The 72089-nt window shown below is 42.8% G+C and overlaps 1 protein-coding gene across 1 annotated transcript; it reads left to right on the top strand.

The window, feature by feature from the left end:
* Positions 1–27542: 27542 nt before the first annotated feature.
* LOC148524823 (serpin B8-like) lies at positions 27543–68306 on the top strand. Its single transcript, XM_088471804.1, has 6 exons — positions 27543–27707; positions 37214–37351; positions 39629–39746; positions 62422–62564; positions 64767–64925; positions 67905–68306. The coding sequence occupies exons 1-6, from the start codon at positions 27543–27545 to the stop codon at positions 68304–68306; spliced, it is 1125 nt and encodes a 374-aa protein (XP_088327930.1).
* The last annotated feature ends 3783 nt before the right edge of the window (positions 68307–72089 follow it).

Here is a 72089-nt window from a genome sequence, read left to right as displayed (position 1 = left end):
CAGCTGGAGGGATACATGTAATCTTAAGGCCGGTACATGCTAGTCGATGTATATTGTGTACCGACCTCATTAGTGGGGGGCCATGGCAAGGTGCCGGCATTGGCAAGTGCATACACATTCGGTAATGCCAGCAGTGACAAAGTGATAGCAGGGCCTTCGGCAGCATGGCCCTCATTAACAATGTCACCCGTTGCACCTGCATGCATCGTCAGTGACATAGCGGGTACACAATAGACGATGTGCCCGATATTTCGTCTGATCTGACTGGATCAGACAACATATCATCTAATGTGTACCGGGCATAAGACTGAAATAGAGTAACGTGATAAATGCTCCCTGCTTCCCTCTGCCTTCACTTGTCATCCTTTGCCTCTTCCTGTTTCCTCTTGCCTTCTGCTGTCACCCTCTGCCAGGGGCATACCTTGGTATTTGAAGACCCCATAGCAAAAGTTTGTAAGGGTCCTTACTGTATGTACCACCCAATGGTAAAAAATGTATAACACATGTAACTTTGACAAGGAAGATGGGTCCCCTCTAAGCTCTGCGCCCCATAGCAGTTGCACCCCTTGCACCTATGGTAGTTATGCCCATGCCCTCTGCTTTCCTATGTCACCCACTACCATTCCCCATCACCCTCTGCATCTTCCTGTCACCCACTGACTATCCAGTCACCCACTGCCTCTCGCTGTCTGCCTCTCAGCTGTCACGCATTGCCTCTCCCTGCCACCATCTCCTTGTCACCCTCTATCTCTCTGTAGGGCATGCCTCCTAGAGCGATGAATAGGAGGCATGTCAAGAAACCATGCCCCCTTTATGAAGGCACGAACCAAAGAGATTGCTCTTTGGTTTTTTGGGGGGGGGAGGGGGACGCTAAAGGAAACTTTCGCCCTGAGCTCCACAAGGTCTATAGCTGGCCCTGTGTATATCACAAGGTTGGTCAGCAGATCTCCCTAATACTGACTTGCAGAAGTATCTGATTGAGTCTCTTGAACTGGGAATTGATGAGAATTTGGTCTGGGTATTGCATTACGCAGATAGTCAGCTGTTTATTCAAAACCATTTAAAAGCATTTACTAAATTACAGTAAGAATTAGATATCCCTAAAAGGCCATTTCCAAAAATCTTAATTTGAGGACATTACAGAATGACAAAGTGCATGGTCTCCCCTTTAAAAAGAACCCTTCAGAGAATAGGTCCACAGAGACCAGCCTATACTACAGATTTTTACATAAAAAAATTTGTAACATTTAATAATTAAGAGCATCCATAAAAAATAGGAAGTTTTAGTCTAAGGATGGAATAAATCTATGGGAATATAAAGTAATTGAAATCAAGTCTGATTCTAGTGGTTGCTTCATGGATCATTATATTAATACTAGGGATGTCCGTCGACCCCCTTGTTTTGGTTTTGGATCTGTATCTCCTTCATGGTTTTGGATCTGTATTTGGTTTTGCAAACGACCCTCAAGTGTTTTGGTTTTGGATCTACATTTTTTTAAATAAAAAATACTGTAGATAAAGTTTAAAAACAGATAAAATCATGTAATTTATGCAATCCAAAACCCGAAATTCGGATTTAAAATCCGAATTCCGAACCGCAAAAAGATCAGAACCACGGCCCGGATTTACCCAGATCTCCTCAGGAGATTAGAACCGTGACTCGGATTTACCCAAATTCCTGAAATTCGGGTGTGTTCGGATTTCTGGAGAACCGAACCACACATCTCTAATTAATATACTGTATAAGGGCAAGGCCACAAGAAAACATGTTGGTGTCTCTTACAACCTAAAAAACTGTGCTCAATGGTTGGACCACCCCATTGTGTACTACATGCATGAACTGTTAACAACATGTAATTTACTGTTAACCAGAATTCAATGCTAGAAGAGATCATGTATTTAGACTGCAATTAAACATATTTATTTTGCATCTGTTTTTGGAAACTTACTACTAAACTAACCCAACATGGTTAAATTCAAAGTATTTATTTTGCATAGAGCAAATACATTTATCTTTGATACATTGGGCCTGATTTAGAGATGGGTGCTTTTGCACAGCTTCTGAGACTTTGTACAGAGGGCCTGATTCTTACCCGCTCGCGAGCGCCGATGGTGCGCGGTAGATGGTGCCCAAGTGCGCATGCGGACGACGAATAACGACGGCCAAGCCGTTGTTAAGGGTCTCGCACCAAAGGGGGCGTGCTGTCGATGGTGATTGACAGCACGCCCCCTTTGTTGGGCGTGCCGGGGTGTGGCTGCCAAGACGGAGGTGTTGCCATGGGAATGCCTACCGTCTGGGGCCGGCCCCACTGACATCACTAGTGATGTCAGTGGGAGTGCTTTTGGCTCTGATAGAGCCAAAAGCACTCCAGGGCTTGCTGCAGCGAGACCCTACCACAGGGTCTCGTTGCAAGCCCGATGGTCGCGATGGTCTTGACCATCGCGACCATCATTTTGGCCGCTCGCTATAGCTGTGGGTGGTCACCCACAGGTATGCGAGCGGCCAGGAGGCCGCTCCAAAAAGGAGCAGGGGCGGCCCTGATTCAGAGCGAGCGCTCTGTCAGAGCGTCCGGCTCTGAATCAGGGCCAGAAGGTCGATGGTGCCCTAATGTGCATGCACACGATGGAGGGAGCTTCGTCGTGCGCATGCGCGAGACCCGCATAGCGACAGCCAAGCTGTCGCCATGGGTCTCGCACCAAGGGGGGCGTACTGTCGATGGTGACTGACAGCACGCCTCCTTTGGTGGGCATGCCAGAGGCATGGCTGCCCAGACGGAGGCGTTCCCATGGGAACGCCTTCCGTCTGGAGACGGCCCCACTGACATCACTAGTGATGTCAGTGGGAGTGCTTTTGGCCCTACCGCAGGGTCTCGTTGCAAGCCCGATGGTCGCGATAGTCCTGACCATCGCGACCATCTTTTTGGCCGCTCGCATAAGCTGTGGGTGGCCACCCACAGCTATGCGAGCGGCCAGGAGGCCGGTTCATTTTTAGGTAGGAGGGCCCAGATTCAGAGCGAGCGCTCTGGTCAGAGCGTCCGGCTCTGAATCAGGCCCAGAGCCTCTATGTTAAAATATGCAAAAGCCGCTGGAGATGTCCTATGTAAGAAGACTCCTACTAAGAATACTCCTATTGCAGCATCAGATCAACCCAGTGAACCTTGGACATCTGAATAAACTTCAGGTTAGAATATACACTGCCGGGGCCAGTGGCCGCTGGCTTTGGCACGCCCAGAAAACAGGGTCGACATGACCCCATTTTCTGCAGCACTGCTCTTCGCCGGCCCCAAATGTCAGCAGCATGTCAAGCATGCTGCAGATTTTGGGGTACTGCGAGCGACATTGCAGCCCCAGATTTGCATGTGCAAAAAAACTTTAAATGATTTTGAACAAGTATGTAATAAGAAATCCAACAGGTCCAATTTATCGAAACTTGAAAAAAAGGCCTTAAAGGAGTTAGAACAAAACCATTCAATTGTCATTCGTAGTGCGATAAGAGCGGAGGAGTTGTGCTGATGACAAGAGAGTATTATTTAGAAGAAGCCTTCAGGCAACTTAATGACATATCCTTTTATCACAAATTATCAACTAACCCCACTACTATATTACAGACACAATACAGAGAGTTATTGACTAAAGCGCTTCAAAATTATATAATTTCTAGAGATGAATTTCACTTTTTGTTAGTTGATTTTCCTGTCATTCCTATTTTTTATCACATTCCCAAAATTCTCAAATTACTTTCAGCACCCCAGGGAGACCTATTATTTCTTGTATTGGGTCCCTCACATCTAATTTATCATAGTTTATTGATTTTTTTTCTACAGAAATATGTCTCTGCCCTGAAGTCTCATATAAGAGATACAATGCATATTCTCAATGTCATTAAAGACATCGAGTGGAAACCAAGTTACAGGTTCTTGACATTAGATCTACAAGCACTGTACACCCATATTCCACACAATTTGGGAGTACAAGCGACAGACAGTTTTTTGGACCAAGAGATGTCACAGGGTATGAGACAATTCATATTGGATGTGATTATGTTTATTTTGACACACAATTATTTCACATTTGAGGAGATCTTTTATTTGCAGGTGGTGGGAATGGTCATAGCACCAGGTTTGCTCCTAGCTTTGCCAACATTTATATGGGACTATTTGAAAAACTATTTATATGGCAGGGTCCATTTGGCGCAAACCTGGTGTACTATGGCCATTACATAGATGACCTTTTTTTGATTTGGGATGGGGAAGAACAATTAGCACTGAGTTTTGTTGCACATTTAAATTCCAAGGATTGGAATCTTAAGTTTTCACACTGTTTGGATCACCATTCTGTTACTTTTATAGATCTCACAATTTCGGCGACAGCTCACAAAATCACCACGATTAATTATAAGAAGAAGGTGGACACAAACAATTTTTTACACTACTCTAGTGGACACTATAGGCCATGGCTCGATAACATCCCTCAGAGTCAATTCAGCAGAATTAGATGTAATTGCTCTACGCTAGAGAGTTATGAGAACCAAGCAACAATTATGCTACAGGATTTTTCTCATAGAGGTTATCAACCGTCACTCCTAGATAGAGCTTACAATAGAACCTTAAACATGAACAGATCCCAAATGCTTATTCCCAAAAAATATCAGGAGAAAAGCAAAGAGAAAGATAGACAATCCAAGGAGTCTGGGATATGCTTCATATCAAAATATAACAACAAATCCATTCAGATCAAGAAAATATTAAATGCAATTTTTTTAATATTCATAAACAAGACCCAATTCTCAATGAGCTATTAGTCACCAAACCCAGGATAGTTTTTAGGAGAAACAAGAACCTCAAAACACACTTGGCCCCAAGTGGTTTGAAGAAAATCCCAACTAATAGAATGGGAGACTCAGGGGATTGGTTATTTAGTCCAGTACAAGGATGTTATAAATGTGGCAGAAATAGATGTCTCACATGCAGTTATATACAGGGCCGGTTCTCCCGTTACGCATGGTACGCAGCTGCATAAGGCGCCACATAGTGAAGGGCGCCTTAGCTGCATACCATGCGGGCCGCGGGCAGACTGTGTCTCTGTGACACAGCTACACCGCGTGTGTAGCACTGACCGGACAGAGTTCGGTCAGCGCTACACAGCACAAACACACAGCCGCCGGCTCCGGCAGCTGTGTGTTTGCTTTACCAGCTGATGAGAGTCAGACAGACTCTCATGGGCTGCTGCTCCCACTGCCAGAGCCAGACATCTTCCAGTTCCCGCAGTGGGTAATGGGAGTGACGTCATGACGTGACGTCACTCCCATAATGCAAAGTGGCGGACGGAGGAGCTGATATCGGCGGCGGGACCAGGAGCAGGAGCGGGTTTCAGGTAAGTGGTTTTTTTTTAATTTGTATTACGTCTCTACTGCGGGGGTTGGGGGGGGAAGGTGGATTACTACTGGGGACACCACAAGGGGAGATTACTACTGGGGCACCACAAGGGGGGCTACTACTGGGAGCAGTACAGGGGGGCTACTATTGGGGGCACTACAAGGGGGGACTACTACTGGGGGCACTACAAGGGGGAGCTACTACTGGGAGCACTACAGGGGGCTACTACTGGGGGCACTACAAGGGGTGATTACTACTGGGGGCACTACAGGGGGGGAATACTACTGGGGGCACTACAGGGGGGATTACTAGGGGGGAATACTACTGGGGGCACTACAGGGGGGGAATTCTACTTGGGGCACTACAGGGGGAATACTACTGGGGGCACTACAAGGGGGGGGAAATACTACTGGGGGCACTACAAGGGGGGATTACTACTGGGGGAACTACAAGGGGGGGATTACTACTGGGGGCACTACAAGAGGAGGGACTACTACTAGGGGCACTACAAGGGGGGGACCACTACTGGGGGCACTCTATAAAGGGTATTGCATAGGGGGTACCACTACTGGGTCACTGCATAGGAGGGGGGAGTACTACTGGGGCACTATATAAGGGGAATACTACTGGGGGTACAAGGGGCACTGCACAGGGGGGACCACTACCGGGGGCACTGTAAAAGGGGCACTGCATAGGGGGTACCACTACTGGGGGCACTGCATAGGGGGAATACTACTGGGGGCACTATATAAGGGGAATACTACTGGGGGTACAAGGGGAACTGCACAGGGGGGACCACTACCGGGGGCACTGTAAAAGGGGCACTGCATAGGGGGTACCACTACTTGGGGCACTGCATAGGGGGACTACTACTGGGGGCACTATATAAGGGGAATACTACTGGGGACACAAGGGGCACTGCACAGGGGGGACCACTACCAGTGGCACTGTAAAAGGGGCTCTGCATAGGGGGGCACCAAAAAATATACTCGCTTTCCAAAAAATTTGGGCTAGGGCCAGCCCTGGTTATATATTAAACAAAACCAAATCAGTTGTGAGTAGTGTTAATCAGGAAACGTTTCCCATTACCGATTTTTTCAATTGCGAGTCCACGTACTGTGTATATGTCATATAATGTCCATGCCAGTACACAGAGGGGAAGATACAAATCATTGCATCAGAAACGTCAATGTTTGGCTACAGAAGTGGTGTTATGAGGAGGGATTTGGACTGACAGTCCATAGCCACGCCATCTGGCAAGATAGAAGCTTATACAAATATGATGGCCTGCACCCATCTTCAAAAGGAACTAGAATACTGAGTGAACAGTTTGAAAGCTTCACCAAGAACTATTTAAACTAGAAGATGGGGACAGTGAACCAAACATGAAAAAAAAATCTGCTCCCCCAATAAAGAGGTATTATTTCTGCTGGCAAATGGAATAGTAAGCATATCCACAGCAACAGGGGATGATTCAGAACAAAACCAAATAAACATAGACAAAGAGATGAACATCCCTAGGAACCGGAGAAATAAGAAAACAAATAAGTCTAATAGCAATGTGTGCAAACGCTAGGAGTTTAGGAAATAAAATCCCTGAACTAATTGCAATAATGACAAGTGATGATCTGGATATTGTGGCTATTACAAAGTCATGGTGCAATGAAAATCATGACTGGGACTTAGCTATACCGGGATATACTTTATTTAGGAAGGACAGAACGGAAAGAATAGGCACAGGAGTAGCAATGTATGTTAAGGAAAGCATAAACACTACGTTAATACATAGTATTGAAGAAAAAAATGAGTCCCTTTGGGTGACAATAGAAACAGGGGAGAAAGTGATTATTCGTATTGGGGTGATCTACAGATCACCAGGTCAGGAAGAGGAACTGGACAATAAACTACTGCAGGACATCACTAAAATGGCATTACAAGGAGAGGTTATAATCATTGGAGATTTTAATCTACCTGATATAAACTAGGTGGTGTCTGTGGCAAGTTCCACTAGAAGTAGGGACATCCTGAATTCATTGCAGGGAGCCTCCATCCAGCAATTGGTGAGGGAGCCCACTCGGAAAGACGCAATATTAGACTTACTTACAAATGGAGACAGAATATCTGATGTAAAAGTGGGTGAAAACCTGAGATCCAGTGATCATCAAGCAGTATGGTTCAGAAAAAAGACAGATACTGACTCACCCCATATAAAAACAAAGGTTTTAGATTTTAGGAAGGCTCATTTTGCAGGGATGGGAAAATGTTTCAGCAAATCTTTGGCAGAGTGGAGGAACTTAAAAGGAGTGCAGGTGAGGTGGGAAAATTTAAAAAGTGCAATATTAAAGGCAACAGACCTTTGTAACAAAAGGGTTAGGAAAACCACAAGGAAAAGGAAGCCAGTGTGGTTTGGGAAAGAAGTAGCAAGTATTGTGAAAGCAAAAAAGATGTCCTTTAGGAAATACAAGCAGACGCAAAATAATGAAGACAAAGAGGAGTATCTTGTAAAACAGAAGGAGGCTAAGAAAGTAATGAGATGTGCAAAGGCAAAAGCTGAGGAGAAAATGGCACAGTTAGTGGGTAAAGGGGGCAAAACTTTTTTTAAGTATATAAGCGAAAGGAGAAAAACAAAAGGTGGAATAAAAAGACTAAAGACAGAAAGAGGGATCATCTTAATAATTATTTTTGTTCAGTATTCACTACTGAGAGAGAGGGCAAGGGGCCACAGTTAAGTTGCAGGTGTAATCAGAAAAATGAGGTAGGTACAAGCACATTTACAGAGGAGAAGATCCTATCAGAACTCTCAAAACTGAAAGTGGATAAATCAATGGGGCCAGATGGGATACATCCAAGGATACTAAAAGAGCTTAAAGGGGTGCTGGTAACACCATTAACTGAATTATTTAACCAGTCACTAGCTACTTTAGTAATTCCAGAGGACTGGAAAATAGCAAACGTTGTCCCACTGCACACAAGTGGAAGCAAGGAAGAGGCAAGCAACTACCAACTAGTGAGCCTTACATCAGTAGTAGGGAAATTGATGGAAACACTCTTAAAAGAGTTTTAGATTATCTCAAATCTAACAATTTGCAAGATCCCAAACAGCATGGATTTACTGAAGGGAGATCATGTCAAACAAATCTTATTGACTTTTTTGACTGGGTGACTAAGGAAATAGATAAAGGGGTGGCCATAGATATAGCTTATTTATACTTTAGTAAGGCTTTTGACACTGTTCCACATCGCAGACTGTTAAATAAACTGTAAAGCATGGGATTGGATACAAAGATAGCTGAATGGATAAGATCATGGGTGCAGGATAGGAAACAGAGAGTTGTAGTAAACGGAGTACAGTCTCAAGAGGGAAATGCTACCAGTGGAGTACCTCAGGGATCTGTACTTGGACCAGTGCTTTTTAATATCTTTATTTGTGACATTGCAAATGATATTGAAGGGAAACTATGCCTTTTTGCAGAAGACACAGAGGTATGCAACAGGGTAGACACACCAGGAGGGGTAAAACAAATGATTGGTGATCTAGGTAGATTAGAGGAATGGTCAAGAATGTGGTAACTACAGTTTAATGCCAAAAAATGCAAGATCATGCACCTGGGTCTCAAAAAACTAAAGGCTAAATATAGTATTAATGGCACTATACTGGAAACTACTGAAGAGGAAAGGGATCTAGGAGTCACAATTTCAGGTGACTTAAAGGCAAGCAAACATTGTAACAAAGCAATGAGAAAGGCAAGTCAAATGCTTGGTTGCATAGGGAGAGGAATCAGTAGCAGAAAGAAAGAAGTGATAATACCACTGTATAGGTCATTGGTACGTCCTCATCTCTAATACTGTGTTAAATTCTGGAGGCCATATCTCCAGAAGGATATTAATACATTAGAGATTGTACAAAGAAGGGCAACTAAAATGGTGCAAGGTCTACACCACAAAACGTACCAGGAAAGACTAAAAGATCTCAATATGTATAGTTTGGAGCAGAGAAGGTATAGGGGGGACATGATAGAAACGTTCAAATATATAAAGGGTTTTAACAAGGTAAAGGAAGGAGACATTCTTCAAAGAAAGAGAAGTATTAGAACAACAGGACATGTTATAAAACTGGAGGGTGGTAGGTTCAGGGGAAATTTGAGGAAAAATTACTTCGCAGAAAGGGTAGTGGACAAGTGGAATAGCCTCCCATCAGAGGTGGTAGAGGCTAAGACAGTAGAACAAATTAAACATGCATGGGATAGACATAAGGATATCCTTCAGAAGAAGTAAGGATCAATAAGGGTTGAGGTAATAATATGTTTAAAAATGGGACAGACTAGATGGGCCAAGTTGTTCTTATCTGCCATCAAATTCTATGTTTCTATGTTTCTATGTTTTATGTGGACTTCAGTACGTGGGCCGCACAACTCGCACCTTGAAAATGAGGTGTAGAGAACATCGTCTTAATATAATAAAAAAATATCAACAACATAGTGTCTCCAGGCATTTTAGTATCCACCATGATGGGAATCCCAGAGGCATGTCTTTTCTGGGGGTTCAGCACATCAAAAAAAACCTGTAGAGGAGGGGATAGATTCAAAAGGCTATGTTCTCAAATGGCCTTTTGGATCTTTAGGTTGCGGACCCTATTCCCTACTGGATTAAATAAAAGCATTGATTTTTAATCATTTGCTTAAGGATCCACTAGGTGGAGGTTTATCAGAGGTCATGTGATAAGGGTTCAGGTTATAGGGTAATGAATTTAGAACAATGATGCATTTCAATATTGGGATAATCCCATTTCAATAATTAGATTATACAACAACCCAGTGAGGTTGCTGCAGTGATAGTGATCTGAGAATCACAAGTAGTTACACATACACCATCACCAATTAGATGTCATTAGTGTCCATATGTCTAATAAGACCACTTATGGGAGTTAGTATATAGAGCATCAAATGTGGGGGTTGGCCTTTTTTTGTGTTATATCTTGGACTATAGCTCAACACTGGTGCTGGAAGACACCAGGAAGTAGAATGTTAATTATATGAGTGAAATCAATTATGGAGAATCGTCCTCAACAGGTTAAATATGCTGTATTATATTAAGATGGATATAAAGTGTTGGGAAAATAAAACAAGAGGGAGCCATTTATCTCATTCATTCATAACCCTCTGTATTCTTTGACATAAAAGGTAGATGTTGTATAGATTAATCCAGTAAGGTGCAGGTCTGTTATTTTCAAGAGTCCAGTATATCAAGGAAAATGTACGCAATGTATACAATCAAATTTAGTAGTACATAAGTTTATTAATCACCCGATTTGCAATGACACATTAAGATGAGCTACTATGGAGTAGCGGTTAGAGCAAAGACCCATTAAAGGAAGGGTCAGGGGTTCGATTTTAGGGAAAATGTATTATTGTTTTTAAAAACGAGGAGTATCTATTATGATACACGCAATAATAATGAGGCAAATTATCTACTATTAGACACCCAAATTAATACTTTTTACTGCTAGTTACTTTTTCTCTCTGAAATGTAAAAGGTATATGTCATACAAGATTAGACTCCAGACACACGTATCCTACAAATTATCTAATTGGTGATGTTCTCATAAGGGGAACTGTTATAGAGTAGAGGTTAGAGTAAATACCTAGGGAACGAAGGATCAGGAGTTCGATCCCAGGATTAATTTATTTATTGTTTTTTACTTTGTTCATTTAATAAAGATGTGATTATTTGTTTATAGTCATGCACTCGATCAAATATTTTTAAGGCTGTGTTTAAATTTTAATGTATTGTATAAAAGTACATGTGGATGCAAGTTGTTACCAATTTATAAATATTGCATGGATAATATGTATGCTTAGATCCACACAGCTAAATGTCTAAAGGCCCCCATACACCTACGCGATTTCTAGACGATCACACGATTTTCGATTCAACATGCGTTCAGTCTTGTGGAAATCGTGCATTTTTCATCCGATGCGCACTCCCATGAGTCCTTCAATCATATCTTATGATCATATGTGCAGCACATATGTTCCATCGTATTGTGTTCAGAACGTGTCATTTATTTTCAAGCGATCCATCGTGTGGCAATACAGTAATTTCAATGACTGTTTGTCCCTATTTCCTAATGAGCACGTGAGGCACATGATCGATGTTAGTTCAGGGATTTTATTTCCTAAATTCCTAGCATTTGCACACATTGCTCTTAGACTTTTATTTGCTTATTTCTCCTGTTCCTAGGTATGTTCATCTCTTTGTCTATGTTTATTTGATTTTGTTCTGAATCATCTTCTGTTGCTGTGGATATACTTACTCTTACATTTGCCAGCAGAAATAATACCTCTTTATTGGGGAAGCAGATTTCTTTTTTCATGTTTGGTTCACTGTCCCCGTCTTCTAGTTTAAATAGTTCTTGGTGAAGCTTTCAAACTGTTCACTCAGTATTCTAGTTCCTTTTGAAGATGGGTGCAGGCCATCATATTTGTATAAGCTTCTATCTTGCCAGATGGCGTGGCTATGGACTGTCAGTCCAAATCCCTCCTCATAACACCACTTCTGTAGCCAAACATTGACGTTTCTGATGCAATGATTTCTATCTTCCCCTCTGTGTACTGGCATGGACATTGTATGACATATACACAGTACGTGGACTCGTGATTGAAAAAATCGGTAATGGGAAACGTCTCCTGACTAACACTACTCACAACTGATTTGGTTTTGTTTAATATATAACTACATGTGAGACATCTATTTCTGCCACATTTATAACATCCTTGTACTGGACTAACTAACCATTCCCCTGAGTCTCCCATTCTATTAGTTGGGATTTTCTTCAAACCACTTGGGGCCAAGTGTGTTTTGAGGTTCTTGTTTCTCCTAAAAACTATCCTGGGTTTGGTGACTAATAGCTCATTGAGAATTGGGTCTTGTTTATGAATATTAAAAAAATTGCATTTAATATTTTCTTGATCTGAATGGATTTGTTGTTATATTTTGATATGAAGCATATCCCAGACTCCTTGGATTGTCTATCTTTTCTCTTTGCTTTTCTCCTGATATTTTTTGGGAATAAGCATTTGGGATCTGTTCATGTTTAAGGTTCTATTGTAAGCTCTATCTAGGAGTGACGGTTGATAACCTCTATGAGAAAAATCCTGTAGCATAATTGTTGCTTGGTTCTCATAACTCTCTAGCGTAGAGCAATTACATCTAATTCTGTTGAATTGACTCTGAGGGATGTTATCGAGCCATGGCCTATAGTGTCCACTAGAGTCGTGTAAAAAATTGTTTGTGTCTACCTTCTTCTTATAATTAATCGTGGTGATTTTGTGAGCTTCCGCCGAAATTGTGAGATCTATAAAAGTAACAGAATGGTGATCCAAACAGTGTGAAAACTTAAGATTCCAATCATTGGAATTTAAATGTGCAACAAAATTCAGTACTGATTGTTCGTCCCCATCCCAAATCAAAAAAAGGTCATCTATGTAATAGACATAGTACACCAGGTTTGCGCCAAATGGACCTTGCCATATAAATAGTTTTTCAAATAGTCCCATATAAAGGTTGGCAAAGCTAGGAGCATACCAAGTGAAGGTAAGCCGGGTGGTGGGCACGGACAGCTGCGCGGGGGGGGGGAGCGTTAGGTGTAAGGGCTCCCTGGGGGGATTTAGGGTTTGACACCCCCCCGGGAGGGTTAGGATTAGGCTAGAGGAAGGGGGGGTTAGGGTTAGGCACCCCCGGGGGAAGGTTAGGGTTAGCCCCCCCGTAGAGTTAGGTTTAGGATGCAGGGACAGGGGGGTTAGGTTTAGGCACTTAGGGGGGTTAGGCACTAGGGGGGAGGTTAGGGTTAGGCACCCCTAAGGGAGGGTTGGAGGGGGCAGGGTTAGTAGTTTTTACCAAAAAACCCTGCTGGGATCTTCACCCCTACCAGGCTTTGCACGTCGGCCGGCGGTAATACATTTTGATTCCAATAGAAATATTCAAGGATTTGGCCCCTCTGGTCACCACTATGGGGTCTATTTACCAAGTCATGTCACAGGCTGTGTTTGAAAAATTACAGTTGGGAGCTGACTGGCTGGTACGTTATCTCCTTTCACTTTGTCTCCTAACACTGCTTAGTAAATAGACCCCTATATGTCTATTTTGTGGTGCAGAGAGCCAGTCATTACTGCATGTGTGCCTGCCTGTTGCAGGAGCAGATGGAGGTTGGGTTCCTCTAGTCCTCTGTTGGGCCAGTCAGACTTGGCTTGCAGTCTCATTCCTTAGTAATTAGCATTTACCTACAGAACACAACCTACCCTGCTCTTGTACGTCTCTTGCAGCCTTTCACTCTAACCACTAAAACATACCAGTTAAGGGTTTCACCAGATTGCATAATTAATTAAGGGCCTAATTCAGCAAGGATCAATATTCTGCTTATACGCACCCAACGCAGTTGCTAATATCAGCTGTAATATGTAAATGTTTGCATTCGCATTGCGATCTCAGCCTGACATAAGGACGCCCACTTCCCCTTACTCACATCCGTATACGTGGGCAACATAGCGAAACAATTGATAACATCGAGTAACATTGCACAGTTAAGGCAGGTCAGACCTCACAAAGGAATTGCTTACTTCGGTGCACGCTATGAGGCCTCTAGTTGCGTAGTATCGCAGTGGCTAATTTATGCATGTCCATGCAACAGAGTTCAAACGCACTGGCACGACTCAGATGTTAATAAAATAAGTGCCTGAAGACTTGTCCAGAGCATGATAGCAACTGCAAATCTTGTATCAACCTGTAACTTTAGGTGAGTTCTGACCAGGGGACGAGCAGTTGGAGCTCATAGTCCGGGCCCTAAGGCCAACTGGGGCTACCATTGGGGGTGCATATTTTGCCCATCACTAGTTGTTAGTAGACTGCTGGGGAAGGGAACTAGCATAGTAGCTCCTGATCATAAGACTTCCTGCTAATATGATTGTCATGTAACTGCTGCTATCGCACTGCACGGAGGGCTGTGGTGTTCCAGCCAAGTTCAACTTCTGACAGCATTATGGGAAAATCAGGTAAGTAAAAAGAAGTGATCTCCTGCATCTCCCCCATTTCCAAGTGAAATGGGCTGAATAGGGATTATAATACTGGAAGACGCAGGTAAGTAGGAAGGGGCGGGGCAAAATAACAGAAAAACCTAATGATGTGAAGAGGGGCATGTTGGTGTGTAAGAGGGAGGAATGTTGGTTTACTGGTGGGGAGCATATTGTTGTCCAGGATGGGCACATGTTGGTGTGCAGAAGGGGGAATGTATGGCATGAAGGAGGGGGACATGTGGTTGTTGTGTAGGAGGGGGCGCATGTTGTGTGCAGCAGGGTTTCATGTAGTTGATGTGCAGGAGGAGGTTCATGTGTGGTGTACAGGAGTGGTGCATGTTATTGACTCTGTCAATAATGATGAATTAGTTATAGCAAACCATTATGTCACAGGTAAAATGAATGGAGTGGCACAGTACAATTTCCTAGTGAAAGCACAATATCTTACAACCATATGTCATCTGGCAGCAACATGAAGCCACACCTAGACTGTAGAACAATGCATTAATCTTTTTATGTTTTCTCTTTGTGATGTATCATCGGTTACTTACAGCAAATTAAAGCATTGCACAAGCATCGCCATGGAATAATGCCAAGGGAGTGGCAGGTGCTTATATATGAAAGGTACAGCTGCACTGATCAGAGCATCTGAGCAGCAGCAGAAAGAAAATAAGGTAATTTACATATTCTGTGTTGATTCACTTTCATTGACTTACAATTAGACCTTGTTTAAACTGTTTACAGTCAAGAACCATGATCACAAGAGATATATTCATTAACACAGGATATAGTGTACATTTATGTAACTTTGTGGATAACCAGGAAGGTTATAACGAGCATGTTACTTTGAAGTGCTATCAAACACTACGGGATGGCCAGCAAAAAAGTTAGTTAGAATTGTAAAAATGTAGTAGCAATATATGAAACATTAAACAGCAAGGTTCTACATCCAAACACAATAACATTTGTATCAACTGCTCATGTGTTTGAAACATGTAAGTGGCAAAGCACGAAGGTCTTAGCAAAGTTCAGCATTTTCTATAATAAATTGAATTAAGATTGAGGAGGGAGGTGGAGCACACACTATGGAGAATTAAAGATAGAAGTACTCTTTGACAGATGAATACTATATGCATGAAACAAATGTATAAGGGAGTCTTAACCATTAACCCATTATCCAGAAAGTTTAGAGACAAAGCAAATCATTGCTAGTGTTCACTAATTATGTCATACCCGCAGACATGATTACTGAGAGATTCCTTCTATAGTCACTATGAGGAGCACAGGTAAACTATTTATTGAGTAAGGCAATGGTAAGCATAGCAGACAGCAGTTTTAGCCTTGCAGTTCCGAATTATGGGGAAAAAAAACATTCAGAATAATATATTTTTTATTGAAAATACTAACTGTGGAAAATTTACCAGTAAGATCTTTGATCTTACTGGTAATACTTTCAAACCTTATCATTTGGAATCTAGGTAACTTTTGAATTTGTTTTCAGACAGATGGTACATCCTGGGATCTGTTTGTGTGATTGAAAGCTGACTGAACACACAGGCATAACAATTAGCAATACAGTTTTCACAGGTTTAGAAATGTGTTCAGTTTATTGTAATATGTGATGTACAAGCATATTGGTCAATGTTGAAGTGTTTTTATTGGATAAAAAGAGTTGAAAAGTTATTTGCCGGTCATCATCATTAACCACTTAACTTGCTAATATTCTTTTCCAAACACTGGGCCTGATTCGGACCTGGTCGCTATGAGTGTACGCTCGCTCGATGCGTATGCAAATATTTGAAAGTGACGAGGCGGGGAGAGATCGCTCGCCAAGGCATAAGCACGCCCATCTCACCTGTACAAGCATTCGCTTTGTGTATGCAGACTCCCCTTTGTAAGTGCAGAGACGCCCACTGCCCCACGTCATCTCCTGGAAGTTTGTGAAAACATTGGTACATCGACCACTATCGCATATGAACGCAGTGCTTGTGGTAGCTTTTTTCTACCGCAACCATTGTGAGGAAAACAGAGTAAAAAAATGGCTGGTGACGTGTTCTACGACGTTGCCTGTTAATTATGCACGCCTCTAAAATGGTGTTAAACACTCAGGCACGCCTGCGTTCGCACCTCCACTCCCCCGTTTTTACTGGACTGCCCCTGTTACCACCCACAAACGGCCTCTCCTGTCACTCACTCTGCTGGGCTGGCTTTGCTGCGTGAGTGAGGGATCTGCGAATGCACTGTGTAGTTTGCGCACGTGCACTGCGATGCATACGCATGTGCAGATTAGCAACCATCGGCAATAGCGAGCGCACTGCGGATAGCGTCCGGGTCTGAAACAGCCCCACTGCTCAGCAATTGTCATTTTTTTTATAATTGAATAAGGTCAAAACATCTATTTAAAACGTATCCAACACAAAAAAAATATTTATTTTGAAACTGTATACCATAAAAGTAGCAATTTCTATGGTATACTGTAGTGTTGGCCATCGAAGGCTGTACCATCGAAGACCAATCATTAGAAAACTATTGATAGTTTAGCCATCAATTTTTAAGTTCTGCACATGCGCAGACCATGGCCATCAAGCCACCACTGATGTTCTCTTGACATCAGGGTTGCCATCAATAGCAAAAAAAAAACCCCTTCCCATCAGCCATAGACCAACAATGGTTACAAACCATTGATGGTCGATGGCCATCCCTAGTATACTGTGCATGAACTTAAACACTATTTATAATTGGCTATGCACAGTGGGGACAGACAGCACTGAGACTGCTCTTCCCTGCAACCTCCAGGTATGCACAATGGGGACAGTCAAAAAAGTGTATGTCAACAAAGTGCAAAATGTACCATCAAAACAAGTGCCCAAATAAATAGCTCTGATCTCACTGCCTATCAGTCTGTAGTTGCCGACATTTCAGTATGTTTCGGTGTCTTTTTCAAAATTCTTTGGAACACTGAAAAGAAGGTAAGTCTAATGCTATGTACAGGCTTACCTTAAACGCAATTGAGCAAGACCTCCCAGCAGAGGCATCACAGAGTCCGGTGACACCTGGTATGCACTTTACATCTGAGGGTGACACCTGGTACAGCCTGCCCCCCCATCCCATAGTGATGCCACTGCCTCCCAGTGTGGTCCAGCCACCGGACCGGAAATCCATGCTGAGCTGAAAACCAGAAATGGAGTAACAGAATGCAATAGTATGGCTATGGCTTAAAGTGTTGCTAGGCAACCTAACAAATTCACTGTTCTCGTACTACTAATAGCACATCTGAGTGTAATACAGTAATGAGTTGTCTTCAAAAGCATAAACATTGCTGAGTGCTGTCAGTCATCACTGATCATGTAAATTTATGCTAGAGGTAGATTAAAAACATGTTAAACAGTGAAACAAATAATGAAAAATGTGGCTAAAACTACCAAGTGACAACTGTATCCACTAGTTCAAATGCTCATAAATACTAAAATAGTAAATATCTATATAATAAGCGAGAAAGTGTGTATGTGTGTGTATGTCCACCAAGAAGGCCGTGGGGTCTCTGTTTTGAAAGATTTGTTTAAGCAAGTTTGCACAGGATGTCTTCCAGTGCCTAAAACAGCACTGATCTGAAGGCACAGGTTGTAATGTACCAGTGCCCCCCACTGGTACATAACAGAGCTCAAATGGAAGAGCAGTGAGTCAGAGGATCAACAGTCACACCGCACCTGCACAGACAGTTACTAATTTCCTCCAAACACATTTTCATATGCCATGGTGTGTGCATCAACCAACTGAATTTCTATGCTGCCAGGAACCACCAGGGATGCCTCTGCACAAATTATTTTTGAAGGTCAATGCACCAATAATGCTGCTTAGAAACCATGCTGCTCCAAAGCTTTGCAACGGTACAAGACTATGAATAAAAACTCTCAAAGCCCATGTAATTGAAGCCATTATCATAACAGGATGTGGTACACGAGAAGATGTGTTCGTTCCTCGCATCCTACTAATACCAACAGACATGCCATTTGAATTCCAGAGAGTGCAAATTAACTGTCTTTTTGAAATGACCATCAACCACTTTTTCCCAAAGTTGAAGATGTCAGTTTGCACCAGTTGGTCCCACAAGTTTTTACCTCCGGTGTAGTATACCTATTTAGGCATGTGAGTTCTTTGTTACTTTGAACTATAGGCCTTAGTAGCTCGTTGTATCACAGGGCTGGATAATGAAAATTCACTTACCCGTGGCATGGTTTCATTCTGTTGTTTCTTAGTTCAGAGTTTGAGAAGTTCTTGTCTAGATATTTGGAGGACTTCTTGTTTTTGACTTTGTAATAATTTGTAGAAATAGCCTCGTTCAAGAAATGTATTCACTACTTTATACAGTTCAGATAGTAGATCTTTGATCTTACTGGTAATACTTTCAACCCTTATCATTTGGAATGTAGGTAACTCTTTTAAGAGCCATTGGGTGGTGGCTATCTGATGATAGCAGGGTGTTTCTATCAGTCACCTTATTATATACTACTGTAATTATTTTATTGTTATTCAATGTAATAATAACATCTAAATAGTGTATGGTTTTATTATTTTAATTAGAGGTGAGTTTATTTGGTGTCCACTATATTGATATTTCCATTAATCTGCTGAAAGTATCAGCACCTCCTAGCCAGAAAATTAAAAGGTCATCTATATATTGGCAGTACAGTAGCATATTAGGTCCAAAGTTTGGAGTTCTAGCAACATCGTTTTTTCATATCCAATCATAAGGCTGTCGGAGTACAATAGGGCCATATAGGACATCCCCATATCTGCAGATACAATTTACCATAATCTAAGAATTAATTATGAGTCAAGGCTAATTCCAGTAGTTGTAGAAACAGGCTTTGGTGCATATTATTAATATTGTTTTCTTGTTAATATGGTATCATGGCACACAATCATGTGGTATCAATGTATATAGGCTCTTTATATTTACTGTACAAAGCATAGTATTTGTTGGAATCTCACCGAAACTATTCAAAGTAATGAGAAGAAAAGTAGTGTTTTTAAAACAGGGTTGTGACATCAAACTTGGTTGCAGTATTGCATCCAAACATTGTGATATTGGTTGATATATCGAACCCTGTGCTGAAATTTGAGGTCTACCTGGGGGATTAATCTCATCTTTGTGAATTTTTGGTAATGAATACAAAATAGGGACCGCAGTATGTTGTTGTTTGAGCGATTCCACAAGTATTTTTGTTAAATGTCTGAATTTTAGTGCATCCAGAATCATCCAGAATATTATCCAAATCTCACTTACAGCTTGCTATAGGGTTCTCTTTTAACAGTTCATAAACTGTAGTATCAGCTAATTGTGATGAAATCTCACTGCAATACTGCCTTGTGTCCTGAACAACGATGGTTCCCCCCTTATCTGTGGGGTGGGTGACTATGTCCTCATAAGAAAGAAATATCTTTTAAGGCTTTTCATTCATTTCTAGTCAGATTGGTATATATTTCAGCTGGCGCTTCGGAAAACTTTGATTTTGAATCATCCAAGATTTTCAATCATCAAACCTTTGATGATTTTCAATCATCAAAGGTTTTGATGGACGAATTGTTGAAGGGGCTCAAAGGTAGAACATGATCTAGATCAGACAAAATTTTGTATACTGAGATACCCCTGTGGTCCTTTTATTTTAGTGGGTACATTTTCAAAGTGCTCTTTGAGGTGAAGTTTTTATACAAAACAATGTAAGTCCCATTTATATTTAAAAGTATGATTATTTGTGGTAATGAATGTTAACACTTTATTTAAAACCCTTTCTTCATCTTCACTAAATAGTCCGGATGACAAATTCAATATTAGATCCTCATTTTTCCTTTGGCTCCTCTGGATCCTCTCCCTCTGGCCACCTCTGCGGGTAGGGGTGGCTTTATGGTTTTGATTTTTGCCATTGTTGTCATCCCTAAAAGGACATTCACATATCTACTGTACTCATCTGAATCATTAATATTCAAATCATTGTTGCTATTTGATGCATCTTGGTCTCCTCTTTCTTGTCATCATAGTCCATTTGCACCGTCTGAAATTTACTTATTTTAAAACATGATAAATCCTTGTGGTATGCATCACATTGTGTATCTAATTTATTAGCCAATACTGTATAAATCATCAGCCTTCATTACAGGCTTATGTATATTTTCATAACTATTTATCTTAGTTTTGGTAGACTCCAATTCTTTTTCCACCTCTTCAATTACTCGGATCATAAGGTCCAAACTGCATTTATTTAATATGGCTGTCTACAGTCTGCAAAAGTCAATGCTTTCAGTTGTAAGTATATATTTAATGCGGACCCCCTGGGTATCTTCCTTAGTCTATAATATTCAGACACGCTGGCTGGTGCCATGTAACATGAAATAGATTTTTTCTTTAATTTCAGACATTATGTTGAACTTCCTCCTGATTGTTTTCAGGTTCTGTAAAAGTGGCTGATGCACTGAATAGGCCTTTTTTCAGCTTCAGAATCTGAGGAGCTCAAGATTTCTCCTACTGGAGAAATGAAATCTCTTGTGCCCCTATTGATGTTGTGACTAAGCTCGGATTGTGCATGGTGGGAGATACTGGATCAGCAAATATGGGCTTGTAGTTGCTTTTCAGTAGAAGATTGAGGTATTCACTTAAACAAATGAATAAATAAACTGATGTTACTACTGCAATGTAATTAGGTTAAAGAGTTAATAGAAGGGTCATATAAATACAGGTGCTGGCAAAAAAGTACTAGCAAAAAAATTCTAGCAGAAAAATAATAAAAAGGAATACTTAAGTCCAGCAGCGGCTCCTACCCTCTTGCATGAGGGGAGCTGCCATTGCTGCTGGTCTGGCCATCCAGGTCCCGGTATCGGCACAATGAATCTGGCAGGCCCCCAAACTAGCGCATGTGCACAAGCGGCTGTGGCGCCGAGCATTCACATAACACCGGCTTCTAGGGGCTGCTAGGCTGAAGCCCCTAGAAGTTCTGCCGGAAAGGAAGACCAGCGGCTTCCACTGGAAGAATCTCTGCTAATCACAGCCCAGACTGACAGTCCCAGGGGGAAAAAACAGCTCCCCCTGGGACTGCCCCTCCTGTGCGTGACTGGCAGGTGGCACTTCCAATAGGAATTCACAGCATAGCCAGTGTAGTCATGGACTGCACTGATTCACTGAGGTGGCAGATTTTACTGGGGGGCTGCCGCCATGCAGCCCTATTTAAAAGCCACCACCAACTCTATCCTCTTTATTTATTCATTGATGTGCATTGACACGTGTCTAAACAGAGCTCACTGTTAGGCAGTTATACATAGATTTCAAAAAGTCTGGCACAAATTATTAGCAGGTGTCATAAGATTAGGTGCCTTTGTAATCATTCCACATTCCACAAGGCTGTTATATAAAATAACACATACAATACAGCACTCTGAATAATTTTTGAAAAGACATCAATATTTGTTGTATATCAAGTGACAATAATGTGTCCAGAAGCTTATACTAAAGTCTCTGATGCTTTCAACAGTCTTATTGCTTATCACGTAAATAAGAATGCATGTACAGTACCGCTAGTATGTATCATGAATCACATTCAGGGACAGGAGTTCAGGATAGGAGCCTGTCCCTGTGATGTGTCAAAGTAAAATTATCGAAGAAGGAATCTCTTTATTTTCAGTTTCTGGGGCTGTGCGCGCTACTGAGAATTTGCTGTCTGCTGACCGTGCTTGCATGAGTGGAGAGTGCTGGAGAGGGATCTGTACTTTTTGTGGACTATAGCCTATAGGCTACAATGGGTAGCACCATATTCAGATGGCATTAGTTTCAGGAGCTTGGTAACTTTGACAATAAAGCAGTCCCATAGTAACCTATCTGGGCTGCTTTTGCGATTGAAAATGGGAGACTGCAGCAGATACCCCAGTAGATACATTTGAGAGATACCTAATATCTGTGGGTACCCTCTCCTGCTCTTTGCTGTTTTATATAAAATAACAGGTGGTGCATGCTTCATATGAGTGATGAGAGGAGGGAAATTGAGGTGATTGAATGTAGATGGTAGATATATCCTCCTTCATGCTAACTACACCCCTTGGCATAGTCCACACACCCTGTATAGACCATATGCCCACATGACTGGGCACACCCCCTGTTGCAGCACACAATAGACCCTTCATAAATTTGAGCTCCAGGCCCATGTAGACCTGGCATGTAATCTGGCACTGCACCAATGGTGACGCTTTTACAATCCCTGGCAATTCTAATCCTTTAGATCAATTAATTAATTAATTCATGATTAAACTAATATTTGGGTCTGTTTCATTTACCATAGGATGAAAATAAAAAGATAATCACTTATTTTGAAATCTATAGCACATTTAAGGCACAATTTAAATTTATTACCTGTAAATATATAGAAAGTTGTATTGGGCCCAACAGTAAGAGGTTGTCTTTAAGGGCTCAATGTCTTTATACATAAACACATTTTCAGCATGCCTCTCTGCACACATTCATGCACCCCCATGCACACCAACATACTCTCTTCACATATTCTCCCCTGCAAAACTACATGAGTCTTACCACCCCCTACACAACATGCCCCCCCCTGCACACCAACATGCTCCCCCTACATACCAACATGCCATATAACAGTGTGCTAGTATCTCTCACATGGTTCTGCAATTGTGAAGAAGCATAGGGGTGGCACCCCATCATGCACAAATGATGCGGATACTGTCTTTATGTGCAAGACGAACATTTGAAAGTAAATATAACAATTGAAAAAAAATAGCTGTCCAATACAGGTCATTGCACGGGCCGTGCAAGGTTATAGTTACCCTAGGCAAAGGGCAAAGCTACATTAACACCACCCTTTCTCCCCCAATACCCTCCAACCAGCTCCCCACATACATACCCACTCTGGCCTCTAGTCATACATATTCGCAAGTCCTGATGCACCAGAATTAATTGAGCACAACTACAGGTGGTACTGCATATGGGTACAACTACAGGGGGCACTGCATAAGGGGCACTACTACAGGAGGCAGTGCATAATGGGCACTAATACACTGCACATCTACAGGGGGCACTGCATAAGAGGTACTACTACAGGGGGCATTGCATAAGGGGCACTACTACAGGAAACCCTGCATAATGGGCACTACTACAGGGGGCATTGCATAATGGGAACTACTACAGGAAGCACTGCATATGGGCACAACTACAGGGGGCAGTGCATAAGAGGTACTACTACAGGTGGCATTGCATAAGGGGCGCTACTACAGGAAACCCTGCATAGTGGGCACTACTACAGGGGGCACTGGCACTGCATAATGGGAACAACTACAAGAAGCTCTGCATAATGGGCACAACTACAGGGGACACTGCATAATGGGCACATCTACAGGGGGCACTGCATAATGGGCACAACTACAGGGAGCACTGCATAAGGGCCACTACTACAGGAGGCACTGCATAACTGGCAATACTAAGGGGGCACTGCATAAGAGGCGCTACTACAGGAGGCACTGCATATGGGTATAACTACAGGGGATACTGCATTAGGGGCACTACTACAGGGGGCATTGCATATGGGGCACTACTACAGGAATCGCTGCATACTGGGCACTACTACAGGGGACATTGCATAAGGGGAACTACTACAGGAAGCACTGCATAATGGGCACTACTACAGGGATCATTGCATAATGGGCACAACTACAGGGAACACTGCATAATGAGCACTACTACAGGGGGCACTGCATAATGGGCACTACTACAGGGGGCACTGCATAAGGGGCACTACTACAGGAAGCACTGCAAAATGGGCACTACTACAGGGGGAATTGCATAAGGGGCACTACTACAGGAAGCACTGCATAATGGGCACTACTACAGGGGGCCTTCATAGGGGGCACTACTACAGGAAGTACTGCATAATGGGCACAACTATAGGGGCACTACTACAGGGGGCACTGCATAATGGGCATTAACTTGATATACGCAGAGTTTACAGGTTATATGCTATGTTCCCAATAATCAGGATCAACTCAGACAAAGAAACTGTGCTGTGCATACTATCTTGAGCTGAGGTGACAGACTGACAGGAGCGGAGAGGAGGTTGGTGAGATGGATCTTTCAGGGTGGGATGTAATGGTCATTACTGTGTGGCACAAGGTGCTATAAGGGTTATACTTAGTGTGGCATAATGTGTTATAAGGGGCATTACTGTGAGGCATAATGTGTTGTAAGGGGCATTATGGTGTGCCCTAATGTGTTGTAAGGGGCACTACAGTGTGGCATAATGTGTTAATTGGGGCATTACTTAGTGTGGCATAATATGTATGGGGCATTACTGTATCACGAAAATCATACACCTTTTTCGGGAGTGTGCGTGCCAGAGGTGCATGCAGAAAAACATCTTCTTTGTGGGGTGGTTTTGGGAGGGGCGGTCGCCAGAAACTTTTTTGACAGGGGGGATCAAAATTTATAGCTACGCCACTGATCCTTGCAGAAAATTTCACAGGGCTCTGAGACTTTAATATTATTGATGATGGGGGGGGGGGGTTTGAAGGACCGCTGTGCAGCCACAGTTTCTGTGATCTGGCATCAGGGCCTGATTCAGCTTGGATCGCAATCAGCCGATTGTTGCGTTCTGCGTATGCACAGTGACTACGCAGACCCATCACAGAGTGATTGATAGGAAAAACCATTTGAGGGAGGTGATGGGGGGTGGTCGGAAAAATACAGGTGTGCCAGTGCGTTTGAACGCCATTACAGGGGTGTGCATAAATTATCCACTACGAGGGCATATGCAGCTTCAGCTCCCATAGCGTGCGATAAGGTTATCAATTTCTGAGCAAGAGGACTGACCTTGTGCAAGTGTGCAGGAGGCCCCGGTAGTACTCGATGTGTCCGATTTTTCGCTATTCTGCTAAGTATTACGGATGTGAGTAAAGGCAAGCGGGCGTCCTTATGATGTTCTGAGATTGCATTGCGATTGCAATGGATTAGCATATTTTTGCAATCGAATTGCATGCGTAATCGCAGCCGCAATAGCGATCCATAATGAATCAGGCCCTCAGTTTGGTCCTCCCGCTTACACCCCTCCTCTGCTGTGTCACACAGCCTCTTTATTTGCTTTTGCCTTGAGAGATGGACCACTGTGTGTAGGTTACAGATTCACGTTCACTTTCACAATTATGGTTAAGAACAGGCACCAGCAGAGTTGTGAAATGGAATTTAGGCCACACAGTGATCCTTAACAAGGTAGCTGCATTTATTAGGGAACAGCAGGTACCACACAGAGTAACATTGGCATATGCATGGGTTAACACACAGTGGTTTCTTCCTGGAGCAAACAAGGGGTTGCTGGGCATTGTGGTGCGCCTGGTGCAGAATGCACCATCAGACTCTGTACTCAGGCCCTGATTCAGACCCACTCGCGAGCGGCTGTCCGCTCGCAAGTGGGTTGATGGTCTGCACTGCGCATGCGCATGACAGAGGGAGCTCCGTCATGCGCATGCGCGAGACGCGACGAGCGAAGGACTTTCCTTCGCTCGTAGTGTCTGATCAAAGGGGGCGTGCTGTCGATGTTGATTGACAGCACGCCCCCTTTGGTAGGCGTGCCGGGGGCGTGCCTACCAGATGGAGGCGTTCTCAAGGGAATGCCTGCCGTCAGAAGCCGGCCCCACTGACATCACTAGTGATGTCAGTGGGAGTGATTTTGGCTCTGATAGAGCCAAAATCACTCCTGGCCTTGCGGTTGAGAAACTCAACTGCAGGCTTCTGCTCGCAGTGGCGATGGTCGCGATGGTCAAGACCATCGCGACCATCATCCTGCACGCTTGTATATGCTGTGGGTGGTGACCCACAGCTATACGAGCGTCCAGGAGGACGCTCCATATTTATGGAGGTGGGCCCTGATTCAGAGCGAGCGCTCTGGTCAGAGCGTCCGGCTCTGAATCAGGGCCTCACTGTTGAGTCAGTGGTATACTAGTGGAACTAATTGGCGGTTGTACTTACAGCATATATTGGCAGTGCCTTTCACATATACGATGATGATGATGATGATGCTGATGAAATAATAATAATGATGAGTTCCAAATTTGCTTTGCCATACTGCAGAACGCAGCACTGTATTTGTACATTCACATTTCATTCTATGTATACAGTTTTGCATCAACAGAGTTGGAAATATGAAAGTCAGTTTATTCTGGTATGTGGTATGCAGGGCCATAACTAGGGGTATGCGAGCGGTGCCATCACACAGAGTGCAGAGCTCTGTTTGCGGTACTGCCGCTCACGCACAACCCCAGCTTCTTGCCAAGTATGGTGCCTGGAAAGGCACCCTGCAGCCAGAATCTCTGCAGCAGTGCCGCATGGAGGGTCCTTAGGACACTTCAGACGTGCACACTGCTGCCTTTACAGCCCCCGGAGCATCCTGAGGATGGTCCAGGTATTGCTGTAATTCCTAGTGATTGTGGGCCCCCCCCTCTGTATGATTTCACATGGAGGGGGCATGGCCTACACCAAGCGGCAGGACCCCTAGTTATGGTGGTAGTGGTATGGTTGTAGTAGTACTGGGAAAACTTAAGGCTAATTACACCTGCAAAGTGTACAAAATTCCAGTACAAAATGGATTTGTTGATAGGGAAATGCTTAAAGAGAAAGTGGCACAACTGAGCAACACGCAAAATGAAATAATTTAGTTTTAGGTAAAGTTTACTAAGATTCACTAATCATCTTACATCATACTTATCTTTTGTCATGAGTTACCAAAACCCTGTGAGTGCCCAGAATTTTTGCAACACTCCAGCATTTTGATCCACTCTCCTACTAAGGTGTACATTTTTCAAACCAAAAACAGTAGTTGATTCCTTCACACATGAATAAGTGGTTCCCAAGGACGGCATTCAACAACACCGCAAATACAGTACATGTGTGACTCAAGCAAGCCATAGTAGGAGAAAGGATCACAGCACTGAATTCTTAGCTTTTACGGGACTCTGCAGAACCATTTTAATGTTGGTAGAACTAAAGACTAAACAGTTTTTGTTGAAATTCTTGTTTATTAATTATGACTTTTGATTTGTCTGTGATACAGAGATGGATATCTGTCATGCGAACAACCAATTTGCTATTGATGCTTTAGGAGAACTTAGTAGAAGTGCCGATTGTCAAAATGTTGTGTTATCGCCTCTGAGTATGATAACTGCACTTTCAATGATATATCTGGGAGCTAGAGGTAACACTGCTTCACAGATGGGAAAGGTAAGTTTACTGTCATGTTTACAAATCTTGGCACTGTGTACATGCTATTCTGTATAGGAAAATATACATAAGACATATTTTGCTTGTACAAAAATTTATGAAAGTTTTCAAGAATTAATGTGGCCCAAACTCCCAAAATGGTGTTTTTGGTTGGTACTTTGGACCTTATTCAGAGTCGGTCATTGCGGCCGCTTGGTCGTACACCACCGATGTTCGCTAAACTGCGCATGCGTAAAATTTGCAATGCGCGTGCGCAAACTAGCTATTACGATCAGTAATTGCTCTCTCCTTGAACACAGCCAGGTCGTTAGTTTGAGTGACAGGATGAGGCGTTTGTGGGTGGTAACAGGAGAAGGTGCTTGTGAACAGGGGAGTGGAGATCCGGACGCAGGCGTGCCTAACTATGCAAACGGCATTTTATGGGAGTGCATAATTAACTAAGTAGTGTCATGGCACATGTGACATGGGAGGTTTTTACACTGACTAGATCGTAGTGCTTAAGAGAGGGTATGGTCAACCCTAAGCTCTACGAGCAGCTCCGATGGTTCCCGATGTCTCGATTAATCCTTATATGCCCGGAGATGACGTGTAATGCGAACGATAAGGGGGCGTATTTTTAGTCTTACGGCCGCATCCTCCCCTCGCTCATCCAGCTAACGAACCCATCTTAACGACGCAACTTGCGAGCGCTTCATTTGCATATCCGGCCCCTTTTACCTTACGACCGTGCGGCCGCAACGACCGACTCTGAATGAGGTCCTTTATCTCCATCCACTGTACCTATTTCCAGGTACTACCTTTGTTTACTATCAGAAGAAGAAGCCAAGAAAGGACAAGTACTCTTAACAGGGGCACTCAATATACAGTATGATTTAAAAATGAACTTTTATTTATATTTAATAAGATATTAATGTTGAAATATGGAGTGCGCTACTGTGCAGCCTCTACCATGCTCCTTTAGGAACGCATCTTCACCTTACCAAGATGACCACTGTTTGGTCTTTTGCGCATGCATGGTGCCATTTTGTGTTAGAGCGCCACTGTGGAACACAGATGTGTTCCACATACCACCAGAGAGACCCTGTAATATACCCAATTATACATCCTGAGAGGCACACTGCTTGATTATACATGCACTGCTACCCACATACATCACAGGCTGGCAGGGAAGGACTAGGCTGGGTGGCAGGGGGAAATATGCCCCCCGGACTACCATGTGCCATTTTGGGCCACCTATTGCTCTGTTGGTATGTGGCTGGCAGTGCAGCTGGACGTAATTTGGGGCTGCTAATGCTCAGCTGTCTATGTGCAGCCCATGCAGCATGTAATTTGCTGCCTGAAGAACATGAATAGGTTGCAGGAGTGCAGGACACATGACGGTGGTGGGTTGAGCCAGGAGTTGGACTGAATGCAGCACCAGACTCCACTGAAGCCCAGCAGTACATTCAATGCAGAGGGATCCCGGGAGGTTGACTCAGGAGCGTGCTCACCCCCTGCATCTATCCTCACACAGCCTTCTGCTCATGTAGTCTGCCAGCGTATCCCTGCTACAGGAGAACTGCAGGTACTGACTGCCCCCAGTACACTCCCCTGTCACCCTGTGTGTCCCTACTACTTTTACTACCCCCACCCAGTCACTACTACTATTTCCACTTGTCATGTGTATTTCAATTATCCCCATACGGTTACGGGATACAGTCAATATACCAAAGGGCGGGAAACTGTCCGTCAGAATCCCGCTGTCTAAATCCCGACACAGGACTAAAGACAGGTGTCTAAATCCAGATGCCTATCTTTAGCCAGACGACGGAATCCTGACAGAACGGCTTTCCGAACAAAGGTAAGGGGGGGGGCACTTAGTGGTTAGCCACGGGGGGAAGGGGAGGAAGGTTAGGTTTAGGAGAAGGGTAGGGTTAGGGGACTTACCTGCTCAGTCAGGATTATGCATGTTCAAGCTTCCGGCATCTGCATTTTACTCAGCCGCCGGGATTTCATACCCAACCTGTCCCTACTACTACTTCCACCACCGCAGCTGTCATCTCTGTCCCTGCTACTACTACTTCCACTACACAAGCTGTCACCTCTGTCCCTGCTACTACTACTTCCACTACACAAGCTGTCACCTCTGTCCCTGCTACTACTACTTCCACCACCGCAGCTGTCATCTCTGTCCCTGCTACTACTACTTCCACTACACAAGCTGTCACCTCTGTCCCTGCTACTACTACTTCTGTGATACCCTATACTATGGGAGCCATGTCTTGTATCCAAAGAGCCCTTACTGCCTATGCCATCAGAGTATAAATTCCCAGTCCATGAGTATACTGAACTAAGTTCAAGTGAAATAGCATTAATTATGCAAAGAGTTCTGGGAAAATCGAAAAAGGAAAACAAGAATGCCCCACATATTCAATGTAGACACTAGCCTGTGAGGTAGAGTGTTCAAAAGTACATAACTTGAAGAAACTTTGTGTTAATATGTAACAAATGTAGTAATCTGTTATGCTATTGTTACATTATAGCAAGGAGCCAAAGTTTTCTAGACTTACCTGGTAATTGTAACTAATTGTGATCTACGTCATGCAATGAGAGAATGTACCTAATATGTATGTAGATAATTCCGAAAAGATACTGATGTATAAAGTGGATGTCTTCAGGAGTATATAGAGGTCTAAGATGCGTGAGGACACGCATCATTCTAGTGGGGAAGTATGTGGCACCCCACCAACACCCTGTGTTCCTACCCACGCTGATGTGCCTCTATGAAAATTTAAAATATTAATGTGACTCCTGCCATTGTCTAATATAGGCCATGATTTAACTGGTTTCATTAAGGTTCAGGGACTATTTGCACTGCCTCCTCAGTGGTGGTGGATGTCAGGGGACCAGTGAGTACTGTAGCAGGCTCAAGGATTTGAACTAGAGAAAAATGGCAGTTGGGGGGGGCAGTTGGTGAGGTAGCTGGACAGGAGAAGGGGCTGCGCTGCCTTGATGCTTACCTGAGGGCTGCAGCCGTACTCTGGGACAAGCAGTGGAGGTCTCCGAGGTGGGGAATATCCGGTGGGACCAAGTTGTGTCATCCGGGGAGGTTCCTGAGAGCAATCAGCCTAAGAGGGGTGTGTCGGACGACCCCCAAGGGAGTGCCTCAGGCGGAGCTGTGGAAATATAGAGAGACTGAGCTTGTAAAGGAGCCGGAGGTTGAAAGCTGATACCGGAGGGGTAAGAAAGCTGCTGCAACCTCCCAAATAGACACTCAGTGACATTAGCGCTTATTATCTGGAGGCCTACAGCTGTCCACCATTACATATGCACATCAGTCCCTGCAGAGATCAGCGTGGGGTCTATAGACTACATTCATAATAGTAAGATTAACCCCCTGATACCGCATATTGGAGGTTAGGTACAACAGTTACCAGCAGTGTTAGGGGGACACTTCCCTGCCAGCACTTGTAATACTATGAACTAAGGTTGCTAAGCAGAGAAGGAACTGACTGTAATACCAGCACCATCACAGCAGGATCATTTACAGAGGATTACAGTGTAGCATTAAATACAGACAAGTACTGTAGCTGGAGCAGTTTAAGAACTTTTCTTCATATCCCGGGCAACGAAGGGTGCACCCTATTAACTATTTCAGCGCTGAACTAGCATTGTATGAGACATGTCAAGTGCAGTAGTGTGAGGAAAACATTTTCCTAAAAAGGTGTATAGAAAACTTTGCAATTGTATTCTTGATGCAACCTTGTCCGTTTATCATACTCACGTGAGGTTTTTGTATATATTTTAGAGATGTTAGGGGAATTGCAAAATTAGTCATTTGTTAATTGCCACTAGAGCATACTTACCCGTTTATAGTTTGCAGGTTCGAAGTCCAGAGTTTGCTAGTGATCTGCAGGTTCCTGAATAATAAAATAAGAGTGTTAATGTGTGTGTTACTGTCTACTGAAATGCATTGTTGATATATGAATATTGCCAAGTGTTTCTTTGTTCTTGCAAAGTATAATGAACATAAGAAAGTATTCACTATTGCCATCTTTACTGCTATACTATATTGTATGATTACATTGTGAATAAACCCATAGTATAGGGTATCACAAATTGGCGTCACGAACAGGATATTCCCCGCCTCGGAGACCTCCGCTGCTTGTTCCAGAGTACGGCTGCAGCCCTCAGGTAAGCATCAAGGCAGCGCAGCCCCTTCTCCTGTCCAGCTACCTCACCAACTGCCATTTTTCTCTAGTTCAAATCCTTGAGCCTGCTACAGTACCCCTGACGTCCACCACCACTGAGGAGGCAGTGCAAATAGTCCCTGAACCTTAATGAAACCAGTTAAATCATTGCCTATATTAGACAATGGCAGGAGTCACATTAATATTTAAAATTTTCATAGAGGCACATCAGCGTGAGTAGGAACACAGGGTGTTGGTGGGGTGCCACACTTCCACCACTGCAGCTGTCATCTCTGTCCCTACTACTACTACTTCCACTACACAAGCTGTCACCTGTGTCCCTGCTGTTACTACTTCCATCCACCTGACCTGTGTACCTACTACTGCTACCCCTGCCCACTTATCATTTGTCCCTACTCCTACTCCCACCTGTCATGTTTCCCTACTACTTCCCCCACCCACTTGTCATGTGTCCCGACTACTACATCTCTGAATAGCAATAATAATTAAAACATTAATTCAGATAAAGTTTTTTTTAATCCTTAAAGCATACTTACCTACTCTCTGGGGGGAAGGGGGGCGAGGTGCAATAGGATATAATAGAATTGCTTCATTTTAGCCCCTGCCCATGGACTCATGATTAACAACATTTTATGCCACAAAGGCCGGTGCGTAATGACACAAAGCATCTTGCCCCACCTACATACGTCATCGGAATTTCCTCTCTGGGCTTCTCCAGGGGAGCAGACAACACATGAGGGCAAGTATGCTTTAGTTGCCCTAGTAACATTTTATTTATAAATTGTGATGGAATGGGAATTTTATAGCTGCAATAAGTGGCAATAAACAAATGATCCTTATTGGCAGAAACAGCCCATGTCTTTAAACAGCAAACTACTTTTGAAGGATGGGCTGCTGCTTGAGTGCTTGCCCTCCTGGCCAAAATTTGCCAGCCAGCCCCTGCCAGCTGGTGATCTACATGTTCCACTCAGGCTCTGCTCCATCCTGGATACTGTGTGAACATACACACAGTACAACTTGAACAACCACAGATATTGTTGATAGATTTCCCTCCAACTTTCTGTAGTGCAGGGCAAACGATTTTGGTTGTAAACACTGATAGATATCCAGGGCCGGCTCCAGGGGTCGGAGCACCCTGTGCCGGCCCCCTCCAGCGCGCCCTATGTTCGTTCGCGGCTTTGTGTCCGCCTCCAAATAACGTCAGGCTGGGGGGAGCCTCACTAGCTGGGCTTCCCCCTGCACTCTCCCATCACTGAATGGATGCCACGCGCATGCGCGCAGCATCCATTCAGAGTCTCCAGGGTCCGGCACCGCCGCACAGCTGCAGCAGTGGGGGGTCTCCAACCTCCCGATCTAACCACACGTGGGCCACTTCGGCCCACGGGTGGAACAGCGGGACAGTAATGTCCCACTGATATCGTGATGTTGGGGAGGGGTGCGCCCTCTATGGGTGGCACACCTGTGCGACTGCTCAGGTCGAACACCCCTAGAGCCGACCCTGTAGATATCTATGATATGATATCTATGATAGATATTTCAGTGAAGCTATGTTTTTACAGGCAGATCTTTACAAAATTGTCCGAGTTGGCCTGCATGCATGAAAGACCATAGATATTGTTATTGTTCATGCGGGAATGCGCGTAGTTGGTCGATCGGTCACTGCATAAAAATGACGATATGAACGATTTATCGTTGAACGATATCATTATCATTCATATCATTCAGGCAAAAAGTATGGCTGTACAAAAATACTGCTACACAATGAATCAAATTCCTGATTAAAGCTGCATACACACGGTACGATCTGTACCACCGAAGACTTGAAAGATATCTTTCAGTGAAGTCATCCTGCCACATCTCTGAACAGGCAAAGTTGACAATATTGTGCTAGTTGGCCTGTATGTATGGACGATCATAGATATCGCTATTGTTTATGGGGTTCACTGCTTATTTAGCAATGCAGTTGCGTGCGTATAAGCAGAATAGCCATCCATGTTGAAGCAGGCCCACTGACTGAGGTACTAATTAAGTCACCTGTGCTTATGGATGGATATCCTTAAAATCTGGAATGTTGGGATGCCTTAGGACCGAGTTTGGGAACCACTGTCCTAGAGCAAATACTGTAGATATAGAGTATATGTGGTCCCTAAATAGAGCTAGAATAAGTAGGTAGAAAACTAAGTAGCTTGTCTGAATTACTAGAACACCTGTTCCTACACAAAAGGTCAGTGGTGAACTAGTGAATAGGCAAAATTAAGTGGGTGTGTAGAAAAGTAGGAGTGATACACTCAAAATAAAAAATATGTATACAATATATAATTCACCATACCTCTGTATAATTGAGACAGCATAAATATATATGCACATTATAGGTATAAAAATCAAATTCTACAACTTTTGATTTATAATTTATAGCAGCAGATCCTCTCCAAATTTCTATATATTGTTAATAATCTATGTGTAAACTAACTGATTGGCTGGCACCTTTTCACTTTGTCACCTAACACTGCTTACTAAATAGACCCCTAAATATGAAGCCTTGGTGATGTAGTATTGGGGAGATATTTTGTATTTTGGGACACCAGGACTCCAAGTGATTCACCAATCACACTCAACCTGTGAATTGGTTTAAGCTATTTGTTTCAAGCTTCCAGCAATCATTGGAATATCAATTTTACATCATAATCCATCTGAAAGATGATGGGCTTTTGATCTCTACTGTATGTGCAATCACACCTGGATGACTAGGCTGAATACACTTGTGGTTGATTATCTCCCACAGTGTTAGCTCCCTTTAGCTGTGTCACAACCTGGCTCTGGGGATCTTCAGTCGACGGTCTAGTTTCAGAACCTGGCCCTTGAGATTCCAGTCCATGGACTGGGAGTCGAGGGAACTAGGTGGAGAGGGAGCAGATAAACACTAGAGGGTGATGGTAGTGACTGATACAGGGAACACTGGAGAGTATCTGTAGCACACAGTAGAATAGGTGGTGATTGATGCTAATAACACTGGAGAGTATCAGTAAGAATATCACTGGAGAATGTCACATAGAGAATATCACAAGAGAATGTCATGTAGAGAATATCACATAGAAAATATCACATAGAGAACGCCACTGGAGAATGTCACGTAGAGAATATCACTGTGGAATGTCCTGTAGATTATTGGTGAGAGCCGATGTTGAAGAATATTGGTCTAAATCGATATTGAATGTCTTGGAGAAGATCGGTGAGAACCGATGTTGAATGTCTTGGAGAATATCGATGAGAACTGATGTTGAATGTCCTGGAGAATATTGGTGAGAACCGATGTTGGTAAAATTGTAGAATTATCAATAGTGACCGATGGTGATTATACTGTAGATTTATCACTGAAGAATAACACTAGTGAATTGCACTGGTAATTATCACTGAGGAGTAACACTGGTGATTTGCACTGGTTATTATCACTAAAGCTGGCCATACATATTACAATTTTATCAGGGCGATCTGCCCGATATCCACGGGTCGCCCTGATAATTGTAGCGTATATGCGGGCGACCGAGTGTTAAATATTGCTCGGTCGGGCATGCTGGATTGTCCAACATGCCTGTCCGATGCGATATTTATAGGGTAAACTGTCGGCCACATCGGGCAGTGTATGTCCAGCCGCGGCCAACAGACAGACATTTCCTGTGTTCCTTCCCATGGAAGGAACAGGGAAATGTCTCCTCCCCCGGGGGCGGAGCGCAGATGTTGGGCTAATACACTGTAAGAGAAATCTCACATCTGCGGCTTGCAGGCTGCCAGATAAAATGTCTGTCTGTCTGAAAGGCATTTTATCTGGCCGTGTATGCCCAGCTTAAAGAGTAACACTGGTGAGTTGCACTGGTGTTTATCACTAAAGAGAAACACTGTAGAATCACACTGAGGAATAGTACTGCAGACAATCACTGAAGAATATCACTGGAGCTAGTTCTGCAGAATGTCACTGAAGAATATCACTGCAGAATGTATGCAGAGCAGCACTGAAGTATATCACTGGAGATCAGTACACAGAAATAGCACTGAAGTATATCACTGGAGATCAGTACACAGAAATAGCACTGAAGTATATCACTGGAGATCAGTACACAGAAATAGCACTGAAGTATAACACTGGAGATATTCACTGGAAGTGCTATCAGTGTGAGGCAGATAATTTAACAGTACAGCAACAAGAAAACATAATTCACCATATCTTAATATCTTTATGAGAGGCAGAACTAGGGGTCCCAGTGCCCGGTGCAGACCACGTCCCTCTGTGTGATGTTAGGGGGTTGAGCCACAATAGCCAGGAATTACAGTAATACCCAAAGCATCCTCAAGATGCTCCGGGGGGCTGTAAGGGCAGCGGAGGGCATGTCTGAAGCGTCCTAAGGATACTCCAGGCGGCACTGCTGCAAAGACCATTGCTGAAGGGTGCCTTTCCAGGCACACTGCTAGCCAGATTCAGGTGCTGTGTGTGAGTGGCCTTGCCACCCACAGAGCCCTGCGCTCTGTGCGGTGGCACCGCTCGCAAACTCCTAGTTACGGCCCTTATCTATATTCTCCAAATATATCAACAGATCTTATTATCCACATGAGAGATAGCAGGGTATACAACACATACAGGGGTCTATTTACTAAGCAGTGTTAGGAGACAGAATGAAAAGTGATAAGAAAGTGATAAGGTGCCAGCCAATCAGCTCCCAACTGTCATTTTTCAAACATAGCCTGTGAGATGAGCTGATTGGTTGGCACCTTATCACTTTCTTATCACTTTTCACTCTGTCTCCTAACACTGCTTAGTAAATAGACCCCACAGTATCAGTAAGGTACTGGTTACTAGTTTGTAGTGGGTGTATAAATTCAATATTCTGCCATTATTGGATTAGAGTACAGAATGATGGAGTACCTGGTCGCAAGAACTGTAATACTGCATGGTGTGTGCAGTAAGCAGTGAATACCAGGCAAGTGGACAACAGTAAATTACTAGTAGCTAGGAAGGAGGAGAGCGGGTGTTTACTGTTTGCCCATGTTCACCATTTCAACCCTTGATACATGATAGCACAGGAGAGTTGCATATGCCAGTAAATGAGAGTACCCTGGGTAAGAAAGGGATACCTGCCTGTAGCGTGGTGCTGAAGACTGTGGTGACTGGCAGGGGGAACCGATGTACAAGGAGATACATTTCGATGCAGCGTGATCACATGGGATTTGTTAAGAACCAGTGCTTAAGGCCTATCCCAGGTATTCTCGAACTACCTTTGTTTATGCATATACTGTACTATTAGTTATTTTTATTATTATTTTAAGGCACTTCATTTTGCTGATATTCAAGATGTCCATTCTGAATGCAAAAATCTTCTAAAAGAACTAGTAAAAAATGGAAATGGTCACATATTGATGAATGTCAACAAATTATTTGGAGAAAAGACATTTGAATTTCTTCCGGTAAGAAACCTTTTCAATTTTACCCTGAAAGGACAAATGCTGGTTATTGAAGTTATGTTGTTTTACTAGTAAACCAATTTCTGCTTAAAATAGTAGCTGGCCAATATGTTCATGGTTGTAATAAAATGAAAATGTACTGTAAGCGACTTTGATGCCCAATGTATGTTACGTCTGCACTAGAGTAGCATACAGCTTACGGTAATCAACTGACACATATTTGTTACAAAGAAGCACACAATAAGTGACTCACCATCAGCTCCCCATGTGTTCACATTAACATGGGATTTTCAGAAGAGTATTTTGTTGCAGCCAGATGGCATCTTTATGCTAATGCCGCAGCCAATGGGATAAGTACAGAGACAACCACAGGCTGCGGCGCCAGGAATGTATCTATAATGGGTGCAGGGTGTGCGGTGCACATGGACCCCCAGGTCCAGGGGGGTACACAACGCACACCCTGCAGCCATACTTTCTAATTCTACTGGCCGCCGCTGCCATTTTCCTGGCGTTCTGCTCATGCGCAGTAGGAAAATCGCCGGGAAAATGGCTGCACAGTAGACTCCGGGCACAAACTAGTTCACGGAGTCTGCTGAACTTATCAGTGCGCCGTGGCTGCAGGAGCAAGTGGAGGGGGCCCCAGACAGTGAGTGAACACGGGCCCCCTCCTCTCGTAATATGCCCCCGTGCACTCATCTGTCACTGTGCGTATCAGCCACACAATCAGACGCACAATCGGAGATTACACCAGCCGTATGGCAGGTGCAATTTCTTCATCTGAACATGGTTGCTGTGGTCAGTGCAAGTGCGTCTGTGACATGTCGCATCTGGATATCTACCCCCCTATTACCACCCAGAAACACCCACTGAAACTGCTTTTTTCTGCATCCAAATTTGTTCTGCTGTATTAGACGGTAACTATCGGGTAGCATTCACAGAGCGACTAGGACGCATGCGCGGACAGAAAACATTGGCCGCAAGCCTGCGACATTAACATAGCGCGTACCTCGGAATCAGGGCCATTGTCAAGTATCTGTATTCCATTTAGAGGTTGTCCATAGTTGCATTTCAAAAAAATATAGACTGTTGACTGTGATGTCATATGCAACAACACAATTAAAATCCTTTGAAATTATAACATTTGTTTTGTAAAATTTTAACAGAAGGAATACTTAAGGTGGCCATACATGGTGTGATGCACCGTGTAGGGCAACTGCCGATTCGTCAGCAGACGGATCGTGCTGTCACATCCGGCAATCGTGGGGTCCACACAGATCGCACGATATGCCGGCTTCCCCCTCCTTCATCTAAATGGGATCGTACATCGCATCCCATATCAGATGGTTTTGAGGGAAGAGCCGGGGATTCGATGTACGACCCAGCGGGAGCGAGCAGCACGATATCATGTACGATATCGTGCCCATACATGGCACGATATAGCACCTATATCGTGCCGATCCATCAGATCGGCACGTATATCGTGCCATGTATGGGGGCCTTTAGGGGTCTATTTACTAAGCAGTGTTAGGAGACAGAGTAAAAAGTGATAAGAAAGTGATAAGGTGCCAGCCAATCAGCTCCCAACTGTCATCTCACAGGCTGTGTTTGAAAAATTACATTTGGGAGCTGATTGGTTGGCACCTTATCACTTTTCACTCTGTCTCCTAACACTGCTTAGTAAATAGACCCCTTAGTTGGTTGCTAATTATGGATCCGGCAGAATGTCAACATTCAGAATGTTAAATAATTCTGAATGTCAGCAGTCAGAAAGTCGACATGGGCATAATGTAGACATTCACAAATGTCGACATGTTCACAATGTCGACAGTTAATTTTTGTGTTATTTTTATGGTTGGGGTTTTGTTTAGGTTTAGGGTTGGAGTTAGGGTTTTGGGAAGGGTTGAGGTTAGATTTAGGTTTGAGGTTGGGGTAGATTTAGGGTTAGCCTAAAATATGCAAAACACTATGTGTCAACATTCTGTTAAATGTCAATCTTTTAACCATGTTGACATTCAAGAATGTCAACATACTGCTTGTTGACCTAACGTTCATGTTGACATTCTGTGCACATTCATAACCTGTGAGCATCCTGGTGTCAACATTCTGAATGTCGACTTTTCATACCACACCCGATAATTACAGCTCTTTAAATAAAGTCCTCTTAGAAATGGGAGACAAAAGTATCAATAAATAAGATATACATTGTAAGTGCATTTCCCAGCATATGGTATTTTTCATATGCAACAGTTTTTACTTATATTTTTCTCTTTTGTTTGCCAGGCTTATGTGGAAAATACAAAACAATTATATAATGCAAACTTGGAGAAGCTTGATTTTTTTCATGACACAGAGCAGTCACGGCTGTACATTAATGACTGGGTTACCGAACAGACGAAAGGTGTGTTTAACCTCTTATTCTTGTAGCAGTGCAAAACTTAATTTCATAGATAAAAGAAACGTATATTTAAAATAGGAAAATATAGTTAATTTAAAAGCTACAATATATTGCAAAAAATATAATTCTCTCCTTAAATTTATATTTAACAAAATGTTCCCAAAGTACCATTTTGTTTTCATCATGTTAAGCACACTTCAGTGCTAAATTATTCAAACCTCCTGGCAGTATCTTCAAACATGGAAATTTGGTCACATAATATACGTTTACAATATGTGGATCGGTATGAATGATCCGGCGGTTCAAATCCCGATGCCGGAAGACCGGCAGCAGTGAAGATCCCGACAGCTGATTAAGTATAACTAACCCTCTACCCCCCTAACCCTAACCCTCCCTTAGGGGTGCCTAACCCCAACCTCCCCTCTAGTGCCTAACGCTAACCCCCCGTCCCCGCAGCCTGAACCAACCCTCCCTGGGGGGTGCCTAACCCTAACCCCCCCTTTCCCTAGCCTAACCCTAACCCTCCCAGGGGGGTGCCTAAACCTAAGTCCCCCCCGGGAGCCCCTAACCTAACCCTCCCCCTCACAGCTGTCTGCGCCCCTGCCGCCCGGCTTACCTTCATTCGGTATGCCTGGCGTCGGGATCCCGGCATAGGGATAATGATAAGCATCGGGATTTCGACGCCTATCATTAGTCCCCTGTCGGGATTGCACAGTCGGGAAGCCGGCAGTCGACATTTCGACCATCGGCTTCCTGACTGCATCCCTTTACATGCATACTGTACATATATACATGGTAAGTCAAAATGATGTTCCCGGTTTTAATTATGTCTTTTATTCAAGTTTATTGTAATGCAGGTAAACACTGATGAAAAGGAAACTCATCAGGTTTCCTTCAGACAAATTGCAAATGTTCAATGTGTGAAATGAATGTTATTGATGTTAATAATACTATAAGAACAAAAATAGATACATGACTTTAGCTGTTCTTATACATTTTTAAAGAAAAGCAAAAAATTTGAGAGCGGTTTTGCCAAAACCAAAACATGACAATGATTTAAAAGCAAAACCAAAACACGGGGGTCTATGCATATCTCTAGTACAAACACATAAACCTTACTGAAACCCAACTAAAAAAATCAAATGGGATGAGGTCTGGGGAGTGGGGTGGACAATGCAGCAGTTCTTGATCCACCGTAACTGCACGCCCAATCCATCTTGGTGGTAACTGGTCATTGAAGTGACCACAAATGTCTTTATGGTAATTAGGAGGGGCACCATCCTGTTGAAAGTAGAAATCAGCACTGTCTTCTTCCAGTTGTGGGAGGAGCAATAGTTCAGGCATGTTAAGGTAGGTAGCTTCTGTCACAGTGACTTCAGCAAAGAAAAAGGGTCCATAAATCTTTTTGTTAGATATGGCACAGAGGACAATGACGTTTGGGGAATCATGTTTGTGTTGCAAAAATGCATGGGGATTTTCAGCTCCCCAATTTCCCAGGTTATGTTTGTTCACCTTCCCTGAATTGTGGAATTCTGCTTCATCACTGAAAAACAATTTTTTTTTATAATCTGTCTTCTTCCATTTACCTGAGCAGATTGTCACTAGAGATGTGCGCCGACCCCCGTGTTTTGGTTTTGGATCTGGATCTCCCCTGGTTTTGGATCTGGATTGGTTTTGCCAAAACCTCACCTCCGTGTTTTGTTTTCGTGTTTTTGTTTTGGATCTGGATTTTTTCTTAAAAAAAAAAAAACAGCTAAAATCACATAATTGGGCCTTTTTTTGTTCCTCCAGTATTAATAACCTCAATAACATTTATTTACACTCAATTCCAGTCAATTTTGACCACCTCACAGCTCACAATATCGATTTTTTCATCTAGTTAAAGGGCCAAAAGGTTGCATCCAGCTTGCTGGCTCAAAACTGATTGATATAATTATTAATAGAGTTGAGGACTGTGCAAAGATGATGGTTGGGATACCTTTGAGGATTAAAGAATTGTTAGTTGATAGTTGATGCAGCCCCTGGCTGTAAAATTGATAATAAATAAATTAAAAAACAATTCATTGGTGCAGCCCCAGGCTAAATAATTAATAATAAAAAGAAATTCATTGGTGCAGCCCCTGGCTATAAAATTGATAATAAATTAATTAAAAAATAATTCATTGGTGCAGCCCCGGGCTAAATAATTAATAATAATTTAATTAAAACAGTAAAAAGCAATTCATTGGGTGCAGTAAAAAACAAATCATTGGTTCCTAAACCAGCCATAACATTAATTTTAAATGTCAGGCAGCAATGCCCCAACCAGCACATAATGGAAAGGAAAATGGTGCAAAATGGAATAGTCCTTGGGCCTCTCCCATCCACCCTTATGTTGTATACGAAACAGGACATTCACAGTTTAACAAGCCAATCATTTAAGCGACAAGGACTGCCAATTGTGGCTGTAATGATTGGTTTGTTTGGACCACCATAAAACACGCTGCCGATGTGCATTGGACATGGAAATGAAAATGATCCCATACACAAACTGGCTTTACATTACAAGTTGTCATTGTCCTCATCATCCCCATCAGTGTGTACATCCTCTTCTTCACACATATTAATTAGTCCCCGCTGGAATCCACCATAGGTGCCTCTGTAATTTTTTTATGTAATTGTTGGTAGAGGTCTTCCTCATGGAATTTGTAATTCATTTTAATGAAAATCATCTTTTCCACATTTTGAGGAAGTAACCTCCTACGCCGATCACTGACAAGGTTGCCAGCTGCACTGAAAACTCTTTCGGAGTATACACTGGAGAGTGGGAAACTTAAGTAATGCAAAGCCAGTTGGTGTATGGGCCTCCAAATTGCCTCTTTTTCCTGCCAGTACTGAAAGGGACTGCCTGACGTGTCTATTAGGATTTTATCACTGAAATAGTCTTCCACCATTCTGTGAATGGAGACCGTATCACACTTAGTCACGTAGAAGACATGTCACTAGTAGGCAGTTCTCTCAGGCATGACCAGATGTCATTTTTTGGTGACTAATCTGCATGACCACCAGGCATTCTGTAAGGAAAATGTAGTTTTTTCCTGGTAGCTGTTGAAACTGAAGGAGGAGATGAAGGCGTTTCACATGCGGCTGCAGCTGACAATTTTTTGACCAACAGCTCTTTGCATAGTTTTAGACTTTGGTCTTTTGGAAAAAAAAATCAAAAGGTAGGACTTAAACCTAGGATGCAGAATGGTGGCAAAAATATATTTTTCAGATTTCAATAGATTGATGACCCTTGGATCCCGGTAAATTGAATCAAGGGCTTGATTCACTAGTCCGACATACCTTGCGCAATCGCTCCATTTCAGTTCCTCCTTCAGTTTCTCCAGCTGTTTTTGCAAAAGTCTGTTGAAGGGAATGACCTGACTCAAGCTGGCAGTGTCTGAACTAACTTCACGTGTGGCAAGTTCTAAGGGTTTGAGAACCTTGCACAACACTAAAATTATTCTCCACTGCGCTTGAGTAAGGTGCATTCCCCCTCCACGGCCTATGTCATAGTCCGTTCTATAGGCCTGGATGGCCTTTTGCTGTTCATCCATCCACTGAAGCATTTAGAGGGTAGAATTCCACTGAGTTACTACCTCTTGCTTCAGCTGATGGCAGGGCAAATTTAACAGTACCTGCTGGTCATGCAATCTTCGACAAGCGTTTGCCGAATGTCTAAAATGTCTTGATATTTTGCGGGCCACCGAGAGCATCTCCTGCCGCCCCTGTCATTTTTAAAAAAATGTTGCACCACCAAATTAATTGTGTGAGCACAACATGGGACGTGTTGGAATTCGCCCACATGTAATGCTCTCACAATATTGGTGGCATTGTCCGAAATCACAAATCCCAAGGAGAGTCCAAGTGGGGTAAGCCATTTAACAATGATTTCCCTGAGTTTTTTTAAGAGGTTCTCAGTGGTATGCCTCTTAGTGAAACCAGTTATACAAAGAGTAGCCTGCCTCTGTATCAGCTGTCTTTTGGTAGATGTTGCTGCTGCTGTTGCTGTTGTAGGCAATACACCTACCCAGTGGGCTTTTACAGTCATGTAATCCTTAGTTTGCCCTGTCCCACTTGTCCACATATCAGTGGTCAAATGGACAGAGGGTACAATGGCATTTCTGAGGACATTAATAAGGTTTTTTTTTAAGGTCCTTGTACAGACTTGGAATTGCTGTTCTAGCGAAGTGGAATCTAGAAGGGATCTGGTAGCGAGGACACAGGACCACAATTAACTGTTGAAAACCCACTGTAGTAATGGCGGATACTGGATGCACATCTAATACCAGCATAGCTGTTATGGCGTCAGTAATCTGCTGTGCAACTGGGTGATTGCTGTCAAACTTGTTTGCCCTTGCAAACAATTGTTTGACAGCTAATTGTTTTTTGGAGGATACACTACAAGTAGTCTTCCTCCTGGTCCCCTTCTGGGATGAAGATCCACTCACAGTGACAGCAGCAGCAACAGGCGTAGTCATCAAGGATCCTTCTGATGAATCACGGATAGGAGAGGAGTCAATCATGCTTCGAATAACAACATTGGATGCAGCTTTCAGCATCTTCTCCTGGCACTTTGGCTGGCTTAACAGACACTAGAAGTCCAGTAGGACTTCTAGTGTCTGTCTCCTCCTTGGCGGTGGCCATTTTGGATGGCCGTTTTCAGTCCGGCTAGTCCGCATGGAATCTGATGAAAATGGCCCTCCAAAAATGGCCGCGCCAAGGAGGAGACAGAAACTAGAGGTCCAGTAAAGACCTCTAGCATCTGTTTCCTCCTTGGCGGTGGCCATTTTTGGATGGTCGTTTTCTGAATCTGCAGCCCCCAAGCCACCGTGAGTCAGCTCTCTTTCACCCCCTGCATTCCGGCACCCGGTGCATGTGCACCTCTAGCCCCCCCTAGTTGCAGCCCTGCTGCTTGCAGCAGCTACGGCATGTGGTTCTTGGCCTTCCTCTCCTGTCATGTGACAGCCCTCCATATTTTCTACGGTCTTAAAGCAGTGTCACAAGCACCAATAGTGTAGCCAAGGTGCAGTTCCAAAATTCACACACGTGCAGTCGTGCACACACAGAAAAATATTAGACAAAAAAGACACTATTTATTTTGTTTTCTTTTCAGGTCCAGAACTTGGGCCCAGAGCACAGATTGATGACGATTGGAGTCGGGCAGCACTAGGTTGCGTTGCTGTATCTTGTGCAGCTAAGCCTAACATGCACACACACACAGAAAAAAATTAGACAAATAAATACACTATTTGTTTTATTTTTTTTTCGCGTCCAGAACTTGGGCTCAGAGCACAGATTGATGATGACTGGAGTTGGGAAGCACTAGGTTGTGTTGCTGTATCTTGTGCGGCTATGCCTAACACACACACAGAAAAATATTAAACAAAAGAAGACACTATTTGTTTTATTTTTTTTTCACGTCCAGAACTTGGGCCCAGAGCACAGATTGATGACGACTGGAGTTGGGCAGCACTAGGTTGCGTTGCTGTATCTTGTGCGGCTATGCCTAACACACACACACACACAGAAAAATATTAGACACAAAAAGACACTATTTGTTTTATTTTTTGGGGTGGCCCAGAACTTGGGCTCAGAGCACAGATTGATGATGACTGGAGTCGGGCTGCACTAGGTTGCGTTGCTGTATCTTGTGCGGCTAAGCCTAACACGCACACACAGAAAAAAAATAAAAAGACAATATTTTTCTTTTTTTTTTTTTTCGGGCCCAGAACTTGGGCCCAGATGGACACAGCAGAAAGCACAGAACCAGCCCAGATGGATCATTACCAGCCCAGATGGACACAGCAGACAGCACAGCACCAGGCCAGATGGATCAGCAACAGCACCAGCCCAAATGGACACAGCAGACAGCACAGGAGTGACAGCACCAGATGGATCAGCAGTGCACCAGCCCAGGACACAGCAGACAGCACAGCGACAGCACAGCACCAGCACAGGTAAGTACCTCCCAGCCCTACACTACCCACCCTCCCTGTTCAGTCTCCACAGCCGGAGTGAAATAGTGGCCGCCGCGTGGTCCCTTATATATAGAGACCGCGAGAGTTCGTCTCTATGGTTTTGCCTTCGTTTGAGATCCGGGGCCGGCGGTGGAACCGAACGCACGTTCGGTTCTCGTCCTGGATCTCAAAATTCGGTTGGGTTCGGATCTCTGAGATCCAAACCCAATCATCTCTGATTGTCACAGAAAGATGCTTGCAGGTCTAAGACATGTTCTTCAGAGATTGCAGCATCTGCAGGAGGTATGTCCTCATTTGTATATACAGTTTTTTGCAGGAAACAAAGTTCTCGGCCTGCTCAGTAGGTGGTTTTCTGAGGGTTCCTTGTTTGGAAACTTGCTCTGTCATGCTCCAATGCTTCTTCCCCTATTGACAGACACTCAGTGGATTTTCACTTTCAAATGTAGCCCATGTTTTGAAACTGTGAATACCACTTCCAGATTGATTCTCCGCTGGGTAGGTCTCGCCCAAATTTTGTCTGAAAATGCAGTTGAATGCTCACAACAGACTTGTTTGTTAGAAAAACAAGAACACAGAAGGCCTTATGGACTCCTTTATTGGCCATTTTTCTCAGCTGGCTCCTGATGGACGTTAGCGGAATCAAGGCGAAACCAACAGCAAGGAATTTGAACTTTAAGAGATTGTCTTTCAAAGCACACATATTGCAACAAGAAGAACTCATTACATTTCACATAGCAAATCATAGAAATTGGGAACTACATCTACAAGTATTAATATGGTTAAATTAAGGTGCCATATAACAAGCTGGGTGTATTACCTTTGTCTCATATAGAACTGTGTTTGACTGTGCTGCTGGGGAACTGGAAAAGCCTGTTCCTTCCACTTCTAAACTCTCAGCACGTGTTTTTATGCTTGCTTACATTTTCCTCTACACATGATATCTCTGCCCATGTCACATGAAGCCTTGTCCTCACTTAATCACACAAGAAGACATCTCACTCACATCTCACTGCCTAATACAATGTCAGCACACTCACCAAAATACTATGGGCCTATTCATCAATGCCCACATTTTTGCCCCATCAATATCTGTTATTGGTGATATTTGCAGAGATAACAGATGACTTGGAGCAATTTATAATTAAAGTCACACTGGGACACCACATCCAATAATAAGCTGCTCAGTCAATGACTGTGCCCCGTTGCTGTTTGCTTATTGCAGCAAAGGAATTAATTCTGGGTTCTAAAATGGTTTCTATTATACATGCACAGACTCTAGCCTACCAGGAAGGGATCTGACGATACTGTATAGTAGTTTATAGTCTATACATTATATTGCCAACCTCAGGGGTCATGCTCTCAAATCTATAACTTTCCAGAGCATGATAAATTGCTTCAGGCTGCCGTCTCCACTGAGAATAATGGGGACCACGAATTTCTGCGTTAGTTTGCAGCTGGAAATATCTCTGATAAATAGGTTCCTATTTATTTTGCTGTAAACACTCAGATGACCTGACTGGTTAAAAACATTGGCCCTCATTCAGAGCCGTTCGCTATTTGCGGTCGTTCGTTCAAAAACAAGGGGTGGCTATTCAAATGATCCGTTCGCACATTGCAGTCTGTTCACACCTCTAAGTCTGAACGAGCGAGCAAAACATACGCTCGTTTATTTGATAAAAACGCCCCCTGGCCGCTCGCACCATACGTCATGTCCGCTATTTATTAGATTAATCGAGTACATCGTACAGCGTATGAACTGCTCGCTATTCTTGTGGTTGGTTTTTTCAACCGCTATTTTGCGAGCAGTTCTGAGTTTAAAAAAACCAAGTGACGTGGTCAATGACGCTGCTGGATTAATTATGCACACCCTTAAAACGCCCGTTTTGACCTTTAAGCACGCCTGCGTTCGAATTCCACTCCCCCGTTTTCAAGCACCTTCCCCTGTTACCACCCACATACGCCTCATTCTGTCACTCAAAATAGCAGGCACTCGCTATATAGCGTACAAACGATTTTCGGCCGCACTGACTGGTTCGCGCATGCGTACTAAAAACCGTACACATGCGCAGATGTGCGAACATCGCTCGGAACGAGCGTACTGCCGCTAACGAGCGGCTCTGAATGAGGGCCATTGTTTGAATTTATTAAGGTTCTGTGAATGAATCAAATAAATAACATTAATGGTTGAAGTTTTAAAATATGCTTAGTTTTAAATGAAAACCTGGTAATATATATTACTATAAGGTACCAGATAGAAAGATTATTATTAGAGATGTGCTTGAACCCCCGTACCCCCCTGTTTTGGTTCTAATTCATCATTGTGTTTTGGTTTTGGCAAAACCACTCTCAAGTGTTTTGGTTCAGACTTGGTTTTATTTTGGTTTTGGATTCTTTAAAAATGGATAAGAAAAATCGCCAAAAACAGCTAAAATCATGTAATTTGGACCTGCTTACATGCAATCCAAAACTTGAGTTTGGTTTGTATACCCGAGTTCCGAACCGACAGCAGACCCGAGCTGAGACTCGGTTTCACTCAGGACCCAAAAGTGATTCCGAACTGGGACTTGATTCGACTCGGAACCCCTACGTTTGGGTCTGTTGTATTTCAGGAAAACCGTATCGCACATCTATAATAATAATAATAATTATTATTATTATTATCATTACTATCCTTTCATTTTTTTTTTACGCCACAAGGGTTCCGCAGTGCCTTACAAATGAGCAAAACAAGAAAACAGGGACTTACAGTAAAAAACAATGCAGGACAAGGTCATGGTTTACTGAGCCATAAATAGACTTTTTGGTGCCCTGTGCCAGAGAGAGCATTGGCGCCACCCCCCCACACTTTTTTAATAGGGACATAAGATAGTGCACCTGATAAAGGGCCATGGCCTAATGGGGAAGGAGGGCCAGGGAAGAGATAGGGGAGGCCAGGAGATGCTGGGGACAAAAGAAGAGGAAGCTACAAGTGAGAATGATAATAAGCAGGAAAAATTGACAGGCACAAACAGATCCCCTTGCCCTGCGGTGCCCTGTGCCATGGTCACACCATCCTAGTTACGGCCCTGATGTTTTATAACCATTGCTGCATCTGCGATCATAACACTGAAATATGCATCAGGACGGCAGCAACCAAAGGTTAGGTGTTGTTGTAATAGTGTAAGTAAGGGAAAGGACAAAGCACATAAGGGAAGAGGGACCTGCTCATGAGAGCCCAATAGTTTTGATTTTAGTTTCTTTCAATTACTGTAGACAGGGCCGTAACTAGGGTAGTGCGACATGTGCCATGGTGCAGGGCACCGCAGGACAGGGGGCGCTGTTCAAGCCTGTCAATTTTCTGTTTATTCTCATTCTCACTTGTAGCTTCCTCTTATTTTATCCCCAGTATATCCTTGTTTCCCCTATCTCTTCCTTGGTCCTTTCCCATGAGGGCATGGCTCTTTTTCGGGTGTGTTATGTCCCTATTTGAAAAATAGGGGGAGTGCCAATGTTCTTTCTGGCATAGGGCACCAAAAAGTCTAGTTACGGCTCTGACTGTAGGTATATAATTTAAAGTCCATATAGAAATTCTTGGCTTCATATTCTGTCAGTATGTACTGTATTAGAGATTGGCAAGAGACAGGTAATATAAGGAAAAGTTGTACTATACAGAAGTGACACTTGGCCTCTCTACACCATAAGGTACGAGGCACAACTGAGCCTCTCTGAGAGGAGTAGTGTACCGTATCGTTCTTTCAATTTTGTGTCTGAGGGCCTCATTCATCAACGAGTTTTATCATCAAAACAAGTGATAAAAATCGTTGCATATGATAATGGTACTCCGGCCAGTCAGCTCCCAACTGTCATCTGTTTGAACAATGACAGTTGGGAGCTGATTGGCTGGAGCACCATTTATCATACACAATGAGTTTTATCACTCATTTTGAGTTATAAAACTCGTTTATGAATGAGGCCCTAATTAGTAACATCACATACGCAGCGAAAACACCACTCGCAATGTACTAGAGATGCTGGGCTGCAACTTTCACCACACATAAATTGGTTTTACACACGTACAAAGTTGTAGATGACGCACAACAGAGCTTGGCATGAGGAAACGCTGAGACTGATGCTTCATAGCACTGTTTACACATATTCAGACTTGGTGCACACCGATGTACAAATGTCACAAGCCTCAGTGATTAGTGTATGCTAGTAATGGGGGTTCCAGTTGTTTGATTTGAATAAAATGCATTTTTTAAGTGGGAAAGATACTTGGTGAGCTCAAGTCGCATGGGACCAGGCGCATGGGACTTGTGTTGAGCGGCTGAAGCCACAGCAAAAAAAAAGGACACATCTGTATATTTCAAATGTAATGGATGGAAATCATGTTTGAAAAAGAAAAAAAGAGAGAATCTTTATTTGCAGTTTGGAAAATTTACATATATTGTCTTTTTCCAGGCAGAGACAAATTCAAAATAGTTTACGTCTCACAACTTGGTACAAGTGGAGGCTTATTGAAGGAACTCCACCAATTCATACAAAAAACCTTGATGATACAAAATTTCCTGGGCCAAAGTTTGCATATACTATACAGTATATTAACACATTTTTCATCAGAACATGTTATACCATTTATATTAGATTCTATTTATGTTCTCATTTAAAATTTTAAATAACAATATATTATATTTACAGTTTCTAATTGACTCACTAACCCTGGTTGATCCGTGGATACACCTGCATCCCCTAGCACATGATTACACGTTTTACTCACATCCTCATCATTCCTCAGCTCGATTAGATTTTTGGTTGGTCTCTAGCTCTTTACTCTCTAGGATTCAAACTTCACATATTGAAGACATAGGCCCTCATTCAGAGCCGTTCGTTAACAGCAGTACGCTCGTTGCGTTCCGATGTTGACTAACCGCGCATGCGTCGGTGTTACACTGCGCATGTGCGTACGGCAGATTGCGAGGTTTTTTTGTCTCGTTCGTCAAATAGCGTACAGGAAGTGACATGTCAAATGTGATTGACAGAACAGGGCGTTTTTGGGTGTTGACAGGGGTGGAGATGGAAAAACGCAGGCGTGGCGAGGCATTTTTGGGGCGTACATACATTATCAGATGCGAACGTCAAATGTGTTCGTACCAACTCATACGTCACTGGATGATCCTCTTTCCCTTCAAAATGCTCGCACAGCTTAGGGTCTGGATTACTCGACCACATTGGCGATGGCCTTCTCCTCAGTCCCGGCACTCCACGATGTAGCATCGATTAATCACGGCTTGTCAGAAAATCAATTAATGTTGGATTGAAAACCGGCTTGGTATGTGTTTGGAAATCAGTTTTTTGGGTTAGCACAAAACCGTATGCAGGTGGAAATCATAGCTGCTAATGTCAGGATTACACAATCAATTTGCGTACATTTGTGGGGGTTTATTTTGGACTCAATTTTTGGTTTTTGGCCTATTGTAACAATAATGTCATCATGTTTGTGTTTTTTTTGCAATTTTTTTTTGGCCTGGTGAATTTGCATCCTTATGTAAATTTTTAAACGTTCCTTAAAGAGCCCTTTTTTTTTCCATGTAAAATGTTGTTGTTGCATGTTGTTGCCTTGTGGGCCAGGATTAAATGTAACCCATTTTTACAATAATGTCAGAATACAAAGTCGTACACTTTTGGTAAATTTATTGCTATAAAAAAACAATTTCATGCACATATTTTACACAAACATTTTTTGCAGTGTTCATTCCAAAATATTTAATAATTGTGCAAACATAAAATTTGCGGTAAACGTAAAGCAAAAAATTAAAAACAATTCACAAGAAAGGAGAGAGAAGTTTTGGCCAGAAAGGAATATGAGGCAAGCACAGAAGGAGTGTGGGAAAAGTAGCCAATGCTGTCAACGTTTTTTCCCCCGTTTGGCTGGGGGAGGGAGGGCGCCAGACCGGGTCCGGGATGTCATCGGGCTGGCCTGTCCAGAGGCAGATGTTGTGGCCTCTGGACTAGGCACAGGGCTAGGCACATTTGGAGGATTGGCTGATGTTGTGCCAGAGGTGGAGGATCCTGATGTTCCGGCAGGAAGGGAGGTCGGCTCCACCATGTGCTGGCGAACGAGCTGCTCCAGGGCATTGGCGATGCGGATGTTGGCCCTGGTATTTTCCGCCAGGGCCTGACCAATGGTCACGTTGGCCGCAGCATTTTGCTCCAGGGCCTCAGCCACCAGTACCAGACTGGCGTCCATCCTCTGCAGAATCTCCGTATGGAAATCCGATTTAAAATTGAGTTCTGTGAGGAGGGACACTGCCTGCGAGGGGGATTGCCCGGGACTGGCTTCTGCAGGGTCCTCAGCCGGATGTACTGGTTCCTCCCCTGCAGAGCCAGCAGAAATTCTGCGGCCAAGGCTCCCCTCTGGAGCAGACTCATCCGCCTGTGTCTCTGTTGGAAAAATGAGAAAAGACTCACATTAGAATCTACATATTGGCACAATAACATTTCAGAGTTGGTTACATCACAATATTTACCTGGGACAACATGAGGAGCCGCAAAGTCTGGCATGTCCGTATCCATGTTGGACACGCCAAACACCTCCACAGCCTGCACACACCCCTGTGCCAGCTCTTCTAAATCAGTCAACTCCAATGACACAGGGGTGGGACCCCCACCTGTCCCCCTTGCATGCCTAGCCCTGTCCGCCATTTTTTGTTTCAGGCGATATTTGAAGTCTTGCCATCTGTGGGTGAAAAAGGAACCATTATTCATTTTTTTTTGTTGTTTTGGTTTTAGGGGGGTCAAGTTTTTACTTACCGCCGTTTGACATCCCGGGCTAGATGGACATAATCACCCACCCTATTGACAGCAACGGCTACCTCCTCCCACATTTTCCACTTCTGGCTTGCACTCATATTCCTGTCTGCCTGTGGCAGGATGTCCACACACTTCTGAATCAAAACCTCCATCTCCTTTCTTGTGAATTGTGGCTGCCTTTTCTTTTTGCCAGCTTTGCCCGGAATATTGGGCCCGGCAGCCTCTTCCATGTCATCTTCCTCACCTATTTGTTTAAATTTTGAGATTTGTCAACTTCACAACTTGCACTATATGATGTTTCTAATTAATCATTGATTCAAAATGCCTGAAATACTTACCGCCAGACTGTTGTCCATTGTTTCCCTGGTCTGTAGCCATGTCTGAGCTCTAAACAAGAAATACACCAGAATGTTTGGTTTGGCTCGTGACGTATTTATATATGCGTCCTTATTTTTCGGCCGCATCATTGATTGTGCGTTCCTATGATCCCTCCTTAATTTGTGCGGGAAACTAAACACTATTTATGGCTTGGGGTGTCTCGAGTCGAGGTGGCGTTTTTGGATTGTTGGAGGTTACGTTGGTCGGAGTTCATTGTTGGCGGGTTTTGGAGTTTGCGTTGGTGGAAGTATTTTTTTGTTGATATATTTGCATTTTTTTTTTACGTTCGCATTTTTTCTGTTGGATTTCTTTTTGGCGTTTCTTGTTTTGGTACGTTTTTGGAAGTCTAACTTTGGTTCAGTTTGTGTCTCCTTCTGTTTCTGAATTTTCTAACGTTTTTTTGTCGTCATTTCATCTCTCTTAGGTTTTTTTTTGGCTCTGCCCCAAAGACCTTTTGATCCGGAATCTTATATATTATCTCTTGGTAAGTTCATTTTTTTTATTTGTTTTGTAAATGTTCATGTTTGTCTTTACGCAACTTTGTGTGGCCTTACACTTGTAACCTTTGTTTTTCTTACTCTGAAATGTAAAAAAAATTTTTTTTTTTAGCTGCGTATTTTTTAACTTGTATTTGCGAATTAATTAGCGCATTTTTATCAGTTTCTATTGTGACTTGTATTTGCGAATTAATTAGCGCATTTTTATCAGTTTCTATTGTGACTTGTATTTGCGAATTAATTAGCGCATTTTTATCAGTTTCTATTGTGACTTGTATTTGCGAATTAATTAGCGCATTTTTATCAGTTTCTACTGTGACTTGTATTTGCGAATTAATTAGCGCATTTTTATCAGTTTCTATTGTGACTTGTATTTGCGAATTAATTAGCGCATTTTTATCAGTTTCTATTGTGACTTGTATTTGCGAATTAATTAGTGCATTTTTATCAGTTTCTATTGTGACTTGTATTTGCGAATTAATTATCGCATTTTTATCAGTTTCTATTGTGACTTATATTTGCGAATTAATTATCGCATTTTTATCAGTTTCTATTGTGACTTGTATTTGCGAATTAATTAGCGCATTTTTAGTAGTTTCTATTGTGACTTGTATTTGCAAATTTATTAGCGCATTTTTATCAGTTTCTATTGTGACTTGTATTTGAGAACTAATTAGCGCATTTTGAAATGCTTATTCATCCCGTTAAATTGTTTGTGTTTTCCCTTTAGCATTTGTTGCTTACATTTGGCCCCAATTTGACGTAGTGTGCGCAATGTCGTTTTGCTCTTTGGGCAAATGTGTGTTTGTCCCCTTTTATGTTGTGTCTTGCAGAAAATTTTAAAACAGAAATGCCCAGCATAAAATGATGTTTTTTTATTTTGTGATTATTTCCAGTTTGCACGTATCATGACAATACCCCGGCATGTAAGCATGAATGGATGGTATTATCAAGCTAAGTTATTTTTTTTATTTTGGGGGGGTTAAAAAGCCTTACATTCAAATCTTGCCATTTCAGGTTGATCTGGGTCGGATTGTTCTGGCCATGCTCCCAGAAGCCGACCAACCTCTATCTCGTCCCAGGCGTAGGCATTGTAGGCGTGCAAGGCCCCAGATATTTTGAACATGTGTCACCCTTTTTGGAATGCCCGATGATGAGGTTTTAAGATGCTACCATCTTCCTCCCAAAATCATCATAGACACTCTCTCATTAATAGAGAGTGATCTTGAGCAGCAAATTGACAGTCCTACAGAAATACCACCACTTACGCAATTTATGGCGGTGTTACATTTCTGTGCCTCAGGATCGTTTCAAACAACAGTGGGAATAGTGGCGGGCATCTCACAATCCTCCTTTTCCCGGATCCTGAGGGCAGTGATGGAGGAACTTTTCAAGCACCTCCATCATTTTATTCAAATGCCTTTGGATATGGGTGCCCTTAGTGTGGCCAAGGCCAATTTTTACCAAATAGCTGGCTTCCCACACATCATAGGGGTTGTGGATGGTACTCACATACCACTTCAGCCTCCAGCACGGCTGGAGGCCATAATTCGAAACCGTAAACGCTATCACTCCCTGAATGTAATGGTGGTATGTGATGCCTCCCTCCAGATCCTGTCCCTGAATGCAAAATTACCAGGAAGTGCACATGACTCCTTCGTCATCCGGCAATCAGGGATATGGCACAAATTAACCAACCTACAAGCTGGTGATGCGTGGCTTCTGGGTAAGTGGAGACCTTTAGTACATAACAATGTTAAGCTTCATACAGAGTGATCCTGATGTTGTCTATTCTTTTTTACAGGAGACAGTGGCTACCCTTGCACGCCCTGGCTGCTCACTCCTTATTTGGCTCCCACACCAGGGCCACAAAGTGAGTTTAATGCCGCACTTACAGCCACCAGGCAAGTGGTGGAGCGCTGTATCGGCCTTTTAAAAGGCCGATTCAGATGCCTCCACCGCTCTGGTGGCGAGCTCATGTATTTGCCGGATATGGTTTCGAAAATTGTGGTCCTGTGTGGGATATTTCACAACATCGCCATAAGGAGTGGTGTCCCAATGCAGCCAGAGGATGCCTTATCTGAGGATGGCCCCCCCGAGGTTGGTCGGAGGTCAGTATGTGGGGGGGCCATACGCGATGATGTGGTGGCCAGATATTTTAGGTAATTATTGTCAAAACAACAGTGTTTATACCCAATGTGGTACAGTTTGTTTGAGAACATCTAATTAATTGTTTTATTTTCTCCATCTTCTGTTTTTTAACATAATCTTTGGCACTCCAACGTTGACTACTTCCTGCTACCCTTAAAAAACCTTTATGTGGAAATTTTGGGAATATATTATGGAACCCATATTGCAACGCCATATTTGTGGAATCATGTTGGCATGGTCCTTCGTCAACCAGTTCTTGATTTGTTGTGTGTTTTTTTTCAGTTTTTGGTATGTGTTGTATTTATGATTATCACTGTGTGTTTTGTTTGTGAGTGACCACTTTGATTTTGGAGTTATGTTGTGAATAAATGTCTTGAGAGTGTAATTTTGTACCTTTTTTGGAACGTTACAAGCAAGTGTAACCAGGATCACACACGCTACATTTGCCTAAGGGGTAATCCAGTAATGACGCAAGTTGAGCTAAAATGTAATATGTTTTCTGGGTCCAAACCAACACCCAAAGGAATCGTGTACAATCAGTTGGCTTCATAATATCGGCCTAAGCAGCTTGCACCCCAAATAGGAACCTGTAAAATGTTGTAATATCTAATTTTGACTACACCAAAAAAGGGAAAAGAAATTGTTACTGTTAGGTGTTTCTTGTGCCTGTTTTCATTAAAAAAACAACACACAATCTTAGTGACAAAAATTGCAAATCCTTGCTGGAAGAGTCTACTTATGTCAGTGTAAACAATCTCTGATTTAGAAAAAACGAAGGACACAGAACGTTAAGTTGAAAATAATAATTTATTTACATTTATCAAAAAAAAAAAAAAAAATAGTCCCTAAGGAGGACCGATATATGGTCAAGGACCACCAGCAGACCGATTATATTTTCCCGCATACGGGCCACACAGCCGGCTAATTCAGCCCTACGCCTCTGTTCCTCTGTGGGTTAGAAAAGTGTGGGGATTAATACATCAATAATGAAACCACATTAAAAAACAAGCCAAAACAAACAAACCAAAAATGAAAATATTTTGAAAAAAAACATAATTACACCATTAAAACCCAGCCCCCCAAAATGGTGTAGCCCAAAAATACAAGTCCAAAAAACAGATTCCGACAGGTGTGATATGTGTATGGTGAAATCAACAGTAACAGGTAAAGGCAACCCGAAAAAACCCCAAAAGTCAACCAAAAAAACACACAAAAAGGGAACGACACATGACTACATACAAACAGTTTGTGGTGAAAAAAAACCAAAATAAAAAACATACCATTTGAAAAAATGGCAGCTCCAGATGGCACTCCCTCGTCCTCCTCGGAGGTGCCTCCATTCCCCAACGATCTGGGCTGGGTTATTTCGGAATCCGGGGAGGGGGTAGTTCGAAGAGGGGTGGTTGGAGGAGAGGGGGAATTGGGATGGAGGGGAAGGAGGCCAGAAATATCCTCCGCAGGCTCTTGGCAGGCTGGGGAGGAGTGGGAAATAGGGGAATTTGGGGTTGTGGAGGGTTGGCTGGGGTTGGGGAGAGTGGGCATGAGCGCCGTCTTGGATGATGATGACGCCGTAGTCTTCGCTGTGCCCCTAAAAGATGTGAAACAAATTGTGGTTAGTTTCAACCAAAATCCAAGAAAAACACTATTTTATGACACAAAAAAAACAAAAACATGGCCATGCAGATATGAGTCCAATGAATAAATATGACATACATGAAAACATGGCCATGCAGATATGAGTCCAATGAATAAATATGACATACATGAAAACATGGCCATGCAGATGAGTCCAATGAATAAATATGACATACATGAAAACATGGCCATGCAGATATGAGTCCAATGAATAAATATGACATACATGAAAACATGGCCATGCAGATATGAGTCCAATGAATAAATATGACATACATGAAAACATGGCCATGCAGATATGAGTCCAATTAATAAATATGACATACATGAAAACATGGCCATGCAGATATGAGTCCAATGAATAAATATGACATACATGAAAACATGCACACGCAGTTAGGGCCACAAAGATAAACATGAAAACCACAGTCCCTAAAACTTACTTTCAGCGAACTGCATGCGAAAGCATGCCAGCAAGCGGGGCGTCCGCCGTTGCAGGTCCGACCACCTGCGCTCCAGCTGCCCGATCTGGCGGCGTGAGCCGAAGGAGCGCAGGCGGCCCCGTACCTCCGCATATGCGGAACGCTTTTCGCGATTGGTGATGGGTGGAGGCTGGCTGGTGATCCGCCTATCCATCACCTCCGTAAGCACCAGCAGCTCGCGCCTGGTGAATGCCGAGGCTCTCATGATGGCAATGGTGTATTTGTTAAAAATCATTTTTAATAAAGAGCCAAAAATAATTTTGATTGGCTAATGTATTTGGGTAATTAACAGGACCAATTCTATTGGTTAGTGTATGAGTCATGTGTTCGACAGGGCCAGAAATCTCTTGAGAGTTATGATAGGCTTGATGCAGTGACATGCGTAAGCAAATTTAAATAAAGAAATGAACCCCGGGAAATATGCGGGGATAAAAACAAATAGAACAATTGTTTAATTGGGGCTAACATGTATTTTGACAAATAAAAGCGAATGTTTAAGCCGTACGTATTCTGCGGGTAAACACAAACACGGACAAGATTAAAGTTTATTGCATTGTGTAAAAAAAACAAAACAAAAAAAACAATTAAGCTAATTGATATATTGATTGCCATGATACGATTGAGGGAGGTAGGCAGAATAAACGAGCAGTTAATCGAAATCTGACAGTCCCACTTCCGGGTTGTACTTGTGCGTGCGTTCCCTTCAAGCCATTTCGGGGATGTACGCTCGCTATTTGGCATGCTCGTTAGTTAGAGGAGGGGTCGTTCGTTTGAGTTTGGGGAGGATGTTTGGCTGCGTTCGAAAATACGAGCGAGTGCTTGAATTTACATATTTTTTTACTTACGCCGAACGTACGAACGGCCACTTGCGTCCGGGTCTGAGTGAGGGCCATAGTCATCACTGACCATGCTCCTTCATGGGTTTCATTACAATTATCTGCCCCCAAGATCTCTTCCTTTAATTGGAGATTCGGTTCACATTTACTTATTTCTCCAGATTTCAAACAATACATAAAACAACAATTATAGTTATAATAATATTTTCACATTGATAATATTTCCTTGTTTTGGGCCGCATCTAAACCAGTGTTGAGAGGACATATTTTGGCCTATGTTTCTCATAAACGCCGTCAACTTAATTCCCGCCTCTCAGAGCTCTGTCGCAGTCATTTGACACTACGCTGCAGACTAATACAGAGGAGACACGACAGCTTTATCTGAATAATAAGAGACTGTATGACACATTGTGCGCCGAGAGATCCCAACATCATCTTGACTTTCAGAAGCATTGCTATTTCCGTTGGGCAAATAAAGCAGGCAGGCTTCTGGCTAATGTACATCTCCTCACAATATATCACTTAAAGGTTCTTCAGGATCCCTTCACAAAACTGAAGATATTAAAGACGCCTTCTTACAATATCAGACAGATTATACACTGCACAAGTTGACGACCCCGCTTTGGGGCTGCTTTTTCTAAAAGAGGCTAATTCACCATCCCTCTCAGAAGAAGACCGTAATTCCTTAACAGCTCCAGTCTCGGAACTGGAGGTTTCTTTGGCTATTAAATCTCTAGCCAACGGAAGGACCCCTGGCCCAGAAGGCCTTAGCGCCGAGTATTACAAACTGCTAACCCCCCATGTGAACTCCCATTTAGTCTCTTTATTTAACTCGATATTGAAGGGGGAGGTGGCACCACTGGACTTTAATCAGGTCCGAATCAACCTGAGAGAGACCCTACATTGACCCAATCATATCAGCCAATATTCCTACTTAACCAGTACTTTAAACTTTTTACAGGTATTATTGCCCAATGCCTACAATTAGTATTACCCCATCTTATACACCCCTCACAAACTGGATTTATGAAGGGAAGACACTTGGTGCATAATGTGCGTCATTTAATTGCAGTGTTAACTAAAACCCACCAGATAAAAAATAGTCATACGCTCCTTGTCAGCTGTGATGCTGACAAGGCTTTTGATAGAGTGTCGTGGTCTCACCTTTTGCATATTTTTCATCTACAGCACTTTGGTCCTGAATTTATTGTGCTATTCTTGTCATTATATCACACTCCTATGGCATTCCTAACAGTAAATGGTCTGACCACTCCCTCCCTTAGACTGCATAGGGGCACTCATCAGGGCTGCCCCCTGTCCCCTTTTACTATTTAATTTGGCCATAACCCTCTTATTCATACCTTTTTGTTATGTCAACAATGGCACGGAGTAAACATCAGAGATATCACAATGAAAGTCTCTGCATATGCAGATGACTTACTATTATATTTCAGGAACCCACATTCTGCCATACCTAGACTTCTTCACCTCTTGAAGAATTTTCATATAATCTCCGGTTTTCTGATAAATCACAATAAAACGGAGGCCTTGGTCTTACATCCAGACGCCACTAGAGGTTGGAACGATTTGTATCCCTTTAAATGGGCTAGGACAACTTTGAAATATCTGGGCCTTAATATTCCGCTACATCCCTCAGCCCTGTACTCAGCTAATATTCCTGCTCTATTACCACGCACACTCCTAGAGTTTAAAAAATGGAAACATCTCCCACTTTCATATCTTAGTAGATGACAGCTAATCAAAATTATATCCTTTACTAGGATTTTATATTTCTTTCAGATGCTTCCTTTGCTTCCCTTGGAATCTGATTTAAAACTGATAAACAGAGCTGCCAGCAAGTTCATTTGGGTGGATAAAAAACCCAGAATCTCATTATTCAAGCTTAGTCAACCACCTACTTTGGGACAAACTAACCTCCCTTTCTTAAGATCTTATGCCATAGCATCAAATTATCACTATGCAATTGACTGGAACAAAGGCACAGGTGGATTTGCTGACACTCTTTTGTAGCAATCTTTCAGCACTGATGTTCCATTAGTTAGCTTATTACATAAACACCCCTCGTCTTTTCCACCTCATGTTTTTTAACACAGGTTTTTAATACCTGGAGTTCACAGGGACTTCGTTATATATAGCAATTATTGGACCCATCCACCATGACTTTTTATTCTCATAACCAATTACAGGAAATATTCCCTCTCCTTCAATTCCCAATATTCGTCTACTTCCAAGTACGTAGGTATGTCACGCTTTAGTTCCTCAACTCCCCATTTCATCTGGGAAAAGTGGATTGGATGATGTGCTGTCTCTCTGCCCTTCTATGTTGTTTTCCACTTCCACACTATGGGGGTCATTCAGACCTGGTCGTTAGCGCCGATGCGCTCGGACCGGGTCTCGATCCAAAGGGGGCGAGCTGTCGATGTTGATTGACAGCTCGCCCCGTTTGGAAGGCGGGCCGGTGGGGTGGCAGCAGAAATGGAGGCGTTCCCATGGGAACGCCTACCGTTTGGGGGCGGCCCCACTGACATCACTAGTGACTGAGCCAGAAGCTCTCCGGGGCTTACGACATGGGAGACCCTACTCAGGGGTCTCGTCGTAAGCCCCGATGGTCGCAATGGTCTCTGACCATCGCGACCATCACCGGAGCAGTCGTTAGAGCTGTCAGGATGCAAGTGGCCGCCCAGTTTCTGAGCGACCGCTTGCATACTCCGACATCCTCTGAATGAGGCCCTATATACTTATGTACGCCGGGAATTAAATTTAGAGGTAGCGACAGTTGGAGTCGCTAAATAGTGTTCTACATTTCCTACCATATCTTTACCCACTATTTTTAAATCCTTTGTTAGACTTAACAAACATTATAAGTTGTTGCATCGTGCTTATTTCACCCCCAAATTAAGATTCCTTACAGGCGCTTCCACCGACTCTGATTGTTTCAAGTGTAAACAGCCCGATGCGGATCTAATGCATTGTGTGTGATCCTGTGAGGAGGTGAAGAGGTTCTGGTCCCTAGTTCACACATACTGTATACTGTATATCCACCACGCTGGGAATTGGTTTTGAATTAACACCTGCGTGGGCTATGTGGGATATTATGCCAACAGCTGTGTCATCTTATCGCCCTAAAGGTGCCCCTAAGCTATTAGCAAAGATTGCAGCAGCTGCAAAGAAAACCATCCTATCCCACTGGATCTCTGCTGATATTCTGACACTCACTCTTTTACAACCTAAAATATCGTACTTGTTCCATTTGGACTGGTTGGAATTATCTCTTCATAAAGATAAAGGAGCAGATAAGTTTTTGACACTTGGCTCCCCTATGTTCATACATTGCCCTCTCAGGTCAAAAATATGCTCTGTGCTGCAGTCCAACTTACAGCTTGGTATAATGAACAAATTCATTTTTAAAAAAAAAAATATATATATATATATATACGCAGCTAAATGTTTTTGTCAACCTTATTATAATTTGATTTGTGGTTGTGTGACTCTACGTTCTTCATGGACTCTGTTATGGATTATCATTGTCTACCTATTGATGTCATGTTACTTCTTGACCGCTATTTTTGTAATGTTCATTGCAGTCTTACAAGAAAATATGTTTTTTTTTAAAAAGATATATTGTATCTTACCTATTTATGTATGATGTAAAATGCTTCAATAAAAATTGTTGAAACATGAGAAGAGACAGGTACTGTGTGATAGCTTTATAAGTATTAAAAATAATAACAAATGTATAGACTTTAAGCTAAATATGGTAAGACTGGATCTTGAAGAGAGATTCATAAACATTCAAAAATATAAATGAATATAGAAACAAAATGAAAGTCCTAATTCTGTGAGCAATCCCCACCCAACTAATATGATTATGTAATTTTCTTTTTAAGGGAAAATTCTAAATGTATTACCAGAACAATCAATTTCATCAAACTCTGTATTAGTACTCATAAATACATTATATTTTGCTGCAAACTGGACAAAACAGTTTAATCAACTGAAGACCTCCAAGGCACCCTTTACCTTAATGTCGGTATGTATAGACTTCTACAATCTTCACTTTTTACTTAGGTTACAGTAGTCAAAAATGCCAGAAAATAAAATAATTGTGGTTGGGATTTATTATGCCGAAATTCAATATGGCTAACAACAATAGTACAATATTTAGGATATTAAAAAATACATCCTGCATGCAGTGTGGGGTTTTCCACCTTCAAAAGTCATTTGGAGGTGAAAAGCTATTTTATTCCCATGTGCTTATACTGTAATGTGCTTAATACAAAAACAGTAGCAAATAGTTTTAGAGTGGAATTATGTACCTTCTGTCATATATGTCTATGGACTAGCCCAGGGGTGGACAAAAATGTGTGAAGTGAAAAGAGTTATAATGCCTATATTCTGCATATTGCTTAAATTGTATATTTGTACTCAGTGCTGTAACTAGGCATTTTGGTGCCTGTGCCAGAAAGAGCATTGGTGCCCCCCTCCTCATATTTTAAACAGGGATAGTGCGCGCCAAAAGCGTGGGCCAAAAATAAAGGGGTGTGGCCTCACTGGGAAGGGGCATGACCACACAAAGTAAAAATTAATTTTACACCGCACAGTAGTGTCCGATATTCACATTACACCACAAAGTAGTACCCCTTACCCCTTATACCATTATGGCACACAGTAGTACCCCTTATACACATTATTGCACACAGTAGTACCCCTTATACATGTTACACCACACAGTAGAGTCCCTTATACACATTATGATGGACACTAGTACCCCTTATACACATTATTCCACATAGAGCCCCTTATACACATTACACTGCCAATTATGCTTGTTATGCTGCACAGTAGATCCCATATTCACATTATTCCACACAGTAGTGCTCCTTATTCACATTATTCCACGCAGTACTGCCACTTATACAAATTACGCCATACATTATGCCACACAGTAGTAGTGCTGTTTACACATTAAGCCACACAGTAGTAATGCCCCTTACACATTTTACACACATTAGTGTTCATTACACATTACTTAAACAGTTGTACACCTTATAAACATTATGCCACATATTAGTGCCCCTTACACAATATGCCCACAGTAGTGCTCCTTACACATTATATCCATACAGTAGTAGTAGTCTTCTAATGGATTCTCATATATCTAATCTATAATCCGAGATTAATAAACCCCCCCCCAACTCCCTCCCTATACTCTCTCTCATTTATAACCTTAAATGGCCATTAATTACCCCCCTGCCCCCAAGAAATACAACCCTCCCTATGTCTTCCTCTCTCTTAAGAAATTTGTTAATCATGGATGTCATGATGATGTGATTCATGAATCATTTTAATAAAACCATAAGCATGCTCAGGCTGCTGCAGGACTCACCCCAATCTGTGATTGAGGGCAGGGCAGGTGGGTACACAATAGTGCTGTATTGCTGCGTGCTGTCTCTCAGTCTGACACCTGTAGGCTGTCAGACAGTACCATTCTCTGCCAATGCCTTCTCTTCTGATGCCCGACACCGACGGAATGGCTCCTCGGTGCAGGGCACTGTGGTACTGCACTGCGTGAGATGGGGGAGGTGGCGAAGAACGCCAGACAGGCAGCAGCACTGCTTGCTGTAATGCATATTAGTATTGGTGTGCAGAGAAGGAGCCAGGTGCACCACTACTATTATACATTACAGCGGGCACTAGACAATGGTGCATACAGATCAGCGATCATGACGGGAACTTGTGCTTTGTGAGGCGGCATCGTCCGCACCACCCTAGTTATAGCTCTGCTTATACTTACAAGTATTTTCAAATAAAGTACTTAGTTTGTACATATTCAGGAGTGGGCAAGCTTTTATGCATAGCCATGCAGTGAATGTAGTTGACATCCCGGCAGTTGGGATGTGGGCGCTGTCAGAATAACGGTGCCAGAATCCCGACAGCAGTGGGAAGCCTGGCGCCAGAATCCTGACCGCTGGCATCCTTATGGTAAGTATTAGTGTTAGGGGAAAGGTTAGGCGTTAGGGTTAGGCTACCTACCTTTGGGAGTCTGTATTCTGACTGCCAGCATCCCGGCCGCCGGGATCCCATACCCAAGCCCCATGCAGAGCTAGTACATTAAAGTCTGAGATAAGGATGAGTGCTAGCAGACATGAAATTTATTTCCTTGTAGATGATGTGAGATATTATACAGACTACATATATTCTAATTAATTCCATGTTTTTGCATATGTTTCAGAATGAACAAGTAGAAGTAAATATGATGTGGATAATTAACTACTTCAATGTAAACTACATTGAAAATCCAGGCATAAAAGTTGTGGAGCTTCCATATGGGTTAACACAAGAATTTAGTATGGTCATAATTCTCCCAGATAACAATACAGTTTTCAAACAGGTAAACCAATGGCAAATATATATCAAATAAAGGTGAAAATGCCAATAAGCATTTATTATTAACAATACAATTATTTATGCCACAGTCATTTTTACAGTCATTTCGGGTCTATGATATAACAGAAACTTTCTGGCTGAGAGGCAGATACAGTAGATTATGATTTTTAAAGTCAAACTACTAATCTGAAGAAAACAATTCCTATCTACTGAAAGTTGGTTCCTTGTAGCCCCACTCTATAATAAAAGAGAAGCAGTTATTTATTATGCATATACTGTACCATTTAATACAAATCTGAGCCTGTATTAGAGTTGCACGCAGGTCAGTCCCAGAAATAAATGTGGCTATCTACCAGTATTCAGAGTAGACCATCCATCCGCTTATAAAAGTAGCCATCCTCACTATCAGCCTTTTGCATGAGGACCTATACTAGTACAAGGGCCATCTGAAATCAGACAAATGCTCTACTCTGAATAGCCCACAAATCTGTGTATATGCCCATAACACGCTATCAGAACTCCGCTTTGCTGACTAGTTACACCCACAGGTGGATATGTTTCAGAGATGCATACAACTCACTCATAATTGCTGAAAGTTGCACATGTTTGGCTTGGATGCATGGTAGTGCGAGAAATCACAAGATCCATCTGCAGAATGGCCTTATATACAACCATGAATCAGGTTCATTGTCTATATTTATAGAAAATTGCTGGAACTTCCATCCAAATGCCTCTTGCAAGCTGCTGTTGACTGTATGAGCCAGATGTACTGTACAACCATAAGTCTGAGTAATATTAATAGACCTTCAGACTTTGACATGTATAACCAAATGTAAAAATACCTTGCTTAGTCTTTCGGTACTTGTACTATTACTACCATAATCCTCTTTCAAAGCAAATTGTCCTGGAAGACGATAAAACCACTGAACTGTACATGGTGAATCTACCAAGCTGAGGAGCTTATTCAGAGCCGCTCGCTAGATACGTACGTTGACACCCAGTGTATGCAAATTCGGCTAAGTTACGGCATGGCAGGCGATCACGCGGCAAGTCATAAGCATGCCCACTGTGTCTTGGCATGCGATCGCTTTGTGTCTGCAGATGCCACCAGCCTGTCTTAAGACGTCCACTTGCGCACATCATCTCCAGGAAGTGTATGCAACCATCGGTACATCAGGTACCATCAGAAGCGAACACAGCGCTTGAGGTTGTCTATACCCTACCACAAGCACTTCGAGCACTTCAGTGTGAAATACAACCAGGTGACAAATGGCTTCTCCTGTTTTATATCAAAGAAATAACAATAAAAAAAACAAATGAACAGTGAAATAATTAAACTAGGGCAGTCAAACGTGATAGCAGACAACCAGCCATGAATAAAATACTACATAGCGTTTCTACGTACAATAATAAAAAAGCAAGTGCAGGCTTTTTACATACTGTAGCTGAAAAATAGGGCGTATTTACACAAAATGAAATCCGTATTGTCGCCACAATTTTACACATTACAAATGGACCTCCAAGTGCTTGCTACAATAAATTACAGTGACTTTATCATTAGAGACAAAATTGATATCAGGGCCGGATTAAGGCTTGCGGGGGACCCTGGGCAACCAAATTGTGGGGGCCCTTACAAATATAATTCCCACGGCCCCCTCAGCCACTACTATGACCTTTACCTAGGGAGAGAGAGAGGAAAAAGAGAGAGTGAGTGAGAGACGAGGGAAAAGAAAGAGGGGGAGAGAGATGGAGTGTGGGTGAGAGAGGAGGGAGACAAAGAGAGGGAGAGAGAGAATGACAGATGGCAAAAGAGATAGTTAGGGAGAAAGAAGGTGAGAGGAAGATAGAGAGAGAGGAAGGTGAAGAGATTGAAAGAGAGGAGAGAGAGGGTAAGGGAGAGAGAAGGAAAACAGAGAGGGAGGGAGACAAAGAGAGGAGGAGAGAGACAGAGAGTGAGACCACAAGCACACACACTACTGTACCTGTAGCTTCATTATTTTCCTGACAGGGGTGCCTCTACACTTTATTGGGTGGCTGGGCAATGACTGGCAATCTCTAAGCCCCGCCCCCTGCACTGATAATGCCATGATTTGGAGGTGTATGGGTAGGGGGCGTGGCCTAATGTGACATTCCCACCAGGTGAGAATGTTACAACATTAGACCCCACCCCCTACCCATAAACCCGTGAATCAGTCATTGCCCGGCCACCCACTGTAGTGTAGAGGCGGAGAAAAGTTGTCTCCATCTTGAAAGACTTCAGTCAAAAGTCCAACTGGTGTGTGGTACTGCCAGGAGCTGGAACAGGGAAGGTCCAGAGTGGCCTAGTTCAGTACATTTGCTGTACATGACAACTGCCCCATCCACTCCGTCCTATAATCCGGTCCTGAGTAATATATAAACAACCCCTGCAGATATTACAGTTGTCTTGACGTTCTTAGGAGTCTAATGATTACTATAGGGCAAAGATTGATTTTTTTATTGCTGATTTTTTTTAGAAAATAGATAAAAATACAGTGTGGTAAAATATTGACCAATGAAAATGCTTGTTTTTTATTTATTTTCAACTTTTATCACCATCCTAGTAGACTGTTGTTACTACTGCAGCCAATGTTGTTGTTTAATAGTTTTTATATAGACTCAAAACAGATTTATTATTGCCGTGAGTATAGAAAATATTTATTTTTTGGGCCAATCTGATAAATATAAATCTGTTTTATAAGATTACTTCTTAGTGCCCCAGATATTGCAACATTGGTAAACATGCTACAGTTTTAAGTAGGCTTTTCATGTTATATTATCTAAAATTTGGAACAAACTTATCAATAAAATGTAGTAGTTTTCATTTAATTGCCAATAAAGCTAAATATAGAAGGAAGCATCATAAAAGTTATAATTTAGGAATTACTGTAGAAACAACAAATATTCATTATAAATATGGAAACCATATTGTACATTCTTTTATCTGCTACTGTTTTCTACACAGGTAGAGCAGGAAATTTCAGCTGAAAAATTAACCATGTGGATGAGCAACACACAGATGAGAATGAGGAACCTAGCGGTGTACCTGCCAAAGTTCCGAATTGAAAAAAACTTCTCGCTGAAAAATATTCTTTCAACTATGGGAATGTCTGAAGCATTCAGTCAAACCAAAGCAAATTTCTCAGGCATGACAGAACAGAGCAACATCTTTGTGTCTGATGTGTACCACAAGACTTTTCTTGAGGTCAATGAGAAAGGAACAGAAGCCGCCAGCACCACTGCTGCCGTGATGTCTGCTCGCAGTTTTCCTGGTGATGAATTTAAGGCAGATCATCCCTTTTTCTTTTTCATCAGACACAACAAGTCGAACTGTATATTGCTGTGTGGAAAGATGTATAAACCCTGAGATAATGTACAATGTTATGTATGGTACCACATCTATCACTTTGCAAACTTTTGTAAAATTGTATTATGTAATGTACATAACTTATTCAAAGATGTTTTATAATTTACTTTTCAAAAAATAAACATGTTTATCTGAATATGACACTTCATTTAAATTGTAGACAGTTACTTTAAAAATGTAGGTGTTAATAAACAGCTCAAATAAGGGCAAATACATCATCTATATCAGACCATTTACTTTTTATTTGGATTAAACTCTTGGACTCCACACTTTCCTTGGGGGGAAGAATAAGAGTGTATAAACTAATAAGATTCTGCTGCTATTACTGTATGCCCTACGATTATTGAAACTCTACTTGAAGCTGCACTAGTCTACAACCTTTCATCTTAATGGTCTTTTCCAGTTCCAAGGGGCTGTTTTCTGCCACCATTTTTTCCAGGTCTCCGTGATTAGTATTTAAACCCCAACAGAAAACTGAGGCTGTGTGATGCTGTAGATGGGAATATGAGTAAGAGGATCAATGAGATGTCACAATCAAGGATACAAGCAAATCATTGGGAAAACGGGATACACAAGACCCACACTCAGGTCCGGATTTAGGGCCACATGGGCCTGGGACTGGAAAAGTTTAAAGGGCCTATACTGAGCAGGGGAGCAGCTGTAACCAGTGCTGTGTGGATGTGACCCATTTTTAGGTGGAGGACTGGAGCTGTAGCCCCATCCGCCCCATAAGTCTTAGTGTGCCCAGACTAATATGAGAAGAAAATGTACAATAACACATATTAAAGCTGAGACAAGGATGCAGGAAGCTTGGTTTTATAGATATACAGCAAATTAGGACTGGACATAGGAGCAGACAACAAATGCTCCAGCAGCTTCCAATGTTTTAGCAGGTCTTGTGTACTCCTGGAAATTGCTGGGTGCTCATTACAGTTGAGCATGCTAGGGCAAAGACTAAAGACACAGAATGAAGCAACAATATGTACAACTCAAAAGCTAGGTACTATAATTATTGGGACAATACCCTAGAACAGTGGTTATCAAACTGTGCGCTGTGGCACCCTGGGGTGCCTCGGGACACTTGCAGGGGTGCCTCAGGTTGGTGGTCCAGCACCAAATCAAATTATTTATGGTCAATGTAAGGTAAATATATGGACAAACAGAAGCGCAAACCTGTCCACCACCACTGAACCTAAGAATGCCAGGTCAGCACAATTTACTGTACTTCACTTTTGTCACGCTGGGAGGCAGTTTTCTGGAAGCTGAGGCCTGAGGCTGCAGGAGGAAACGGAGGCGAGGGGCCTGAATGTACGACCTCCGCATCCACGGGTCTTGGTCGTTGGCGAGACCTAGTCAAAGGTGCGGTATCTAACCCACGAGATGGTGTTCGCCAGTGACCCCAATCGGGATATAGGCTTGAGCTGCACCTCGTAAGCAGGTCGCAGTCCTTTGACTAGGTGACCAAAGCCTGCGGGAAAAAGGAGAGACGAACACTCGGAAGTGTGCACTGCGGACACACTCTACCGGGTTGCCGGTTAGAAAGAGTGCACCACGGTGCAATACTGTAACACGTAGGTAGGGACCACAGAGTCCAGTAACGAGGTGGGTAGTGGTACTGGAGCCAGCCAGAGATTATGAGGCTGGAGAGGTGGGTACGTATAACTACACTCAGGCTGTGATGGTAAAGCACTGGTGAAATGGATAGTATACTGCACACAGGCGGCGGTGGTAATGCACTGGTGGAATGGAGGTATACTGCACACAGGCGAGGTGGTAATGCACTGATGAGATGAATGATATAGCTGCACACAGGCTGAGGTGGTAAAGCACTGGTGAGATGAATGGTATAGCTGTACACAGGCTGAGATGGTAAAGCACTGATGAGATGAATGATATAGCTGCTCACAGGCTGAGATGGTAAAGCACTGATGAGATGAATGATATAGCTGCACACAGGCTGATGTGGTAAAGCACTGGTGAGATGAATGATATAGCTGTACACAGGCTGAATGGTAAAGCACTGATGAGATGAATGATATAGCTGCTCACAGGCTGAGATGGTAAAGCACTGATGAGATGAATGGTATAGCTGCACACAGGCTGAGATGGTAAAGCACTGATGAGATGGATGATATAGCTGCACACAGGAATAGATCACTGGAAGCAAGGGAACCTGGAACAAGAGACCACTAGTAACACTAGCAGCGACAATGGTTGTTCAGGCAACTACCTGATACACAGGAGCCGGATATATACCCCTGGAAGCCCACTGATTGGTCCACAGCGTCAGCTGACCGGCCAGACTGTCAGGGAAGGAAGGATAGTCAGAGAAGGAAGTGTCATGGCAGCGCCCATGACAGGAACTCCGATCCCCGCGCACCAGGCCGCCCGAGACACCAGCATCAGGGAGAATGCTCAGCACCTCCCACATCGCCGCACCAGCCGCCCGACTGCCCGGGAAGTCAGAGGAAGCCGGCGGGACGGTAAGGGACGGCCGATCCCCGGCTGAACTCTGACAACTTTACTACATTTTTTTCTGAATTTCTCAATAACAAACTTAAACTTAGGGATGCCGTGAAAACAATGCTGATACTCTAGGGCGCTGAGATTTAAATAAGTTTGGGAACCACTGCCCTAGACACAATGCTACTATTTATTAATGGTAGAGTACCATGTTTTTATCAGTTGGTTAACAAGTTCTAATATTAACAATGAATAGAACTGTTAATCCAAAATGCAAAATATACTCCTCATACCATGCCATGGGAAAAGTAATTGATGTCATCCATATGGTAACACTATAAAGCAGGTTCCAGCTGGCGCTGATCAGCACCTCTCTCTTTCCAAATATATATACAATATATACAGTCAAATATTTCCTCACTGTCTATTGGCATTCCACAAATTCAGCAAAGGCACAAATGGTTAAACCTGAAGCAATAGCCTATATTAATAATAAGTTATACCATTCTTTTAAATGAAGACGAAGCACTAAGTTACTAAAGTTGGGATTTGTGTTTTTGGTCGATTTTCTGTTGATTTTGCAAACTGACCAAACCTGCATATTTACAGAAGGCAAAACCAATGGACAACTGACTAAATATCCAACTTTTGAAGATAGAATCAACAATCAACACTTTTACATAGATGACTATACAAACTGGAGATTTACTAATGCTTGGTTTTATAACCGAGAAAAAAACAGACAGCAAAATGATGCAAACCCACCCAAACAATATGCAGTCGAGTTTGGGAGAAGCACTGCACAGATCACTATGTAAGTATAATATATGTATGCATTCTTGTATTTTATGTAACCCAAAGATGTTGTATTGAACTTTATTCAAGTGTAATTTGACACACAGGGGTAAATTTACTAAGAATCGTGTCTGGTCGAGATTGCCCGAGTAGAAACTCAATTTGCATTTCTGAAACTCAGGTGATTTTTACCTGCTGAAATTCTCAAACTTACCAAGAATCGGTATTGCTGAAATTGTGTTTTCCGATGGTGTATGTGATCATGTTTATCCCCGAGTTTCCAGTGTCTGACCGCAGCCAAGCACTCCCAAACAAGCATTTGAGATACGTGCAGAATGCTTGTTTGTGTTCAAAGTAATGAAACTGTTAATTAAAAAAAACTGACGTAGGGGCCCTAAAAACAAAACCAGCTCTGGGCTCCTGAGCCAGTCCTGGTTCTAAACATACAGGGAAAAATCTAGTAAGATTCCCCCGTATTTTAGGAACCAGCACTCCCAGAGCCAGTCCTGGTATTAAAAATAGGGG

This window comes from Taudactylus pleione, unplaced genomic scaffold (assembly GCF_031769625.1).
Source record: "Taudactylus pleione unplaced genomic scaffold, aTauple2 ptg000116l, whole genome shotgun sequence".
Taxonomy (NCBI): Eukaryota; Metazoa; Chordata; class Amphibia; order Anura; family Myobatrachidae; genus Taudactylus; species Taudactylus pleione.
This window is presented reverse-complemented; position numbering and strand designations above follow the sequence as displayed.

What these genes read in the sequence shown, in the direction of transcription:
- LOC148524823 (XM_088471804.1), top strand. Translation starts at nt 27,543, where the DNA reads ATGGATATCTGTCATGCGAACAACCAATTTGCTATTGATGCTTTAGGA. An exon ending in CTGCTTCACAGATGGGAAAG is followed by an intron (nt 27,708 to 37,213) that starts GTAAGTTTACTG and finishes TATTATTTTAAG; the next exon opens with GCACTTCATTTTGCTGATAT. An exon ending in ACAATACAGTTTTCAAACAG is followed by an intron (nt 64,926 to 67,904) that starts GTAAACCAATGG and finishes TTTTCTACACAG; the next exon opens with GTAGAGCAGGAAATTTCAGC.